The following is a 72,089-nucleotide window of genomic DNA, read 5'->3' as shown; positions in this document are numbered from 1 at the left end:
TCTCCCTCTTCCTCTACTTCAAATCACACCTCCGGCCCCAATCCCTTCCCAGCTCCGGCTCCGCCCTCCTACCCCGACACCAGCCGAGAGATGCCCATGGGCGGTCAGCCCTTCCAGCAGCACCAAGCCTTCAACCAGGCCTCCTTCTCCCTGCCACCCGAGCACACAGCGGGGCCTCTTCCGGTCAAGTACCTCCTCCAGGAGGCCCACTGGCCCCACCCTGGCCTACCCCAGAGCCACGTGCTGGGCCACGGCATGCCCTTCGGCCTGCAGGCGATGGCGCACCGGCAAGAGCAGGGCCCCCTCACGCAGCTGCAGCACCAGCAGCAGAAACAGCAGCTCCAGGCCCCGCAGAGCACCCTGCACAGCGTAGAAGAGGTAAGCAGTGCCTTTGGTCTGTTCAATTGTCCTCACACTTCATTAAACCGCTGCGGTGTCTGTACTCCCATTAGCAATCAGTGCATATTTGCATAAAGTTGAACTCTCATCAACATAATGTGACCTCAAATGGACAATTCTCATTGAAAATTAACAAATTACAGACACTTTGGATAAAAGGATTTGAGTTTGTTTTAAAGGAATATACATCACTACTAAAACTCAATTCCTTTGTCCTCAAGTCAGAGTTTGAATGTTTGGTTTTTTTAGTCTGTGGTGAACAGTCAAGATATTTTCATATTTTATTATACAACATAAAGTACATCAGTAAATACCCCCATTTTTTTTTTAAAGCTTTTACTTGTCTTGTAAAAGGCGGTTGACCCCAAGTGTATAAATTAAATTTAAGTTCAAGACTCTAAAATTGTATAAAACCGACAGGAGGAATTGATTGGAAATGTGTGATGGTCGTATATTGTGAGCGTTGTTTGTGATTGTAAATTGATTTACTCGTATTTACTTTTAACTTGACACTTCGTATACAATCGTTAAAAGATCGCAATCTTGATTCAAACACCCTCACGATCTTATTCCTAAATGACAACGATTCGCCCATCTATCAAACTTTTGGTATTGGTATGAAACGGCTTCACAAAGAGTCGTTTCAACAACACAATATCATCATTTCTGTGTTACAAATATTCAAATGACCACAGAAGTACTGGGATACAAGTTTATAGTTCGGATAAAACACTGATGTCATACGGTAGTGATCAAAATAGAGTAAATCACCCTTTGAAAGTAACTTGACGCTTCAAATAAAGATGATCAATTACATTGTTACGTCAGTAGGTGGCGACAAGTGACTGTTAAAAATAAATTTGTCATTGAATCATTCATTCAAGAGATTTGTTCATAAATGCTGATTCAGGTTTTTTCTAAACAACTTGAGAGGACTACAGACACTCGATTTTTATACTCTCCTTTTCAGAGTACTTGGATTATAATTATGTATTGGTGTATAAAGACCGTTTAAACAAATTTTGGAAAAAGTGTTTTAGAAAAAACCTGCCTACCCTGCCTTTAAGTCTTTTGAGTCATTGAATATATATATATATCAATATATATACCCGAGTTCGAATCCCGGCTCGTGGACCTTTCCCGATCCCGTCCCCCATCTCTCTCCCACCTTTATCACAATAAAGGCAAAAATCACCACACACAAAAAAAAGACACTTGGTATTTTTGGTAGACTACTTTGGACTTCTGCTACTTGTGTGATTTGGCATATCATTTTAGGCTGAAAAAAGACAACAAATAATGCAAAAATACATATCTCTGGCATTCAAATTAACTTGCACTGTTTTTGATGTTTCAATCAGAGTTGGACAAAAAATGCACCCATCTCTTTGATTGCATTAGTTTCTGCTTATTCCCACGCTCATTTTCTGTCTCTCAGTATGAACCACGGGGCCCTGGGCGGCCTCTGTACCAGAGGAGGATCTCCTCCAGCTCCCCCCAGCCGTATCCGGACAGCCTGGATCCTCAGGACCACCCCACTCCCTCATACAGATACCCCTCGGCAGACCTATGGCTGGGCAGCGGCGGGCCTGGCCCGAGCCCCGCTCCTCTCCACAACATTCCATGTAACGGAGCGAGCCACCTCGTCCCTCACAGGGAGGTTTTAGGTGCGTTTCATTGACCTTTGCATGCGTAGGTTAGATTTGTGTGATATGTGAGAAACCTTATGTTTTAACGTATGAGCGGCACGGCCATTTGTAACTTGAATGTGTGGAGGCTTTCAGTGTCATTTGCTTTTTCAGTTCATTTAGCTATTCAAACTTTTAGTCACTTGCGAAAAGTCTATACCAAACGAAATGCAAGAAAACATGTATAATAATGAGCATTGATGTTTTTAAAGTAAAGTATGGCCCCCTGTAGGCAATAATTGTATCCCTTAAAACTCATCTTTGATCACCAAAATTACATTTCCTTGGGGGGAAAAAATAGCTTGAATGTAACTCTACACCTTTGCCTCATTTAGTATACGCGGTTCTATGAATATGCAAATTAGCCCCGCCTCCACTCACTCACTCACCTCAGAGATCCACTCGTTGATGATCACACGTTGACCTGATTGGTTACAAGTGACGTCAGAAACACCTGCGACTTCAAACCGTGTTTTTGAGACTGTCTTTGGTTCACTGCAGTTTTAAGGAGAAAATACTCAGTGTCGACTTATGAATTTGCACATGGTTTGTATTAAAGCATATTTAAACATAGACATATAAACAACTGTAAAAGCTTGATTTTCGCCACAGGGGGACTTAAATGTTATTCGTCTTTATCTTTGATGCCATTAACGCCTGCGCATTTGACCTCATTATATGTAATAAATGTTATAATTGACACTTGAGTCTTGTGGTGTTGAAGTAATAACGACTTTCACGAATTGTTCCTCAGTTTCAAAGGCGATGAGTGTGGCGGATGAGCACGTCAAGGCCGAGTGTCTCCAGCAGTCTCCTCACCCCGCTAGCGCCGCGTCTCTCCAGCATCACGGACAGTTCCCACCCCTCATGCCCAGCAAGCAAACCCCACCAGACCCGGGAGGAGGAGGAGGAGGAGGGGGCAACACCAGCCCAGGGGGCCCCCAGGGGCCCGGCAACTCCAAGCCCCCGACCATGTCCTACGCCAGCGCCCTCCGAGCCCCTCCAAAGCCCCGCCCGCTGCCTGAGCAGGTCAAGAAGAACAGTGACCCCATCTCTCTGTTACAGGAGCTTAGCATAGGCAGTTCAAACAGTAGCAATGGCTATTACACGTATTTTAAGTAAGTCAATATATATGAACTATATACACCTGTTAAAAAGGAAAACGGTTGAAAAAAAATAGAATAACAATCTTAAAAAATATATAAAAATGTCTTTTGATTTTGTGGGATAGTTAGACATTTTGCGTTTTATTATTTTTTACTTGCTTTAGTACTAGTTGGTTCTTTTACAGTTTGGCATCTGTGATTTTACAAACCGAATCAGCATATATATATATATATATATATATATATATATATATATATATATATATATATATCATGAAACACCAAAACATTTGGGGGAAAAAAACATTTAAAAAAAATCAGTAACAAAAAAATTAAAAAAAGATTTATTGAAAAAAAGATTTTTAAAAACACCATGAATCGGCTGACCACTCAGCTGCCTGTCTTTCCTGTAATTATGTCCGCTCTCTTTGCATCCACTCCCAGAAGTAAAACTTGTTGAAGTGATTTTTTTCCCAGCTGGCATTTTTTTATGATGTTCAGTTTCTTGGTGTGTTTTCTTGTGCTTGCAGCTGAGTGGTGAACTGACTCAGATTAAAAAAAATATTATAAAAAGTTGTATAGATGTAGACAAACTTTTCTCAAACCTGTACATATGAATAAATGAATACATGAGATGACAACTGTGTGCTTTTATTATTCTACCACCACATCCACAATGTAAAAAAAATATCAGAAAGGCAAATATCAAACCTTTTCATTGTCAAATGAAATGGGACATCAGAGCATTTATTTTATTATGTTTGATTATTTGATGATGCAATGGAAATCAAAATGCAAATTGTATTAAGCAACAAAGAGATTTTGTTTCTGCTCAGGATATTTTTTTTTAAAATTAACCATTTTAATGGTCAATAGTAGCCTACTGGTAGAAAGCAAATAAACTTGTTGAAAAATGAAGGCGGCAAACAAACTGGCCATTTTCATGAAGCTAATTAAAGGGTTAGTTCAGCCAAAAATTATAATTATTCCATCATTTGCTCTCCCTCATGGTCTGTCCAAACCCCTCAGACTTTCGGTCATTTTTAGGACACAAATAAAGATATTTTTATAAAAGCTGTCCCTCAATTGACAGTCGCACTCGCATCTACCACTTTAACGCTTCTACGAGTTTATAAAGAGATCGTAAACTAATCCGAATTAAGCGGTTTAGTCCATTTTTAATAAAGAAACGCAGTCGCTAACGTTTAACTGATTGAATTTAGGTTTGCTGGAAAACTTCCGGTGAAACGTAGGTAACTTGGCGTGGCTGTATCTTAGATGTGAGGTAGATTTAACAGCATCAATAGTGTAATATTTGGTTTATAGTCAGAATATACTTATAATAATTAAATAGTCAGGCCTAGCACTAATTTAGTTGTTCAAACGTTAAACGAGATGAACACGACACAGCGTCGTGACTCGTGACAGTTTCACACTTCCCTTCCGATGACCAGAAATCATCATCAAATGGATCATCCATTTCTTCCTTGTAAGGTACGTTGGTCTTTGTTTAAAAGTTGTTATACTAAAATGCGAGTGACTATTTTCCCAGTATCTCTTCTACTTTATTTTCTTTATTGTTCGTTCCTCCTTTGCCCAATGACAGCTAACGTACAGCAACAGCTAATATCCTATAATTTAATATGGCTGAGTAAAGTTCAGCCATTTTAACACTGATTGATCGATTATGAGACATGATACATTTCCGTAAGTTGTTCTTCATCTCCCAACATACCTTGCTAGTGTTCATTCACGTTTAATTCATTCTGTAACTAGTTAAGAGGAATAGATGATCGTTTCACGTGTGCTTGATCCGCGCTGCCGCTTCTGGAATGACAGCGATCTGATGCCACATTAAAGTGCCCTTATTATGTTTTTTTAATGTTACCTTTCATGCACTGTGTAATATGTCTCTCTGTAAATGTAAAAGGTCTGCAAAGTTGTAAAGTCAAAGGTGCACAATAAATAGTTATTGTGTCCCAAAAGAAAGAATCGACTCTGAACGCCTTGAAACGAGTCGTCAGGAATCCCATCCCACTTCCGTGATCTGCATAAATCTAACGCGGTAACATTTGCTGCCCGCAAACAACTACTTTGCCCCTCAAACACTGTACATGGTTCATATAGCCTAGTGTACGCTACATGTCGAGAAGACGCTGTTTTCTCCTCTGCAAAAGCAAATTCTCATTGTAAACGCTTCTAAAGGATGAGGATGTCAGTGGTTATAATTACAACAGCCGTATAACCTTTTGATTTCTTCACCTGATTTTCTGTTCACCGGAAAAGCGGGCTTACCGAAAACCAGAAAGTAACCATACACATTGCGAATTTTCGAAACGAGTCATCAGCAGTTTCAGACTCACTTCCTGTTACATATCACATATGTAACACATTTGCATAATGCCAGCCTATGGTTGTCATTGGCTGCCTGCAAGCAACGTCTACTCTTGACCATCAAAAACTGTAACGTCTGGAAGAGTTTGGTTCGTGTTGTCGACATGTCGAGTAGACGCCGTTTTCTGCGCTGCCAAAGCAAATCCAATTTGATGCACTTCCAAAGGTTGAGGACCCGCGCTCGAGTTATGATACAACTGATGTTATCATTACTGTTTGTATCAAGCACTGAGGAAGATAAAAACTGAAACATCCCTGTGTCAGGCGGCAGTGTTCATTTTAAACTGGTTCACCGTATTTCTACAAACTCAATATCCTAAGGATAACGCTAAAGATGTATAAATAACAAAATAAGCTCACTGAGTAATAAGCTTGTAGGCCTATATGAATTTATGTATGAACATTTCTGTGTATTTCAGTCCATCTATTAGTTGTACACTCCTTGATAACATAAAGCAGATACACACACATTTGATATCCTCTTCATCTTGGAAAATGGATCAAACATACAATCAAATGAGACTGAGAATATCTCTCCCTCTTAATTATGAATATAATCCAGCAATCGCAAGTAGTAAATCATGTTTTGAAAAGGCTATTGGCTATTTAAAAAGAAAAAAGATCTGAGGCAGATCACTAAGATTCACTCACTCAGGAGCAGGAAGTTCAAGTGTGACATTACTAAAGCAATATATATCACATCTTAAAAGTATGAACCTTTACTAGTAATGTAATTAGATTGCTAAAGTGCAAGCCGTACCGAAACTTGATCATACATTACTGGATATCATTCCTGATCCCATATGCTTTTACAGTCATCCATCAGCACATTTAATGTCACCGTTTCAGAAATGACACTTCGGAAACTTATAAAAGTCCCTAAATATACATTCTAAGCTGTCATCTATTGCATATAAGCATGAATGTACATACACATGTTTTCAGATTACCGAATACAATAAAACATACAAAATTCATGTAGATCTTAAAGGGATAGTTCACCCAAAAATGTAAATTCTGTCATCATTTACTCGGCTTCAAGTCTTTACAAACACAAAAGGGGAAATTTCGAAGAATCTTTAGAAATAAAACATTTTTGGATAACCTATCCCTTGGAATAATTAGACGTCTGTGTCAATGCTTAGTTGAAAATATCAATGCATCACTATCATCATCACCTGTAAATGCAATGCGTCAGTGCATCTCATTGTCATTCACACTGCTAGTGTGACTCCTTTGTCAGTTGCGTTGCGCTCTTACTCTTACTAGTCTATTGAATCTGGGTCGGCGTCCATGCAGGTCTCCCAGGGGTTTCTGGGCATTTGTGGCATGGAGATGATAAGCAGGCTGAGGCCACTGAGGAAGAGGAGGGTGAAGGCGGCGCAGGCGCATGCGAAGGACCATGAATAGTAGTACTCGATCCATATGGTCTCGTCGCTGTCAATCATGCGTTTGACCGACTGCCTCATGACCTCCACGGAGATGACGATACACAGGCCTGTGAGGGTGAGGAAGGTCACACGGGTTAAACGGAGAATAAAGAGGGTGGGTGTTTTTAAACTGTTGATTCACCAGCATTAAATTACACCGCCCTGCAAGTCCTTTAACATGTATAAACTCTCTCAACTGCTTTTGACCTGCGAGACACTTGACCGGTTGGTGGACTGTTAAACTGCAGCTGCATAAATGTATAAAATTCACTCTTGTGAGAAAAAAAAAGAAGTGTGCTTCGTTCTATTGAATGAGGACGTGTAGTCCTAAAAAACTACTTGAATGTAATTTATTAATGAAATAAAAAGTAGACATTTAAAATGTTCACTGTAATAATGTCAGTTAAATGATTTACTTTAAACGACATTTGTGACCCTGAACCACAAAACCAATCACATGGGTCAATTTTTTTTTTTAAATGGAGATTTATACATCACCTGAAAGCTGAATACATACACTTTCAGTTGGTGTATGGCTTGTTAGGATAAGACAATATTTGGCTGAGATGAAACTATTAAAAAAAAATCTAAACATTGAGGAAAATCGCCTTTAAAGGAGAACTCCGGTCAATTTTAACATTGAGCTCATTTTTTTGTAAATTTGGAGTGCTGTCAATACAGAGAACAACGACAAAAATCGGTGTTGCCTACACCGTGTTATCCTCTTTTTAAAATGTGCACCCTGTTGACTTCAATGGGGCAAGTTTTAAACCTGCTTTTAGCCTCTTAACATCCTTGATGTGTCATACAAGTGCCCAGCCATGTTAGATGATTCCTTCAGAGTGAACACGAGTGAATCTGACTGCAGTAGATGTGAAAGATATTAATAAAAATGATGTTATTTCAGCCAGCGCACAGACCTGTATTTAAATCCGGTTTTCGGTCGAAGTCCAAAGTAGTCGATTGTCGAGTTCACGCGCGTGATCATATGTAACTAAACCTATACGCGTGAACTCGACAATCGACTACTTTGGACTTCGACCGAAAACAGGAACTAAATACAGGTATTTGCGCTGGCTGATATAACATCATTTTTATTCATATCTTTCACATCTAATGCAGTCATTCACTCGTGTTCACTCTAAAGTAATCACTCAACATGGCTGGGCACTTGTAATGACACATCAAGGATGATAAGAGAAATAAAAACAGGTTTAAAACGTGCCCCATTGAAGTCAACAGGGTGCAAATTTTAAAAAGAGGATAACACTGTGTAGGCAACACCGATTTTTGTAGTTGTTCTCTGTATTGACAGCACTCCAAATTTACAAAAAAATGAGCTCAATGTTAAAATTGACCGGAGTTCTCCTTTAAAGTTGTCCATGTGCGCGATTGTGCTGCATTCACTCACAAAAATAAATGTTTTATATATTTACGGTAGGAAATTTACTAAATGTCTTCATGGAACATGATCTTTACTTAATATCCTAAAGATTTTTGGCATTAAAGAAAAATCGATAATTTTGACCAATACAGTGTATTGCCACAAATATCCTCCTGAGACCCAGAATTTTTTTGGGTTTTTTTTTTCAAAGAAACATACGGAAGAGTACGGAAGAGGATTAGGGCCAGGCAATAATAAAAAAATAAAACCATCTCGAGATTAAAGTCATTATAATGCGAGATTAAACTCGTTAAGTTTCGAGAAAAAAAGTCGAAATACAATCTTGAGAATAAACTGATTAAATATCGAGAATAAAGTCGTTGTGTTGCGAGAAAAAACTTGTTAAATTTCGAGAAAAAAGTCGAAATACAATCTTGAGAATAAACTCATTAAATATCGAGAATAAAGTCGTTGTGTTGCGAGAAAAAACTTGTTAAATTTCGAGAAAAAAGTCGAAATACAATCTCGAGAATAAACTCATTAAATATCGAGAATAAAGTCGTTGTGTTTCTAGAAAAAAACTCGTTAAATTTCGAGAAAAAAAGTCGAAGTAATTGTGAGAATAAACTCCCTACTGATAGAGGACATGGCAGAGTTAGATCACTTAGTCAATCTATATTTTTGACTTTCTTGCAGTAACAAAGAATAGAACATGGTCTAGGTCGGCCAGGTGTTTTTAGAAGAAAAAATCAGTCCAATTTGCGCGATGTACTCGCTTTTGTCCAACATGAAATTCATCGAGGTTTCGTGGTTTCCCAGGATACCATAAGACGCATTATTTGTTGATGCTCAAGGCGTGGAATTACGACGAAGGAGACGCTTGAGAAGACGCCACTTGCGCTGGCCCAAATGCACTGGCATATGGACAGCTATGATAAATTAAAACCGTACAGCATTGCTATTAGCTGTATATGGTTACAGTCGTTACATTCTGTGGATGGAGGCACACAACCAACAACGATTAATAATGCATCTTATGGTATCCTGGGAAACCACGAAACCTCGATGAGGTTGATATCAGTATGCAATGAACACTAATTCTCTACATTTCATTTCGACTTTTTTTCTCGAAACACAATGACTTTATTCTCGAAATTTAATGAGTTTATTCTCAAGATTGTATTTCGACTTTTTTTCTCGAAATTTAACGAGTTTTTTCTTGAAACACAACGACTTTTCTCGATATTTAATGAGTTTATTCTCGAGATTGTATTTCGACTTTTTTTTCTCAAAATTTAACACGTTTTTTCTCGAAACACAACGACTTTATTCTCGATATTTAAATATTTAATGAGTTTATTCTCAAGATTGTATTTCGACTTTTTTTCTCGAAATTTAACGAGTTTAATCTCGCATTATAATGACTTTAATCTCGAGATGGTTTTATTTTTTTCATTTTTGCCTGGCCCTAATCCTCTTCCGTAGTAACAAATGATAAAAAAAAAGGATTTTTTTTTAACCAAAATTTGTATAAAGATGATTCTCAACTATGTTATGAAATATATAACGGAATGCATTGATGCTCCATTTTACTTTATGCAATATGTGGGTAAAATGGCCATAAATTAATATTCCCATTCAATGCAATGTATCTATACACTGTATATCTAATTTGCACATTAATGTGTGGAGCAACATTTAATGAAAAAAGAAGTGTTATAATTGGAGTAATAATTAGCAACATTTTAATAATAAAATCTAATATTACATAGGAATATTGATGTATCATTTATTTCCTTATTCACTTGTTGTGTCTCCCAAAAGGCCTGATAAACATGATTTAAGTCCTGATGTCCTCTACAGTGGACATGTATGAAATCAATGCCCTGTTCTGTAACAGAAAGTCATTTTTTGATTTGAAACCCCATAACGTTTTCCTGAGATGTTGGTTTATGAAATACAATTTTAAAAGGAGTCCGATTTAAATTATAATTACAATATATTATCATATTTTGTGCTACATTTGATCACTAAATTAATGTCAGACATTTTTTAAAGACCAAGGAGAAGTTGTTTTCATGGTGAAACCTCCAAACATTTGGTATCTCTGACAAGCCCTGAATGTGCTCTTTACAGGACATGTGACATGTATGGTGTCAGAGAAATTTACTAAAATATAATGTCCACTACAGTGGACAAAAGTCTATTCCTGGGTCCCAGGATACCTGTGCGACTTGTGATTGGTTTTGTGATCCAGGGTCACATTTAATAAGGTTTTTATAATCTTTTGTTGTAGCCTACACTTATTTTGATATGTTGACTAACATACTATAGAAAGTACTTGCATCTTCGGTACAAACGTGTAATTACAAATGTATTTAAAAACACGACATCCAAGTTTCAATAGAAATGACATTAAAGTATATTTTAGTTGACCATAAATGCTTGTCAGTATATTCAGCAGTAACTTTAACCATATTTCAAAGACATTAATTATGAAATTACGCATAAAAATGTACTTAAATCTTACTTAATTTTATCAAAAAACACACTAAAGCTCTGCATTTCATTTACATTTTAATTATAATACATTTTCATTTAATTGCAATTAACATGCATAAGTGTCCAAAAACATTCATTTCATAGTTCTCAGTTCTTTTAAACTGTCAATTCTGTGATATGTACTCTTTTTAAAATTATGCCAAAGTGTACTACTTTTTTATAAGGGTATCGACAAAAAGTACCATGCTAATAACTTGGTTTCTTGTACATATACCGTGGTAGTTGGCTACATAGCATGGCATTGTTTGAGCTATGATGCATGAGTATTGTACGTGAGAGAATTATGGTATTACCATAACTATACCATGTTACTAGAAGTCATTCAAACCATTAAATAAACATCAAGAAAGTATAAACTCAGCTTAGCATTGTGCTTACCTGCGAAAGCAAAGAACATGCCAGCTGGTCTCAGTAGGTAGTCCCTGCCCTTCCCAAAAGCCCCCAGGAGGCAAAGACTGCCCAGGGTCATGAAGGCCAAACTGAAGATGGCGATAGCAGCAGCTGAGATGTTGTACTCTGACAGAAGAAAAGCACACAGTGAGTCTCAGTGTGGATCAAAGCAAGACCAAGCTGCCATGTGGGATCTAATGGAATTGTTACTATTAAATTGTTCTTTTAGAACATATCTTCAGTTACGCATTCTGGTGTAACAGAGAATCCTGTCTATTTCAGACTTCTCACAAGATTTATCCTATCCCAGGATGCAACAGTTTCCCACTCTAAAAAATGCTGGGTTGTTTTGGGTGAAATATGGACAAACCCAGCTGTTGGGTTACATTTTTAAATTACATTTTTAACCCAACGTTTGGGTTTGTCCATAATTCACCCAAAATTGGGTTGAAACAACCCAGCATTTTTTAGAGTGAGGTTAGGCCATGGCCTCGCATATTGCCTCCTAAAAATCCTGGATATATAGCCTACAAAAGTTGCATATTGACATTAAACTTTTATTTATCTGCTGCCATTGACGTCCCAGCTCAGTATAAATGCCGGTGAAGAGTTTGTTATTGATTTAAATCTAATGTACAGTACAAATATGTAATATAGCAATCAGAAAATTTGTGCTGTACTAATCTGCTAGCATGCTAACTGAAAAAGACTTTAAAGGGGTGATGAACGGAGAAACCAATATTTCCTTGAGCTTTTGACATATAAGAGGTCATCATACTATAAGAATATCCTATAAGTTTCAGAACTGAAAACTTCCTTATTAGTCCAAATAAAGCTTTTATTGACACCAGGCCCAGTGAATGACAGGTTTTTCAAAGTGGGGATCTATGAGGTCAAAGGGCATCAAACCCCGCCTCCGCAGAAGAAGATCGACGCCTACTTCAACACCGCCTGTTTAGCCCCGCCCACCTCACGCATTACATGAAACTATAATATTATTATAGTTTCTATTATATTATTATAGAAATTATAATATGCAAAACTGTTATCCAATCATAGCAGTGGGCGTTTACTTCCAAGTCTTAATCGCAGCACGCCCATAAAAACCGAGTGTTTCAGGAGCTAGGCTCAAAACCAGGGTAGAAAATAGCCTATTACCTATTAATTATGATGTTTTTGAATGTAAAAACCAAGCGAACGTCATAAGTTGACCTACTTTTTTTTTTTTTACGCCAGTTAATGACCCCTTTAATTTGACCAATTGTAGCTTTGTGTGTATTGTGATGTGTGATAGGTATTTAAAAATAATATTTATTTATTTATTTCATGGTTAAGACTCAGCAATGTCGTCAGATTTCGAATAAATCCCAGAACAAAACTCAAAACAAGTTATTCTAACAAAAAGTTTCAACACAAGCAAACTGTTACTCGTTGTTGTTGGTTGGTTTATCAAGTTTACTTATTTTTCGGTTTCAATCTTTGTTATTAATATCAATGTTTTAAATGCATTTCCTTCACCAAAACAACTCACATTCACCTCGGTATCAAATCATTGAATCATGACTTCATCTACCCTGCTAATTCAGATTATCTGGCTAATCAGTCTGACCTCTAGACTAATGTTGCGTTTAACATCATTAATTAGTAATACAGACAGATCAATAGTGTGAATGACTATTGACATTTTAAGATGTGGCTCAGGAACTGCGTGGCGTTGAGGCATTCGTGCTTTGCTTCACGTCTCGTCGCATTTAAGGCTTTATTCCTCTTTAACTCAATGGCCGAGCTAGAGCGTGAAATAGCCAAGATGCACTTTGCTCAAGCAGCCGGAAAATGTAATGCCACTGGCCATATTTGGTTGCCAGATTGCACTGCTTGTGATCGGTGGACATTACCTGAGAGTGGCTAAGTTCTAGTGTTAAGAAGAACAAGACTATATAGCATTTATTTAAAAAATAATAATAACAAATATACTAGATCATCTTGGGAGTTACTTATGCTTCAAATGTTTTTTCTTGTTTTTCTTTTCTTGGATATGTAAACGTTAAGGGAACATTCCATTTTGAAGCATGCTAACGTTACTTTTTAATGTTCTCTGGTCATTCTGAAACTAGTAGCAATATTTAAAAAGCGTTAGACGAATGTCTACCTAAACCGTTTCAGAAAAAAAATTCCATGAACGATGCATAAATAATGATTTTGTGGTATCGTTTTAGAGAACATTAGTAAAGTCCCCATGAAATCAAAAGTTTTCTTGGCTTTTAGCATGAATATGTTAGACTTACTGTTATCTATAAAGCTAATCTGCTCCAAAACAATGACAAAATTTGCATTTAGAAGATATAAGCAAGCATTCAAAACTTAGTCTCTCACTTCCGCCAATATTGATCAATGATTTTGATGACATCACTCTGCACTTCAGCTTCTCATCAGATTTTCTGTGCAATCAATAGTCTCTTGAATCTAAAGCGTCCCTCTCCCTACATTATAAATAGACGCCGAAATCGATCACTTGGTTCACACATTTACTATTTTCTACATGGTGAATGGCACATAGTGCACTATATAGGGGATAGGGAACGATTCAGACAGTATAAATATGCTTTCCATCGGGGCGAATGAAGTCTGGTTTCACGTTAGTGTCCGCAGCATGAACACAGATATCACAGAGCGGATCATATGATCGAGTCGGCGCAGACCAGAAAACATATCGAACCCATTTTAATTCTGCACAAAATTCTATACTTTAAAGCGATATTAGGAGGAAACTGCGGCTTTACGCAGTTCAACAGCTCTGGCTGAGCTGTGATATAAAGGAAACTCTATTGGTTATTTTAAAAAAGGGGTGGAGCTGCTCAATATGTCCCACCCTGTCTTCCTGTTTCAGTGGAAATTACGTCAACACATTGAATAATGCTGGGCGTTTCAAGGCACTTCAGTGGGTCTTTAAAGTTAACTAACATTCTATTAATGTGAATGGAAGAACGCTTGCTCAACAAATGAGAGAACAAAATGTTAGCCAAAGGTCAGAAAACAGTCCCTGGTTGTTAGCTGGGTTCCTACGCATGGCTAAGTTGTAGTTTTTAACATGTTGTAATAAGTTTTCTAGGGTGTTCAGAGTTTTGCTACTATCCTAAATCAAAATAAGCTTGTCCCCAAATCTCTTTTAATATTCTGCTTTCTTGACATGGTTTGGGTCACTCCTTCAATGCGAGTTCACAGGTTTTGTTTGACATTGATCGGGCAGAAATAAAAATATGGCTTATATCTCTACTCAACAAGCTGTAAGTTTGAAGCGTCTGTCTTGTCTGTTTTGTAAACGGTGCAGTACACAGCAAATTTCATTTGAGTTCATTCAAATTCCTAGTTATCCACTCATCTCTGCTTGGTTTTAAGTGGAAGCCTTTGCAATATCCTCACGTGATTTCAAAGGCGGAGAACCTTACCTTTCTGAGTCTTTACTTCAAAAACTTCAGCCTCTTCCCCTGATGTGAAGTGTTTGAAGTACGAGCAGTTCTTGACTGCAAAACAAGATGAAAACAGTTATTGTAGCTGAGGGTTGCAGGTGCTGCCGTAGCCTGTCGTTACGACACGGCCAAACTACCAATGAGTCTGCTTGACATTTTCTCCAGAGACCATAGCCGGGTGCGTGAAAACAAGCCAGGCATTCGTGTGTGTCCATAGAATGGATCAGGAATTCTGAATTCTGTGCAGAGGGCATGTGATCACGTGCCACAAGCTTTCTTGCTGGTATTCATGGCAGGATCCTGTAATAAGATGCACATGATGTATTTATGTATGCGTTTTTTGGGCAAGGGGGTAAAATAAGCTGATGAAATGTTTGTTTCCTAGCATTATTTCACCCTCCCTAACCTGACATAACACTTTTTGTTGCGCAATTTCCTAATATTCACCCCCAGAAATCTTAGCCAGTGTGTTCATCAGGTTCACGAAATCGCAAAATGAGTCCTTTGTCTCGTACATCCCTGGGCAATGGGAAAGTCACGTTAATCAAGAGTTCATTCGGTAGGAACCTCTTTAGATTAAAATCATAAAGCAACCTCAGCGTCCCCTGTGCCGGGAGAAAGACATGAGATTGGGAACTGACAGAGGAGCTATTTGTTACGCTGGACCAAAAATCTCCACCACAAGTGGAGGGTGGAGGGAGGCCTATGTATAGGTTACCTAGCAACAGGCTGATCTTAGCTTTATTAGTAAAGGCAGACTGACTGAGGCGAGAGAATGGGATGCATCGCGCTGTGCTGCTTTGGACTGTGATTTACTCAGCTTATTTGACTATTCCCATCACAGGCCCTTAGCGCAAGCTGTTGTGGATGAGTTCATCTCTCAATGGGCCTCTGAGAGCCTTTGGCCATTATGTTTGTTGCCATGTGTAGGCTAATACACGTGTTGGGTCGTGGTCAGTTGTCTGGGCAAAAATAACCATGCTTTTAGCATTTCAATATCGTCATCCCACAAAGTGAGACTGGATTTTAATTGTGTTTCAAGCCCTTTGTGGTAATAGAGGGTTTGGTGTAGGTTCATTGACATGCCTCGATGTTTTTCCAAGCCACTGAATGTCTTTTCATGTCCTCTTCACCTGTCTACAGTAGGCCTGTCAGCGTCCTTCATACATTTGACAGAGACATGCAAGGACAGAACGATCTTGAATCAGTTCCAGATAAAAGGGCAACTCTTGACAAATCTGTCATTTTTTTTTGTACCCCTGGCACCTATTGAATGTAAGGCCTTGTAGAGTTGGGGTACTCGAACTCGGACTCGGACTCGAGTCCGGTCTCGAGTCCAATTTTGAATGGACTCGGACTTGTCACGCACTCGAATGAATTTGTACTCGGACTTGACACGGACTCGGGACATTTTAGACTCGGAAAAATGTCCGAGTCCAGTCGAGTCCGGGCACTGGATGACACAAAACTAAATTTTGTGAATTTTTTTTTATTCAAAAACTAAACGAAACAACGTTGTTTCAGCGTTGAGCATTGTAGCCAATCACAGTTGAGTGCATAAACACAGTGGCAAATCAGAGGCGTTTTAGAGTCCGCATGCAAATAATTCGGTCAAAATGTATGTTTAGAATCAGCACGAGCTTTATCCTTTCGCAAATCCCCTCATAAACAACAAAGTCTCTCTAGACGCAATATAAATAAGATATTCACTGTGCAGTGCGGACAACTTCAGGCAGTGTTTATGACGAGAGTTTTAGGGAGAGTGCCGAACGCGGTAAGTGATGGCTTAAAGGGAGCGCTGTTGACAATCTAAATAGTTTTGTTTTTCATACTTCTAGAGGACCAGTGGTTACATTCACACTGTAAATTATAAATAGTGATAACTGCATTTAAATGTGGGATTGAATCCACTTAATTTTTATCCTTTGAGTCATGAAATTGCGATGATTTGACACATAGCAACATAAGAACGTGATAACCATAGCAACATTTTGGCGTCTAATAATGTTATATTTTTTGTTGCATTTATACTTTAGTCATAAGTTTACATACTCCTTGCAGAATCTCCAAAATGTTATTTTTATATGTTTTTTTAATAAGACGGATCATACACATTGTTTCTATTTAGTACTGCCCTGAAAAAGCTTTTTCACATAACAGATGTTTAATAGCCTAAATAAAATACAAACACAAAATAAAGACAAATTACATAGGCTCGATTTTAATATTGTGTCATTACCTGAATGATCCACAACTTTTTTTTCTTTTTTCTTTTTTTAATGGTTGAGGAAAAATCATCCAGCTCCTGCACATTCTTTGCTTTTCCAGCATCTTCTGCATATTTGACTCCTTACTAGCAGTGACTATGATTGTAAGATCCATACTTTCACACTGGTGACAACTGAGGGACTCATACACAACTATTACAAACCCTGCAAACATTTAGTGATGCACAAGAAGGAAGCATCCGTTAAGAGCCAAGAGGTGTAAACTTTTGAACTGGATCATTGGTGTAAATTGGTCTTATTTGTTTAAAAATGCATTCATTAATTTAGTCCAACCCTTCAGAGGCTAAATAAGATATTAGCATGTACAACACAATAAGAAAAATTTAAACATCATCATCTTGCTCAAAAGTTTACCCCTGGCTCTTAATGCATCGTGTTGCATTATTAAGCATTACCTTGCAGATTCTAAAAGATGTACAATAGGTAAACGTATGACTGTAACTATACATTGCAATCATTTTGTAAGGTTTAAAATATTAATTTAAGAGCTCAGTGTTGAGACCTTTCGCCGGGATTTGATTGACAGGTGATCTGACCAATTATAATGCAGATACACGCCAGTTTTGTTCGACAAACAAACCAAATCAGTTAGTAGATTAAAGGCAGTGGACTTGAACTTGAAAAATAGTGTGTATTGATTTCTTTTTTAGAAATTTGTGCTATAACTAGAAGAGATTATCAGTTCACGTGCTGCTTGAACTGAGGCCTACACATTAAAGCACCACAAAACAGTATTTATCGTTTGAATTTCATAAAAATTAAAAAAATTGAAAGCTGAGACTTTATTTCAAACCAAAAGTACCCTGCTCTGTCTTGTCTGTTGGCACATTGTTAGTGTCCTCTTTGCTCCGACCGAGAACATGTGGAGTGAGAGAGGAATGGCTTGTCGGACGTAGCAACAGTAACCAAGAGGGGCGGGTCTTTGTGAAAGGTCAATTTCAAATCATTTACATCTTTGTGGACTCGGCCGGACTCGACTCGGACTCGGATGTTAAGGACTCGGACTCAAGTCCGACTCGACCCTCTTTGGACTCGGACTTGGACTTGTACTCGGTTGTTAAGGACTTGGACTCGACTCGGACTCGACAAAGGTGGACTCGGACCCAACACTAAGGCCTTGCTCCGTATGTAGGCAGATCTGGTTTTCAGCAGATTATGTACATGTCTTTAATGTACATAAAGCTCAAAAAGAGCAGAATGAGTCTTTTCAGTTCAGCAGCACCACCGAGCAAAATGAGGAGCCGAAAATAGCGATTTGGGGCGTATCATTGACCTCGCAGGTTTGTTAATGGAAGCACTTATTTCAGGGAGGAGGTCGATTGCTGGGTTGCAGTGGCTGTCATTTTAGTTTTTTACATCTTGATTAAAGCTCGCTCCATTTCGTGGCTCATGCAAACAGACCATTGGGCTTATCAAGTTGCCTTTAGTGTGAGGTTTTCGAGCACCGTTAGGTGGCTGTGCTGTTTTTATCCCAGTAAATATGGAGCAGTAGCTCAAGAAAACAGAGGTGTCCTCTTTTGTTAATTTGGTGAGTGACCGTTAGATTCTGGGTCAATGTGAGAGGAGGAGGACACATTTAAAGCAGCTAACTCGCTAATTTGGGTCGCACAAAGGAAGTGACTTCCTCCGGGGCCACCGTGCCTTTGCAGAAGTTTGGCGGACCAACAGAGGAAAAAACACCTGCCACACAAAAGTACTAAATGAATATAATGCAAAAATAAAAATAGTCATTCCCATTGTGTTGTTCAAAATGACATTCTTTCTCCAGTGGAAAACAAAAGAAGATTCACAGCTGGATCTTCACACAGCTCTTTTTCATTCAATGAACACATACAGTGACTTAGGACCATCAAGCTCCACAAATGACAAAAGAACACCATTAAAGTTTCATAATGGTCGTTCATTTGACTTGTGTGCTGTATTCCAAGTGTTTTGAAAGCATACCATAACTCCAAAGCTGAAGTTTATGTTATTCTCAGTCAACATTCTTCAAACGATCATCTTTGTGTTCCACAGAAGAAAGAAAGTCATACAGGTTTGGAACAACAGGAGTGGGTGAGTAAACGATGACATACTTTAAATTTTTTGGTGAACTATCCCGTTCTTTAAAAATTATATCCTTCAATGCTGTATCAGAATTTTGTTTCAATCCACTTAAAATGGCTATTTTAACGTAATTAACTCCACTGGAAAGATCGAGAGACATTTTAAAAGACCTGAGTGTTGAATGAGTGTGAAATGCTAGATTCCCTTGAAGAACTTGATGAGTCTCGCCAACACTCACAGCTCTTCTTTTCCCTCTGCGAGAAGCAAGTCTGGGACTGAAGCCAAGAATCATTGAGCAAGCAGGAATATAACTGCTTAAATGCTATGTTTTTGGCTCATGGCTTCTTCTGTGCAGTTCAAGAGGCTATCCTAATCTAACCACTCCCCAGGCAATGGTGTTTGCAGTACTAGTGTGAACTGGGCCACACCTTGACTCACGGGACGTCACTTAGAACGGCTGCGCCTCTGAAGGTGTCTGGAGCCTCAAGGTTAGGTGCTTTCTAACCTTTTCCAGCACAAATTATCCCGCTAGGCCAGGAATATCAACAGGTGTCTCCCAAGACTGCAAGCCACCACCTGATTGAACTGCGTATCTCCTAATGGTTTAAAGTGAGAGCTGCAGGGTTTGGTTTGAGCAAAGTCGTGCTTCACATTGATGAACAGTCCTAGTACTGTGCAGTCTCCGACCAGCATTGCTGGTCAGCAGCAATAAGGTATGTTTTTGCATGCTGGTACCAGCAAGGAATGGTGCTTACTAGTTTGCTGGTCACCAGCATAGGAAGTGGTGGCTTCTCCAGTTCAGCTTTGCTTGATAACAGCATGCTGGTCTACCAGCTAGACCAACATTATACTAGCGTAAACCAGCATGGACCAGCATGGAATTCATGCTGGTTTATGCTAGATTTTCCAATAGGGAGTGTCATACAGGAAATGTTTGACAAACCACAGATTTTGTTAATTCTGACTGATAAGCTCTAAAATGATCTACGATGGAATAATGGCTAGTTCTTTATTATGTTATTGACAGTCTTACATAGGCAGATTTTTGACTCGCCATAAAGTCTAGTACACACTGCAGCTTATTCCAGTCAAGAACCACCCACTCTTGGCTCATCACTGTTTTGACATGAAGTTTAGAGGTGGCTACATTTGAAATATCCCTGAGAGTAAAGCGCAATACATAGGTGTACTTAAGGATATCTTTTTTACTTGCTACTAAGTCTTGACCTTTCAAAGATCTCAGCTCAATGCAACTAGCTAAGTGAGCAAACCTTTGACTCCTCCTTCCTCAGAAGTTCTCACTGTAGCACTTGGTAATAATTCTGTTAAGATTTTATTCCCGGAAATTGCGTAAAGAGACAATCAGATCTGAGCTTGCTGATTTAAGAAAGCTCTTGCCGTTTTGTGTGAAATGCACATCAGATGAATGGCCGTCAGGTCCATAAATGGTCCAATGACATTTGAGGCTGATGCTACATGCTGGATGACGAGATATAGTGCACTGTAATTGTGAGTTGTCAACACGTCTAAGATAAGTAACTATGATGGATAAGCCATGGATATTGGTTTAAACCAATTGAAACCGCAGGCTGCTGTCCTTCCGCCATCAACATCCATAGTTGATGTGAAATCTTGGGGCTTTGCTTCAGGATGAGATTCTCCCCAGACATTCACAAGAGGACATGATGGGAGTGATCTCTCTGTTTATCCCCACGGGTCTTCCTGAAGTGTGACAAATAGAGGATGCTGGTCTTACTGCCCCCTGCATCAAACAGGAGACAACCTGGATCCAATTACCTATTCATTCCACTTGTTTCTATTGTTTCAGAGCCCTCTCTTCCATCCATCTATAAAACTATCAATTGTTGTGATATTTGATCTATACCCTGCCATCTGTATTTCTCAAGACTTAAATGTTGACATAAGTATGTTTGCAGAACACAGTTGGCGGTTAATTGCCAGGAACAGAAGGTTTCAAGGCAGTTATTCAATGTTCTGTCAATGAATGCACACAGACTTCATCAGTCTTTACTGTGATGTGGGTGAATTGCATTTACTTTTTCATACTCTTTTCTTCTTCTCCTCAACCTATTTGACCTCATGAGCTTGGGCGCAGGAATGAAATGAGGCTGATCCGTCCCCAGAGTAGCGTAAAGAACAGTCGGGTTATTTCCCGTCTCCCACAGGTAGATACAGATACAGCTCATCTGCCTTTCATTAATCCAAAACCACACATCGGCTCATAAATCATATCTTAACCTATCTATTATAGCCTTAAACAACCTAATGGCATCATAAACAGCCAATCGGCACCTGTTCAATTCATTAGCAGCCTAGTCACTGACCTCACTCAGCAATTTAAAACAGTGATATTAAAATATTATACCCTTCATTTTAAGACCAGACTCCCACCCATATTGTGGATTCATGTTTAACAGTAAAAAAAAAAAAAACTTGAACTTTCTTGCAAGATGATAGTAATTGGCTTCTTCTGCTCCTCAATTTCCATTTACAAAACTTAAGATGAATGAGGTGCTCTTCCAAAAACTTCATGAGTAAGACAGATCCATGCCTTTGGGCTACATCGATTGGACGTGTGCTAATGGCGTTCATGAGAAATAGCTTACAGTAGATGTGAACTTCCTTACCTCCTGGCAGACTGATAGGGCCACAGCCTTTGCCCTCAGGGTCTTCCTCCACAATGAAGATAGTCTTTTTACACAGTCTCCAGAGTCCAAAGTGGGCCGCTTCACAGGTGGTGTTGAGCTGCTCCACCCTGGGACTCAGAACCGCCCAATGGTCCGTCACCACTGCCGCCAACATGGACGAGATGCCCACCAGGATAACCAGGAAGGTGATCTTCACCTTGGTCTTCTGGTCCTCGAGCATGGTGAACGTTGCAGATAAGTGTGCTTTGAGTTTGTGCCGTAGTTTAAAAAGTGCCTCTGCCCTTGAATTGATGCTTTGGTTTAGTTGACTTCTAAGGGAAGCGTAAAAGTCACACGGCAACAGCAACACGCTATCTCTTCACCCCAGCTCGCTGTCCACAAATCTCTGCTTCTGCTTGGAAAAAGAAAAAGAGGCCAGATAATAGTGCCCTAGTTTCTCTCTCTCTCTCGCTCTCGCTCTCTCTCTCTCTCTCTCTCTCTCTCTCTCTCTCTCTCTCTCTCTCTCTCTCTCTCTCTCTCTCTCTCTCTCTCTCTCTCTCTTCCTGTAAGACAGTCATTGAGTTTGGTGGGCTGTGCCTTTAGACCTGCCTTCATGATGTAAGCAGAGAAAAAGTTTATTAGCTAATATTGTAAAACCTGCAGATCCTCTGGAGAAAAATGCAGTTTTGATACGCCATAGAGGACATGTCTGAGTTTGTATATTGGGTAACTTTTTAGACCATGTGTACAACGGGACATGTGATCACTTACATAATAATCAATGGAACTGTCTAGAAGAACCAGATGATGGACACCATGTGTCTATTTTTGAGCTTCCCCATCTGTCTGAAATTATTTAATAATACCATATGCAGTATGTGATTTTGTGATGGACTGGCCATCCATCCAGGGTATTTCCCTTCCTTTGGCCCAAGACGCTGGAATAGGATCTACTAATCCCATAGTTCATGCTGTTTGGAAAATGTATGGATGGATGGAATTATGTGATTTTTTAATTTTATTTATTTACTTTGCTTTGAATTGAATTATATTCAGTATGTATTTAACCCTCTGGTGACCACTTTTTTTGTTGTTTCGACTAAATTATGTTACTATTTAGTTCTATAATGTTTTTTTATTTCATATGTTGTATTTGTAGGGGAGTTTATGGTACTATATCATATTTATGCAGTAGTTTTAATCCATCTATTCACTTTTTGAGCATAGATCTAAAAATTAAATGTCCAACTCCTGAATGCTTTGGAGCACAGACTTAAGTTGTGTCTCTTTTTAAAGAAGACACTTGGCAGATTAGTGCGGAAGTGAAAAAGGTTAAAAAAAAAAGTTTAAAAGTTTAAAAGTTTCAATTTAAAGGCACACCGCGGAACTTTTGGCCACTAGGGGCGCTAGACCTGTAACTTTCACGTCTAGTGCCCCTAGAGGCCACAAGCGCCGCAGCACTGTCGCAAAAGTAAAGAAGACATCCACTTAATAAATGAATTGCACAAAAGTGAACAGAAAATAACTGGTCAGGTAAGTCGCATAGACCAGGGGTGCCCATCCTGTCTGTCCTGCAGAGTTCATCTCCAACCCTAATCAAACACTTTAATTTTCAAGCGATCCTGAAGACGTTAATTGTTTGCTTCAGGTGTGTTTGATTAGGGTTGGAGATAAACTGTGCAGGACAGTCGATCGGCAGGAGCAGGTTATAGATGTTTTGTACCTAAAACTAAGTTGTTATTGTGTTGGTTTCGGAGTCATCTTATCTTTAGATCGGACTTACGTCGTCTTATTTGTGTTTTTCCTGTAGTAAACTATGAATTTGAATCTAAAATCATATAAGCCTCTAATAATACATCGACATTTGTGTATAAATTCATATAAGCCACGAATAATACACACATATATGAATGTGTAAAAGGACAAACAAACTGAAGCCTACAAATAACAGCAGTAGTTTTTGACATATCAGTTTATTCCCGACTTCGCAGTAAATATTACATTATATATCCACTTTTATGCCGATGTTTATGTTTTATTTTCAGTCATCTTTTTCTTCGCACTTGAATAATCTTCAGAGTCCCCTCCCGAAACAGGAGGAGGATGCGGAGGACGACGCGGGAGAGCCAGGGAGAAACAAGAGAGCTTCTTGTTTTTCCGCGAGCACGATCCCTCTCGCGTTTTCTCTTTCTTGCCTCCTCAGGAGCAGTTTTAAACTTTTCCTTGCCTCAGCCATGGCCAGGAGTCGAGCAGGCGGAAAAATAGTAGCAAAAGCGTGAGCTCCTTGAGCATATCAGAGCTTGTGGTCACGTGACGGTCGTAAAATGATTCGTTCTCCAGGTCACATGACCTGTCCAAAGACGGTCCGTCTCCTCCAAACTTACATGGGCGGTATTTCAAGAGGGCAGCCCCGCTCGGAGCATTGATAGTGTCAAACACTGTATATTGCCCTGAGGAATCATTTAAAACAACTTATATGCTTCAACTCTTTAGGTCAAAAGTTCCACGGTGTGCCTTTAAATTTTTTTATATGAAATATATATTTTCCCAAAAAATGTTTTACTCTAAAACTGCAAGAAAATCAAAGCCATAGATCTAAACAAGTTGTGTTCCAAATTTGAGATTTATATATAAAAAACTTAGCTTTCAGTCAGATTTTGTGTGGCCGCAGTACCAAACGTCTCCACTAAATGAAAATCATTTCCCATTAATTTCCAATGCCGTCATTTTTGACCGCGAGAAGCACAAGTGTGACTATTATTTTTTCAGGACCATTTAACCTTTTCGAATAATATCCATGATTTTTTTTCCGCAAATGCCAAAAACTTTACGTTTTGAACCATTCCAATTAAGTAAAACAAAAAAAACTAAAAAAAACTAAACAACTTATACAAATAAAAGGCAATTTGTATACCTATGGATTTCAGTGGAAGATAGAATAGGATTAGTATTGTCATTTTCACCGTTGTTGAAGCTCACAGATGATTCATCTATTATAGTAAACATTTAGAGATGAAAAAGACAGACTCTTAACAAATAAATTGTCATGGTGCAATGCATTGGCCAAGACATTTAACAGTTTACATGTCTTGATTTTCATTTTCATCTTGCATGATTGGATGTTGATGACTTGTGTTCCTTTGTCTTGTGCCTTGATTTTCCAAAGCAGTTTAATTATTTCCTGTGCTACTGTTGCTTGATCGCTGGATCCAAGAGGCTCATGGGAAATATCCTTTTATTAGTAAATGATCTACTTCCCCCCCATCAGTGAGTGTGAGAGGCTGTAACTATACCTGGATATCAAAATGGATTTCAGTTTTAGGTGGAGACTAAGACTCTAGTCTCTTATTGTTAGCATTTATTTAAAAAAATTGCATTCGAATTTTTCTATTATGTAGGTTTCTTACGTAATATAAAGAGCTATTGGTGTCACTTGCAATGTCAAGCATCACTAGCTATGTTTTTCATCCACCTATTTTTATGCATATTTTGGGATATCGCAAAAAAAAAAAAAAAAAAACTGCATACATTCTAAAATGCACATTAAAAACATATGTGAGGCCTCAATTAAGACAGATACATGTTTTTACCCAAAAACAAGACATACACATAAACTACAATGGCAACACATTTACTGAATAAATTCCTTGATGGACAACAATAAACTCACTTGACAGAGGATCAGAGGTTACATTAGCGGTGTTGCTACTGTATATTATATGTGACCCTGGATCACAAAACCAGTCACGAGTCGCACGGGTATATTTGTGGCAATAGCCAACAATACATTGTATGGGTCAAAATGATTGATTTTTCTTTTATGCCAAAAATCATTAGGATATTAAGTAAAGATCATGTTCCATGAAGTTATTTTGTTAATTTCCTACCGTAAATATATCAAAAATGTATTTTTGTGAGTGGATGCAGCACAATCGCGAACATAAATGTTCAACTTTAAAGGCGATTTTCTCAAATGTTTCGATTTTTTTGCACCCTCAGATTCCAGATCTTCAAACAACATTCTCACAAACCATACATCAATGGAAAGCTTATTTATTCAGCTTTCAGGTGATGTATAAATCTCCAAAAAAAAAAAAAAAAGACTGTTTTTTGAGGTCCAGGGTCACATATTAGAATAGTCAACAGAAAGTTTATGATTATACATGAGGGTATACGTTATACCTCAGTTCTGAAAGATTAACTGTAAGGAATAATGCTAATACCAAGGTACTTTAAACCATAGTAGGAATGTTTCAGTTAGTTGCAGATCATTAGATATCAGCGTAGATAAAACATGCTAGAAATGTCTAAACAGCTGCCCATTTGTTGAATCATTTTCTTTGCCACTCACTTGTAGAAGATGTGAACATCTGTAGTGTCCCCCGCATTTGAGTTACACTTGTGTGTTGATAATGCAGCAGAACATAAACCGAGTCTGAGCTTCTTAGAAAACACTGTGGCCCACTTATCAAGATTCTGGCCCATTCTTCAAGTCTTTCGCCGGCCAAAACTCAAAATTAAGGTGGAAAAAGAGCAGCCGTCCTGAGGCTGAGCAACCCTACTGTTGGGGAACGGCACCCTGAGCCTGATGCATGTGGTGTAAATAATAATTGAGATGGAGATGTATTTTTCATCCGCAGGCTCTGCGACAGAGATTTAGATGGCGGGCAGGGGTTGTTTCCAACACACACACACACACACACACACACACACACACACACACACACACACACACACACACACACACACCACTCCTGCATCAGTCTTTCAGGAATTTTTAAAAGAGAAGAACCACTTATTTCATAACAACAGTGAGCATTTACATCTACATTTGGGCAGCTTTTTTATCTCCGCTTTTATTCAGTGTTATTGTTCTGATGAAATTATTTTACTTTATTGTTATTTTCCATGTTAAAGGCCATGATTGCATGACCATGGAAGCCCATTTCCACCACGTAAGAAAAATAATCATGCTCTGGTAAATCATAATTATGACATACTAAGTCTTAAAAGAGATGGAGCCAAATTTGTCACTTTAAAAGTCAATTATGAGATTAAAAAGTCAAAATTATTACTTAAAAAGTCTAAATTATGAAGTCTTATAAAGTCTAAATTTATACAAAGTTGAAATGGCACACTAAATCGAAATTATGAGTTAAAAGTCATAATCATGAGATAGTGATGTCATAATTTCAACTTTTTATCTCATAAATCACGTTTTGTCATACTTTTGAATTTTATCTCATAATTATGACTTGAATGTAAATTTTGACTTCATTTCATAATTGGTCATATTTTAGATTTTTTTTTTTATCTTATAGGCTAATTTACATTTGAAGTCATTATTTTGAACCTCTAAGTTATAATTTCGATTAATTATGTCATAATTCTGACCTTTAACTAATCATTTTGACTTTTGTCATAATTATGAAAATTATGACATTAAAAGTTGAAATTCAAAATTGATGTTTTAAAAAAATAAGATTGTATGTCCTAATTTTGACTTTTCATCTCATAATTCAGACATTCTCATAATTTCGGCATTTTTACATAATTTCAATTTAGGTCATCATTTCAGTTTAGTATGTCATAATTTCAACTTTTATAAGTCATAATTTTGACGACTTGTTATCTTAAAATTATGATTTAGTTTGTCAAATTTGACTCTTTATCTCATAATTCGGACATCCAATGTCATAATTTCGACATTCGACATTACCAGAGCATGATTTTATTTTCTTATGTGGTGGAAATTGGCTAAAATATTCATGACTGTATGCTGGTTTTGAATAGATTATTTACTGTGATTCTTACTGTGATTCTCTTGATGCTGTTTTTACCTTTTCATTCACCTCCACTCATGATGCCTGAATTATACAGTGGACCACCACATTTATGTCAGTTGTTTCCCAGTCTAAAGTGTTAAGGTGGTTGATTATGATTTCACTTTTCTAAGTTAAGTTAGTGTGTAATGTTGCTGTTTGAGCATAAACAACATCTGCAAAGTTACAACGCTTAAAGTTCAAAGCAAAGGGAGATATTTGCTTTTAAAGAAAAGGACTACAACAAACGGCTGGTACTAGGGACTACACGACATTCCTCCCTGGTTAGTGACAAAAGTTAGTAGCCCTAAAATTTACATAAACCCCGCCAACTAACCATTGATGAATAAATTCATCAACTAACCATTCAGAAATGTCCTGTTGCTTCTACATGTTGTCAGTTCTTCTTGAGTCTCTCCATCTTTGTCTGACTCCGGTTTGACTAAATCATCAAAAAGAATTGTTCAAAAGATGCGAATCACAACATCACTTTTCAATACACCTGCGTCTTTTAAATGTCACCTGCAGAGATAAAGCAAGGCAGAACACATAATTTGTGTAACATCTGCTCAGTATTTAGCAACCCATTTTTAACACAACCCATTCCATTTGTCGCTCACAGGTAGGACAGAAATGACTTTCTAATTAGGAGGAGTACATAACCAATGTTCACTGTTTAAAGGAGTGGTATAATGCCCTTTTCACAAGATGTAAAATAAGTCTCTGATGTCCTCAGAGTGTGTGTGTGAAGTTTTAGCTCAAAATACCCCACAGATATTTTTATATAGCATGTTAAAATTGTCACTTTTTGAGAGTGAGGAAAAACGCACCGTTTTGTGTCTGTCCCTTTAAATGCAAATGAGCTGCTGCTCCCGGCACAGGGGGCGGAGCTACAAGAGCTCGCGTCATTTTGCCTCACACACACACACGCACTGAAAATTTAAAAAACTTTTAGCCTTTTATGTTCAAACCGGAGTCAGAAAGATGGAGAGACTCGAGAAGAAGTGACAACATGTAGAAGCAACAGGACATTTCTGAATGGTTAGTTGATAAATGTATGTAGCTTATGTGTAGATATCTTCTAGTCACTGATTAGCATATTATGTCTTGATAATCTATAAATCACGTTACAGGAGCGGGGTTTATGTAAATTATAGGTTTGAAAATGTCACTAACCCAGGAGGAATGTGTTTTAGTCCTTACTTTGCTTTGAACTTTGAGCGTTGTAACTTTGCAGATGTTGTTTATGCTCAAACAGCAACATTACACACTAGCTAAAGTTAGAAAAGTGAAATCATAATCAACCACCCCTTTAAGTTTCAAAGTACACCGGTCCAAAACAATTAAGCACACTTCTTTTTCCACAAGGGAAGTACACGATTTGGCAGAAGAAAGATGCTTTTTAGTTTCTGCTAATAGCGCCAGGCTAGCCTGCCAAACCTTGAACTCTCTGGTAAATCAACACCTTGTGTGTGTGTGTGTATGTGTGTGTGTGTGTGTGTGTGTGTGTGTGTGTGTGTGTGTGTGTGTGTGTGTGTGTATACAGGATCAACGCTCTTTTGTGGTAGAGTTTTATCACACAGAGCCGATGTTCGAGGGTTACAAGCAACAGCGTAACTGCAGATGAGAAACATCTCGCCCAGTCTGTCACAATCAACATCAACGCACTAGCATCTTCACCTCAGCGTGACACCGTCGCGCAGCACAGCTGGAAACCGGTCCACAATCGCTGATGCGGCGGACACTTTACTGAACACGTCTCAAGTACATGACAGTCACAATGCAGAATCAATCTCATCTCGTCTCGAGCGTATCATTAGCCTCCTTTGAATTCAAATAAATGGCTAACAATTTGATTCTTTTAAACGCTTTAGCTTCCTAATGGAAAGACAATGGTGATTGGTTTCAGATTATATGCAGCGATGCTGAAGGAGGAGCTGAATAGACTGTATGCTTTTCCTAATGACAGGCAATATTATTCAAGCTAAATTAGATTACCCAAGCCCTCAGGGCTGTCTCCATAAAGGTCACTGAAAATAGAACGGTTGCATACCAAATCGGTTTGTACCATTCAGCTTTAATCTGTGCCACCACAGACACGATGGGCAGTAATGCGGCAGAACATGGCTGATCAGGGACGTTCAGAAGGACTCATTTCTCAATACTGAGTAAACAAGTGAAGAACATTTGAGAGGAGGGAGACAAACACTCATTGGCAAGGTTACGGATGGGCTTGCTTAAAATTTTATCATATGAATTTCATCATGTTGGAACAATATTTTTCCTTGTTGCGATGTTAGTGTCACACAGGGTGTTTGCAGGCAGACAGATGAATAAAGTTCTCAACGAAGTTTAATAGCAAGTAAACAGGCGTTAGCAAACACTAACTAAGGCCCCGTTTAGGCTACACGAAGGGAAGACGCAGTTATGTCCCTCTGGTTTGGCCTCTCATTTACACGAAAACCCCTTTTTTATCACAGAAAAAGTGGAGATTTCTGATAATGCCAGTTATGTGTTGCCGTATCAACTGGGAGAAACGGGGCTTTAGGTTCTCAAACGTCACATTATGCGCCAGAAAATGCTTACCGTCATGCGATCGCCGTGAACAGGAAGTCGCTCGTGTTATTCTTTGTTGTCGATTCTGAGGATTCTGATTGGCTTGCATGGCTTTATCCGTCTCCCTACACTGCCGACCCATAGGTTTGGCATGGTTATGATGGCGCTCAACGGCGTATTTATGCGGGTTTGATGTAAATTACAACTTTATTGTAAAGTTGTAATTTTAGTTGAGTATTCGTTTCTCTAAATACCCGGCTGTGTGTAAATGTGGCCTAAACATGATCGTGACCAGACTTAGGGTACGTTTACACGGCAACGATATGATTAAAACGAAGAAGTTTTTCCTTGTACAGACGACTAAAAATGCTGTATTCTGCTGCCAGGCCATTAGGTGGCGATGAAACACAATAGATTGAACATGTAATGCGCATGTGCATGACGTCATCGTCTTCAAACGGATACCGTTTTCAAAACCGTTTTACCGTTTACTCTTTTTCGAGGAACTCAAAACGCCGTTGTCATGTAAACAAATTGCATACCGTAATTTTTTAAAAACGTTTTTAGTTGAAAACAGTGTCGTGTAAACAGTCCCTAAGGCTATGTTTACACGGAAACGATCTGAAGAGAAAACGCAAAAGTGGCGTTGCATTATCACTTTTTATTCTGCATTTAGACGAGCGTTATGGGGGAAATCTGCGTGCATATGGTGACGCAAAAGTGTGTGAAATTCGATGTAGTGTACACTCCAGGCGGCTAGGTGGCGATGTGAAGCACTGAAAGTGAAAGAGACGCTGACACACATGTTTAATACGGTAAAGCTGCTGCTTTAACCCTCGGTGCGCGTCGCTCAAAAATGACAGAATTTTATAAAAAAATGTTGTCAATGAAATTAATCATAGATATCATATAATAAAGGCTAGATGTCTCGTCCGCGCTGCTGGCCAATGGAGGTCGACGTCCGCACACGGCGGCCATCTTGCCACAGGGGGCCCGCTCACTCGTAACATTGTTTTAATGGTGCATGTACTTTTTAAATAACCATAACTTGCTCAATTTTCTACCGATTTTCAAACGGGTTGGTTTGTTATAAACGTCAAAAATGTAGTTATGACACTGCATACTTATGAATAATTATAATATTATATATTTCAACATGTTCAATCACCCAGAATTATAGCCACGTTAATAACGTTTGTAAGAAACCAAACCGTTTGTAAATCCGTCAAGAGTTCAGCGAGATAAGAGTATTTGTATTCGTGCAGATCACTCACCTTACAGAAAGCTTCCCTGTGACAAGATGGCCGCCCTTTGATGCCGGAAGTGACTCCGCCTTAAGAGATCTAGTGTTTATATATATATATCTATGAAATTAATGCTATATTTTAGGTTGATAATGTTTTGTTATTTTCCTGTACTGGCGCATGCCTGTGACGTAAACGCGTACACGATGCCTTCACTGTCTAGCAGACTTTTGCGTTTTTACCCTTTAGACGGGAATGCGATGGTGGAGCGTTTTTAAGATTTCCACTCTGGAGGGTGGTTTCACTTTTTTGCGTTTTTAAGCCCCAAAAACGCTGTCGCCGTGTAAACGAAAGGCACATCCGATAAACCATTTTTACATTTTCACCCGCGAGCGTTCTCGTGTAAACAGAGCCTTAGAGTGTAGACAGGGGTGTAACTATATAATAAACAAGATAAATTAATAGAACACAGTTGGAACAAATTAACTAATAATGATGTGACCATTAACTAAAGAGTGGCGGGGAATCAAAGGAAGGAATGAACTGAAGAAATACAAACTAAAAGGCCTTGAACTAAATTAAACTGAACATAAAGGTGACAGTTATTGTGTTGCTTGCTATGATGTTATCTTACCGCCCCACATTCATTTTGCCCAACATAATAATATTCTGTTAAAAAGATATGCTCTGTAAATAGTAGTAACCTTCAACTGTTACCTAAGAGCTATTTCTCCGTTTTGACCCATAAAGATGGTTTTGTTGGTAAAATGTATTTAGCTTGATTTACCGATGTTAATTAATATTTTTGACTTGGATCAAAAAAGGTTCATTTGATGTTACCATTTTTTTTAGTGTGGCATTTATTGATTGCCAAGCAAAAACGGCAAGGATAATCTCTTAGAAAAGTAATAGCACACCTCTCTTTAACATGATCCACATGATACTGTATTATTTGTTTGTTGCATAAATGGTGCAGGAAGGGAATGCACAATAATATGGGATTCTTTACATCCATTATCCTAAAAGCAATTGTGATAGTGGTATTAAGAAAAACCTCACTAATTATCAATGTTGTGAGTACTTGATGTTCTTCACCTTCTATTTAAGTGGGTACAAAGGGATGTCCTTAATTTGAAAATAAATGAACAACATGCCTGTCTTTAGCGCATATTCCCTTAATGGAGAGGAAAGAGGAATGCACAATTCACTTAGCATCGATTCAAACCATTCATACATGTCACTGGAAGGCCAGACTCACTATTTATACAAAAGTGCAAGAAAACCTTCATTCATTTCATTTGCATGTCAAAACAGTTCAGAGACAGGAACCTAGTGTCACTGGATTTTATCAGAAATGTTTCAAAATGTAGAGATTTTGACCTGTTTTTACATTTAACATGACTTTCCTCATTTTGTTTCATCCTCCAAGAATTCGGCATTATTAATTAATTCTGTCATCTTTTACTTACCCCCCATGTCATTGCAAACCTGTGTGACTGATATTCAAACCTGTTGAACTCAAAATGTGAATTTTTAAAGAGATTTTCCATACAATGAAAGTGAATGAGGACTGGGGCTGTCAACTCCAAAAAGATGTCTGTTTTGTGAACAAATATTTATTTTGTGAAATGAATCGGTTGATCTAGTTCACATAAAAATTGGAATGACTCATTCATTGAACTGATTCAGTTCTCAAGTGATTAAGGTAAATAAATAATGGCAGGAATTACATTTGACTTATTTTTTAACACATGTAGGTTAGGCATGGCTGAAGCTTGTATTCAAGCTTTAGGCTTGTATCAAAATATGTCAGGCTTTAGGTGCACTTTAAAGCAATTATGTTCGAATTATGTTCTTGATTTTGAGAATATAGACAGCTCAGAATTACTCCTAGTCCTGTTACAAAGCACATCAGTCACATAACAAAGCAAATATGCATGAGCGAGACACCGTACCTCAATTTAATTTATTTATGTGAGCAAAGATATGTTGGCTTTGTCCTTGATACAGAGAAATACTGAGAACAACATTAGCAAATCAATAAAACCAGAAGGACAAAATGCCTTTCCTTGATGAACAGAGAGAACATCACAGGTATTTATAGTGAGCGGTGCTTGGCAGTGAGGCATCCTGTAGTCATCCTGTTAATAATACTGTTAAAAGCACACAAAGTCAATGGGTTAGAGAATAACATGCAAACATTTACATCTACCCACCACACACCATTCTACAAAGAGCCACGGCTCAAAAGCTTGTGTCAAAATGGCTTTACTAAGAAAAGGTAGCTGTAAATGCTTCGATTAAGTGAAACACCCACCAGATATGTACATCTTTTTGCGACCTCTCCTTTTGTGAGGAAACACTCTTAGCGACATGGATTTGACCACTCACACGGATAATGCGGTCTTCTGGGACCTTAGTGGGAAAAAGCGATAGACTCTTCACTAAGGACGCGAGATTGGAGAGGAAAACCAGCAGTGACAAAGAAGAGAGATGAGGTTATATTGTCAACTCAAAGAGAAATCCAGGCAAAAGGCTCTGGTGAGGCTAAGACACTTCGAATGGTCTTCTAAAGGGCTGGATTGGCCACGCCGATGTCTTTCATACCGCTCAACAACCATAGATACTTATCAGTGGTCGTCGAGACGCTTCTCAGAGCTGACCGGCTCAAAACTTGTCCTTTATTTCCATATGTCTGACATTTCTCAGCACTCCTTTTATAAGTGGACTCAAACAATGTCAGATCCCCAAAGGTGCCCCATTCAGAGACGGCACAGCCATCAGGAGAAGGAGTGGCTGTGTTTAAACCACATTCAGGCAAAGACCAAGCTTTTAAGTAGAGGTGAACCCCCTTGATGGAGATGAAGGCTGAGGAATTATATCACTCTTTGACCGATTCACAATGGAAAGCAACGACACTGTCTGGTTAACTACTGACACTGGTTGACTATCAATGGCTGTCAGAATTCAAAGTGGTGTATAAAACTTGAGGCCTGTTGAATACTGCTGTTCTTCCCTGTGGAAAAGACCATCTTATGTTTTGGATGCTGGTGCTGAGCAAGGGACACTGGAGTCTAAACCAGTTTCTAAACTGGCTTAAAGACAACATGATATTAAAACGGACCTATTTTCTTTCTTCATAACTAGTCTTATTCTGCATTATTCTGCATGACTCAAAAAATGATCCTTCATTGTGTTTGTAATCTTTCAATTTTTCTTTTTGGCTGATGTCCTGTAAGTTTCACCCACTAGTTTGGCTCTACTCATGCTCCGTCCACTTTTCAGTATCCAATCAGTTCCCAATGGATAACATCAAGTCCCGCCCTACTTTGCACTTTAACCAGCAAGACTTCCTTGGTCACATTTTGCTGATGAACAGTAGGTCTAAGGCCCTGTTAACACCTGGTATTAAGATTGTGTTTTGGTTGATCGGATCACAAGTGGACGACGCAAAATACAGGTTTAAACGGGGCGTAAAATGTTTTGAGCTTGTCAACTTTCGACAACTTCCAGAGGTAATACAAAACGCATTCGAGCAGATTGCTTTCGTAGTGTAAACGCTCATGTGGTCGAATGTGTTTAAACAGCCACAAAAGACCGTCTTCTCTCCGCCTACTGACTTAACGCATGAACATTATGGGAAGCGTTTTTCTGTCATCTCCTGTCGTGTTCATATATAAATTGTGTGAGCTTATTTCATCCATTATATCAAAAGATCTGAAAAAAACCCATACATTTACCCGCCCATAGACCCTCCCCTCGAAGAAATCAGGACAGAAGTGTTTGAAAGTGGACAAAAGAGACGGATTAAAACACCAGGTGTAAACGGAAATGCGTCTCTCTCGTCTACTTGTGATCCGATCGACCAAAACGCATCTTAATACCAGGTGTAAATGGGCCCTAAGTTTGTCCACCACATAGGAAAGCACCAGACCAGCACAAACCAGTCAGAACATCATGAAAATCCAAGCTTCTCTTTTCAGTAGGGGTTATTCACAATTAGTAGTCATAAATCTCTTAAACTAAATCCCTATTAATATTTAGTAATTCCAGTGATTATTTAGTAATTAAACTGATATTTCCAGTTGTATAGCAAAAAAAGAAAAAGAAAAGGCAAAGTGGCTCCAGATTAGTTGAGCAGTTGACGCTGCCAAGATGATAGGCACACTGAATAGGGCTAGACAACTGTGGCTACAAACATATGACACAGACGAGGGCGTTCAATATTCAACTTGGGTCTGTACTGAACACATAATGATGAGAAGGCTTTAACTGTGAGTCTACTTTAGCACCATCTCATAAAGTGAGAGTTATTATCATATTGGTAAACATTGAGAGTATGGCACTGTACCGATATTTACTCTCAACCAAGGGAACGGACTGGCTTACACAAAGGTAATATCTGAAGCACTGCACCATGTCGTCAAAAGATCATCCATTTCACATTTGCGTGTCTTGCCCTTTGATGAGAGATGGGTCTCTCAGAGATGAGAGTTCTTGTATGTGAGGAACAACACAACAAGAAAAACAAATTAGCGCGTTTGCAATGATTGTTGAATGTCGAGATCAAATCCTTTCTTCTTTTACACAGTGCTTCTCCTTCACCGATGACAGACGTCATTGGTCGACTGGCTTCATCAAAGAGTATCGCTTCCTCTGGCACCTGCCACAGAATACTGCGCCCCACTCGTTCCAGTGTGTGCCCTCATACAGGTGTTGTCCTCCTGTTGATACCATCATTAAGGTCTTTGGGAAAGCAGTTGTGCACTTGGAGGAATCCAGAATCGTGGTCGGGGCTGTAGGAGCTGTCCGTCCCTGACTTAAGGGGATCTCTTGTCAATGTGTACATGTTGATCTCTCCTACAGGAACCGAACTCATCATCTTCATGCCCACGGGTGACGCCTCACGGGATGCTTCGGTGGAGCGAGAACTGGAGCGCGAGTGCCGTCGGCGGTAGCGAAAGCTGGGTATGCGGGAATACGGCGAAGAGGACGAGGTAGCTTTGATGAACTCTCGGTATGCTTTGAACCGTACTTCTTTGCTCTTATCAATGTAGATACTGACAGCCAGAACAGCCACCGCCTCAGCCACAATGAAGGAGAGCGCTCCAAAATAGAACGACCAACCGTAGTAATACTGGCTCTTTTTGTCTTCGTCACGATTGTCACTCGGGTCACCGGCGTTGCTGGAGATGTAGACAATTATACCGATGATGTTGCTCAAACCTGCCAGACACAAAACAGAGCCAAGCATGAGCATAATGCCTTGAAAAGCAATATAACAGATCTATGACTTTATTTAACTTAAGATGTTACATTTGGCCGATTGGGATACATCAACAGCACCACCATATTTGAAAGGTTAACTCTGCAGGTTGAGCTCATCAGAAGTAATCACTACTCAACCTATTGTAATATCACTGACAAAAATGCCACAACATTGAGCAGCTTACGGTTGTACGAACTGATGACACAGACTCTAGACAAAATGGGAAAACTTTTCACAGGGGAGAATACTAATGTAGGGATGACAATTGCTACAGGCTGTAAATATCTAATCAACTGCATGTGTTTATGTCAAGGGGTCAAGGTTTGGCTGGGTAACTCAGGGGTTGCCAGCCCTGCTCCAGTACACTTTACTGTCAAGGAATCCTGAACACCATGATAAGCTGGTTCAGGTGTGTATGATTAGCGTTGGCGCTAAACTCCGCAGGAAGGAATCTCCCCAGAGGAAGGGTTGGCTACCCATGGTGTACCCCTGGTCCTACTTGAACCGCTCAGAGTGAAATACAAACCAGCGTCAACCAACAAGGATACTAAACTCTGAAGCCTCTAGAATCAGTTGCTGTTGCACCACTTTGGGCCAGGGAAGTGAGGTTTACCTGTACAGCTCTTACTATACCTGGCCCCATTACACTCACCCCCCTAAACATCACTCCCATTCAGGTCAAAGCACCAATGTAACTGGTCCTACTTGCATCACTCTGAGTGGGATTTGAACCAGCATCAGCCATAGTGGTGTGCACACTAACAAAGACGGTAAGGACCGCAGTCTTTAGTGCGTCTCTTGAGTCCAGGGAGTGAGGTTTACCTGCACAACTTTTTCTATCTGGCCCCATTACACTCCCCCCCTAATCATCCCTCCTATCCAGTTCACGGCACCAATGTAGCAGGATTTAAACCAGCATCAGTCATAGTGGTGGGTATGCTAACAAAGGTGGTAAACTAAAGACTGCAGCCTCTAGTGCGCCTCTTGAGTCCAGGGGAGTGAGGTTTACCTGTACAGCTCTTTCTATCTGGCTCTATTACACTCACCCTCCTAAACATCACTCCCATCCAGGTCAAAGCACCAATGTAACTGGTCTTACTTGCATCACTCTGAGTGGGATTTAAACCATGATCAGGCATAGTGGTGGGCACGCTAACAAAGACGGTAAAGACCGCAGCCTCTAGTGTGCCTCTTGAGGCCAGGGGAGTGAGGTTTACCTGCACAGCTTTTTCTATCTGGCCCCGTTACACTCACCCCCTAATCATCCCTCCCATCCAGTTCACGGCACCAATGTAGTGGGATTTAAACCAGCATCAGCCATAGTTGTGGTTGGTGGGTATACTAACAAAGGTGGCTAAGACTGCAGCCTCTAGTGCGCCTCTTGAGGCTAGGGGAGTGAGGTTTACCTCCACAGCACTTCTCTTAGCTATCCTCTGTTACCTTAGCATGGACCAATTAGCCCCTGCTGGTATATGTTGTAACTTCAACCTCTGGCTAAAAAAAGCTAAAATTAATGGGAATGCTAACAGATTGCTGTCTCCAGGCATTATAAACCTCCTTGGTTTTAAAGGTGGATCTTGACCTTTCCAATATGGCAGACACGCTGATGTATTGTGGTAATTATTAGTATCGGTTGCTAAAGCAAGACACACTATGCTGCAAGTAAAGCTAGCCTAGGATTGCTTTTACTTATGTGTTTAACACAATATTTTACTGTTTAGATAAAGAGTCTTTTCATCATCTTTACATGTATCGGGTTATGAAACTATACAAGGAAGGTACTTTTAGTATAAGCTATATCAGCCCACTAAATTCAGTTAAGTAACAGGTAAAAAAGTGGAGGAGTTGTTGCCCACCTCATTTCCAGTGAACCTGCCAGTAACAGCAGGGATAAGTTGGAATATCATAGCATGGATTTTGGCCTATATTATATTACAGTGAACAAATTGTATTTAGTAATGGAGCTAAAAAATGTCTAAATGTCATTAGCAAGGTTTACCTGCTGCCACAAACAGTATCCCTGCGCAGAGTAATATGTTGTTCCACTTGATGTAGATGCGTCCCACCCCGACACACAGCCCTCCCAGCAACAGCAGAATGGTACTGAGGATGGGGAACACACTGGAGGCGCGCACAATACCTGTTCACGCACACACATAAACAACTTTTACTTGAGAAACATTTCAAAAATTGCATGATAAGCATTTCAACATTGAGATATAGACAGCAACACTCAAATTCTTGAGGAGAATGTCACTCACGCAAGAGATACTCAGAGCTGTCTGTGTCATAATCATTATCATCTGGGAAATGATTGATTCGGTAACAACTTCCTTTGTTGAGACCTACAAAAATATGAAACCGGTCAAGATTAGAGTTGTGAGGATATGCACATGCAAGTCACCAAGCAAACGTTACAATACTGGTCAGCAGAACAAATTATGAAGAAAAAAAAAAAGACATATGGCAGCAATTTGTTCTGTTTTGAAGCAGTAGAGGATGGACTTGAAATATGTAACCCTTATTGTTCAGTGACGGACTTTAAAGTCTTTTCACACATACAGAGTTACACAACAAAGTATACGATTTCCAGTATGAGCATGTACAAGCCAATTATTTGAGCTTTGAGCCTGATGGAGATGACTGTGCACACAGAAGGAATGGTTCACACAAAATGCCTTTTTGTGTTCCACTGTGGTACCTTTTAACTGTTTTTCTATGTGAAAGTGTGCTAGACGTATGGCAAGTCGATAGGCTCAGAACTGTATATAGATTGAACTTGTGTTTACATCCAAAATGCTGGATTTGACGGCTTTAATACCGCGTTTAGGATGTAAAAGCTATTAATCTATAGTGTAATTTTGAGACTAATAGCTAGCTGTATTTTTTCAGCATCACGTGCATGAGGACCACATTTTTCAAAAAGGTCTCTATTCCATTCATCAGCACGGCAGCTCTGTCTGGATATATTGTCCGGTGTCTCGTGTTTTTAAAAGCAAAACGCATTCCAGTGATCATCCTCTTACGCTTGTCACTCGGATATCAAAACATGTTGTCAAATCGGACAGACAGTGAAACTAAAGCGCTTCTTAACTGGGTGAATGAAGAAAGCGACAGTGTTTAAAAGGAATTTCTGATGAGTGACAACAGAGAGTTTACTGGTATTTTGGTTCTCATGCATGAATGGTATCTGAATGAAAAAAAAAGAAAAAAAAAGATGGAAAGATATTAACTAATAGCCCAAATGGCCTAGCTGAGTTTCAGAAGCAGAGCAAGCTTTATGATTTTCTCTGAAACAATGTGTATTAAGAAATTAACATTTATTTTTTATTACATTTTGACTTTAAAGTGCCCCTATTATTATGCTATACTAAAGGTCTCTAATGTTGTTTTAGAGGTCTCCTACAATTGGTTTACATGCATCCGAGGACAAAAACTACTTAAACTTTTCTCACAGAGTCTGAAACGGCTTGATCAAGGACTCATTCTCTCTAAACCCCTCATTTCCGAGAGCCTACTCTGCTCTGATTGGCCAGCTGGTTTAGTCTGTTGTAATTGGTCTACTCTTTTCTGATTGGTCAGATGACCCAGTCTTTTGTGATTGGTCTACTCTGCTCTGATTGGCCAGCTGGTTTAGTCTGTTGTGATTGGTCTTCTCTGCTCTGATTGGCCAGCTGGTTAAGTCTGTTGTGATTGGTTTCCTTTTTTCTGATTGTTCAGATGGCTGATGTGATTGGTCTACTCTACTCTGATTGGTCAGATGGTTCATTCTGTTGTGATTGGTTTACTCTGCACCGATTGGTCAGATCATTTGGCCCAGTCTGATGTGATTGGTCTACTTAGCTCTGATTGGACAGAATGCCCAGTCTGTTTGATTGGTCTACTTAGCTCTGATTGGACAGATGGCCCACTCTGTTGTGTTTGGTCTACTCTGCTCTTATTGGTCAGATGACCCAGTCTGTTGTGATTGGTCTACTCTAATTGGTCAGATGGCCCATTCTGTTGTGATTGGTCTACTCTGCTCTGATTGGTCAGATGACCCAGTCTGTTGTGATTGGCCTACTCTGCTCTGATTGGTCAGATGACCCAGTCTGTTGTGATTGGTCTACTCTAATTGGTCAGATGGCCCATTCTGTTGTGATTGGTCTACTCTGCTCTGATTGGTCAGATGGCCCAGTCTGTAGTGATTGGTATACTCTGTTCTGATTGGTCAGATGACCCAGTCTGTTGTGATTGGTCTACTCTTATTGGTCAGATGGCCCAGTCTGTTGTGATTGGTCTACTCTAATTGGTCAGATGGCCCAGTCTGTTGTGATTGGTCTACTCTGCTCTGATTTGTCAAATGGCCCAGTCTGTTGTGATTGGTCTACTATGCTTTGATTTGTCAGATGGCCAAGTCTGTTGTGATTGGTCTACAGGTCACAGTGCATGTCGGAAACCAAACGCCTCTTACCTTATCTGAATTTCAGCTCCCGGTCATAGTTATATTTATATTTATCACAGTTAAATGAACCATAATGATGGTGTCGGTTCTACCGTATCAATTCGAGGGCGAATCCTCATTGTTTGGAAGTGCATCAAAGTGGTTTTGCTTTCATAGCGCAGAAAACAGTGTATTCTCAACATGTCGGCAACACAAATCAAACTCTTTCAGTTTTAGCCACAACTACACTATTTAAGGGTAAAAGTAGACGTTCACAGGCAGCAAATGAAGGCAATTGGCTGGCATTATAAAAATATGTTTCAAACAAATTTATAACAGTAAGTGAGACTGGAATTACTAATGACTTATTTCAGGCAGTTTGCTTCTTTCTTTTAGGAGACAATCTGTATTTGTCGTCACAAACAGCTATATTACACTGCATGACAGGTAATATTCGAAAAAGTAAAATATGGGCACTTTAAGCGAGGAGATATGTGTTCATTAGGTCTTAGCATACATCATAAATTGTAAAATATCAAACCTCCCTCTCTCTGTCTGTCTCCATGTGGAGTCTACTCCCTGTGACACAGCTTTTGTGTGACCCAGCATGCCATTAATTGGGTCTAGAGTTTAAAAAAGGAGCAAATTAATTAGAATTAAATAGGTCTGAGAAAATGGGGCATGTGTTTTTAGTCAAGTCATTGTAAAAAAAGAGACCTCTGTTAAAAAAAAGCCATTATATAAAATAATAGATATATTTGAAACCCTAAACATTATGCCACACATGCTGCCTATAAACAGTTGGGGGAAAAAATACCCAACCTATTATAAAATACCAACTGAAAAACATCTTCAATGCATATTATTCCAAAATAATTTCCCATCAAAATTATAAGTTGTTCCAGCTTTGCAACAACTTTATTTTTCATATCTTTAGCAAATGCCTTTCATTTAGAGACCATGTTTCATCATCTAATCAATTCCCAATGTGTAGTCACACTCAACATTGCATGAAATATCATGTTTCACTCTGATAATATGACACATTATGCAAGTAAAATAGGGCGCAAAGGCGATTTCTTGCTAACTCTACAAACATGGTTTCTTACGAAATAAAAACAGTATTTCAGTATAAGACTTTTTAAACCATTAGAATAGGTGTGTATGAAAGTTACACTGTGACAATGGTACTATATCAGAATAAAATATCAGAATAAACTTTACTGTGTGTAGTAATAATATACATCAACAATAGGATACTGTCCAATAACTGAATCTAAGGAGGATGCACAGATATAGACATGTTTGCCAATATCAATGGCAAATAATTAGAACTATTATGACAGATAACTGATATAATATGATGAGATATAAATCTATACTTTTTAGTCTGTCGGGGGAAAAAAAACAATGCATTATAATATTTGATATGTTTCCACTGTACATTGAACGTCATATAGTAATACTGAATATAATCATATTGTCATATAAATATTGTACATCTTTCAATGTATTGTCCACTATTTATTTAATTGCAAGGCTTCAAATGTCTCTCATCATTCATATCTTAAGCCATATTTTTGTAATTTAACCAAATAAAAAAATAAAAGATCTTACAATAAAAGTATTTGGAATTTTGCATGAGCGAAACCTGATCATGATCTCCAGCTTGATTTGAGAGTCATCCAAAGAGCATCTGGTGTTTCAAAGAAAGCAAGACAATTTGACCTTTTGTTTAAATGCTGCTTCATGCCGCAAATTTGCTTATTTGATTAATGACCTAAAAATTGTGTCAAATCTGAGATATGTCTTCATTGTACATCATCCATTTTTCATTCTTCAAAATCCTTGCTGTTTATTTCCAGGTTTAAAGGGGTCCTATTAAGCCCTTTTACGAAGTCTTGATTTTATTTTTGGGGTGTACTAGAATATTTTTTCATTCTTGATTGTTCAAAAAACGCATTGTTTTTCACATATTTTACATTATTACAGCTCCTCTATCCCCAGTTTGGTTGAATGCGTTGTTTTCGATGAAGCCTCTCTGTCCGACATACGAAATGTGCTGTGATTGGTCAGCTGGAACAGTGTGTTGTGATTGGCAGTTTGGGAAATGTCCCACCCCTCCATAATCGCGAGCTCTACTCAGATGCAACATTGCGTCAATTTCAAACCAATTCGAGCCCGATTCAGACCCTGACAATGTTAGCTAACAGATGTTATCGTGTAACTAATGTTATCGTGCAGAACAGATTTCAAGAACGGACTTTGCAAGCACTGATTTCACAGAACGTTTCAGAGTGGTCTGATTTTTGCATTTTTCTTATAGATATGATGTTATCCACCATTTAATTATATTTGTCGGAAAACTGTGGTAATCGATCATAAAATCATGGGTAATTTTCCTAAGTGGTGAACAGTCTTACAAAAGCAAGAGCTTACAAAAGCTAATGTAAACACTACATCAATACTTGCCCTTTCTTTACATCATCATAGCAACTAAATAAAACGTATAATTGGAACTGTTATTAGAAAACACAACTACAAATAATAAGACATACGGTACTTACAAGTTGTGATCCATAAATGGGAACGGCTATGTCTCTCAGAAGAAGCTTTTGTGTTTATAGCCTGCATTGTACTCTATACTGAAAGCTTTCTTACGTAAAATGTGCAGCGCACAGACAAACGTTGAGGTTATAATGTTCAGGAACAGTGTTAAAAACACATTTTAAGCTCTCTAAGTTCGTCAGCCTTAGGACAAACTTTTACTGGGTTGTTAAAAAAACAGCGACAACACTTCACTTCAACCAGCCTCACTAACTTTTCTTGCGTCATTTAAATTGGGAACATTTTGACTTAAAAAGATCCGGAAAATCGCGTTGTAGTTCTTGAAAAGTGGATTCTGTTAAATAAAATATCTTCCCTTTGGAGTGGACTTTGAGCTTTGTAACCTTGCAGATCTTTTTATGCTCAAACAGCAATATTACACTTTAAAGGTAGGGTAGGTAGGATTTATATAAAAACTTTTTACCAAATTTGATTAAACTTTCTATATATATCAATGCATAATTAAAATGTAAGTACTCTGATAAAAAGAGTATAAAAATCGAGTGACTCTAGACCGTTTAATCTTCATTAAACACAGCTCATTATTTCCATTCGGGACGAATCACAGGATTGGCTTGCGCGACTGTCACTCTCCGTCGCCATGACTACCGCCGTTATTACTGGCTCTGCCCACGTGCGCGCAGTCGCGCACCCGTTTTTAGGTGGGAGTGAATGGAATTAATGAGCTGTGTTTAATGAAGATTAAACGGTCTAGAGTCACTCGATTTGTATACTCTTTTTATCAGAGTACTTACATTTTAATTATGCATTGGTATATAAAGACAGTTTAAACAAATTTGAATAAAAGTTTTTTTTAGACAATTCTGACCTACCCTACCTTTAAGTAAAGTTGAAAAAGTATAATAGGAACTAGGGCTGAACGATACATCGAATTTTCATCGTCATCGCGATATGAACTCCCGCGATGAACACATCGCAACAGACAGCCTGACACGATGAATAATGCCTGGTTCAGATTAGCACTACACGTTTTTGACTCCTAAAATCTTGTCGTAGACAAGAAACATGTCAGACTACACGTTGCTTTCCGACCAGTCATCGCGTGCCGTCACACACACACATTCACTGGCACGCACAGACACACAAACACACACACACACGCTCACACGCTCACTGGCGCACTTACTCACGTCTCGCCTCGCTCATATATTCAACCCGTCGTGGAGGACCGTTAAAGAATTAAACATGCGATAGTCTTTCTGTCGTGAAGCATCGCAGACGCGACGTAGGTTGTCGCCCACTATGACACACTATACGAGATGAAACGATCGAATCTTGCGTCCCGGCGCCCGTTGTCGTTATTACGAATCTCCACGACACCCATACGTCAAACGGATCGTGCCAAAATTGCGCTAAAATCGTGTATTCTGAACCAGGCAGGTAATAAACGTTTGACATATCACGCAAAGAACCTATTAAAGCACTAAGACATGGGAACAGTATAGTTAACAATCACATTTAGCGCAAGTCATATTGTCATCGCAATATTAAACAATGTTATCGCACATCGCAGCTTTTCCTCATATCGTGCAGCCCTAATAGGAACATAATCTGACATTTCCAATGTGTTGGATGACAAACTTTCTAACCGGCTCCTAGACTTTATCTTGTACATCTTCTCTCAGTGTGTACAGTCAGCCACAGGAGCTTATGTTTAGAGCCGCTGGAGCTGCTGATTTATAGGTGCTGGTTATTGGCCCAGTGACTGAAGCGTATCCAGCCTCATAAAGACAAAATAAGGACCCTCGCCTGACTGACACGGAGACACGATCGGAGAAGGAGAGCGAGATAGGAGAAAAAAACGAGCGCTTGGTCCCCGTGGCTTGCCTGGAGGTAACAATTCTCATCGCGGAGCATGTCCTCTCCATGGCAACCTCAGGTCTGATCCAACAATCTGATTTCCATAACGTCTCCAAGGATGCCTTTGACATCTTCATTGCGGTTTAATACAGCAGACAGCGTCACACTCCCCCATGCCGAAAGCCATCGGCCTCCTGCCTGGCGAACCCACATCCCCACTGGACGAGGAAACAGCTGCCACGTTCCACGTCTTCCAGCGCCTCCGGCACTTTCTCGTAATTGTGATTCGGCGCAGGACATCATCAGCCAATCGTCCGCCTTGTCGAGAACCAATCGCTGCTTTGATTGCTATAGGGCAGTGTGCTTTTCTTTGGCTCGGCTTATTTGTCATCTCAAATCTGTCAATATGGAGAACCGTGTCGTCTTTATTAGTAGTGTTTGTTAAAGGGTAACTGTCGGCAAAATTGAACCTAGGCTCTTTTTGTGAATCTACCCGAGTCAAACATTCGTGTGAAAGCATAATTAGAATGGAAACGCCACTTTTAAGATTGACTGTATTTTCATTTTCGGTTAAAATGCCTTTTGAATGGGAGTGCTAGGGACACTACAATGATAGCATCAAAATCGCTATTTTAAAAACACTAAGAAGGCTCGACACAACATGAAACTGTGCTGGAAGTGTCACCAGCGGCTCTACACATGAACTCCAGCATTGACTACATTGTTTGTGTACACAAAGTTTGCTAAAAAGAAAGGTTTTGTACGACTCACTTTATCAGTTTGTGTTTCCGGTGGCTGGAATTTTGTCAGTCAAAAGTAGTCGATCTCCGAATGCAATGTAATGAACTGACTCCATATGAGGAAATGTCATGAACTTGTAATTCCAATGAAAAGCATGATAACTTAGACACTTAGCTCAAGGCAATTTGTCATGGAAACAAGCTTTAGGAGCTTTCCATCTTTACTGTCCTCATGTTACGCTGCATTCGGAGATCGACTACTTTTGACTGACATAATTCCAGCCACCGGAAACACTAACTGATAAAGTGAGTCGTACAAAACCGTTCTTTTTAGTAAACTTTGTGTACACAAACAATGTAGTCAATGCTGGAGTTCATGTGTAGAGCCGCTGGTGATACTTCAAGCACAGTTTCATGTTGTGTCGAGCGGCCTTAGTGTTTTAAAAATAGCGATTTTAATGCTATCATTGTAGCGCCCCTAGCACTCCCATTCAAAAGGCATTTTGACCGAAATCGAAAATACGGTCAATCTTAATTAAAAGTGGCGTTTCCATTCTAATTATGCTTTTACACGAATGTTTGACTCGGGTAGATTAACAAAAAGAGCCTAGGTTCAATTTTGCCAACAGTTACCCTTTAAGGCAAGTATCAGTGTTATTATCACTCATTTGTTAACAAACAAGTATTCATTACTTCAATAAGCTCATTGTTTCTGCATTAAATGATTAGTTTCTTAAATTAATACTTTTTTCGCTAACTGTGATTTTGTATATGTACATTTCTGAGATACATGACTTCACACATGTGATCACTCTAAATTGTAATGTGGATTTTGTGTAAAGCTGCTTTGAAATGATGTGTATTGTGAAAAGCGCTATACAAATAAATTTGAATTGAATTCTCGCCAATACACAAAAGTATTACAAAAGGCATGAATGACTAAATACAATGCTGCTTCATTTTGCAGCTGTGCTGTATTTGTGTGACATATCACCTTTTATTTGAGGTTTATTCAGGAAAGGCACGAGCTCAAAGCTGGTTATGACTGTGTTCTGCAGTGTGGATCGTGGCGGAAGTCAAACGCGACGGATAATTAGAGACTCCGTGGCCTTTCAGACGCTGCATTTAATTACAGATCTATTGCGCATGCTGGGAATGGCAAAAGTGACTGCTCTTCCCTTCCATACCCCCTAATCTCACAAACAAAAGAATTATAACCATAGTCCATTAACTGTACTCAAGGTATGGATTTTTTATTTTTTTATGGCACAGTTTAAGTGTTTATTTTATTTGATGATTAAACTTTAATAAGCCTAAAAAAAATTAGTTTTCATTTATTTTTTATGGCACAGTTCACGTGCTTATTTTAATTTATTAAACTTTAATAAACCTCAAGATAATGTTTTTTATTTAATTTATTTTTTATGCCACAGTTCACGCGTTTATTTTATTTTATTAAACTTTAATAAACCTCAAGATTTTTTTATGGCACAGTTCAGGTGTTATTTATATTAAAAAACAATTATGACATAGTTCAGGTGTTTATTTTATTTTATTAAACTTGAATAAATCTCAAGATAATGTTTTATTTTATCGTATTATTTTTTTATGGCACAATTCAGATGTTTATTTGATTTGATTCAAATTTAATAAACATCAAGATATTCTTTTATTTTATTATTTGTTTTATTTTATTGTTAAATTTTAATAAACCACAAGATAATATATTTTTTATGACATAGTTCCGGTGTTTATTTACTTTATTAATTTTTTTTATTTTATTACAAATTTTGGTTGATTTAAAAGTCATTTATTTTACTTATTTTTTATTATTATCTTATTTACATTTGAAATACATTGCATTATGAACATTTCAGGGAAATAATAGTGTAACAATTTAATTATGCTAGCTAGGACAAACACATTTTGATCAGTTTTAATAAAAAAAAGTAAATAAATAAAAAACATGACCTATACCCTTCTGACTTTGAAAATCAGCAGCATTTTCTACATACATCTGAGGAAGTTTCTTCTTTAAATGGGAGAAAACTCAAATATTTCCACTCTTACACTAGGTAGTGGTTCATTTCCGGTGTCGACTAATTTCCTGATTTTCTCGCCAGTATGAGTTCTGCTCTTAATATGAAGCCAGACGACATTATCATTAGAGATTAATAACAAGATAAAGTATTAAGTTAGCACTGCTTGTCATCACCTATGTCCTTGTTTAGCCTATAGGACACATGTATGATGTAATCAGTCCGACTGTCTGAGTCAAAGCTCGGCCAAAACTGCACATGTGGGAAAAACCTAACACGAAATTATATACGTGTTATTAAACATCTGTCTGTCTTTCGTGTCTGTCTGTCTGTCTTTCTCTTTTCTATGGACAATCATAAGAAGCAACAGATTCATCTATTTTTAAACAATTGGCCACGTTACCATAGTGATTTCAGACATATTGTTTCCAAGCAACAGCATCAAATGAAAGAAAGAGAATCTGTGGACTGATTACGCCTTTCTGTCCATTCACGAAACCCACTGGTGTCAACAGAGAGAAATGGGAGGGGGGACGTTTTCACTCCCTTCCAAGTGAACGTCAACTTATTTGTTAACTTGAGAGAGATCCAACCCCAATGAAAGAGTTTGGATGAGCGGTTGACAGATCCTGCGGATGGAAGGCTATAAGCTCTTTCATTTAGATATCATCTTTGTCTCAGATGCTCCTCCTAAAATGGGGGGCTTTCAAATAGACACAAATGCGACAATCGTCATACTGTTATCTATAAAAATTTGGTCTTGGATTTATTTGATGAGAAATATTTGAGTGTTTGTCATATTGTCAGCACAGTTGAGAAATTTTTTTATTTGAATATTTCCATTTGGTCTCACAAGGCCTGTTTATAAAGGGAAAAAGGGATGTTGGTTAACTTGAGTGTCTCTGGGTATCGACCCCTTTCGCGCACACACTTAGTTCACCCAAAATATTACATTTCTGTCATCATTTACTCACCCTCATGTCATTCCAAACCCGTAAGACTTTTGTTCATCTTTGGAACTCAAATGAATATCTTTTTAATGAAATCTGAGAGCTTTCTGTCGCTCCATTGACAGTCTACGCAACTACCACTTTCAAGCCCCAGAAAGTTATAGTAAAGACGTCATTAAAGTAATCTATGTGACTCCACTGGTTTAACCAAGCGACTCGAGTGCTTTATTTGCGCAAAAAACACACTCAATTTACCACTTTATTTGCAAAATATTAACCTCAGATGCGCGTTCACGCAACAATTTCCGCTCTCACGTCAACCCAACACACATGCGCAGTGCTGCTCTCCTGAACGCGCGTTGGAGATTAAGATTTTGTGGTAAATTATGCTGTTTTTGTGCAAACAAAGAACTCGCGTCACTTCATAAAGTTGAGGTTAAACCACTGGAGTCTCATGGATTACTTTATTGATGACTTTACTATCTTTCTGGGGCTTGAAAGTGGTAGTTGCATCTACTGTCAATGGAGCGACACAAATATCTCAGATTTCATTAAAAAGATCTTCATTTGAGTTCCAAAGATGAACAAAAGTCTTACGGGTTTGGAACTACATGAGGGCGAGTAATTAATGACATAATTTTAATTTTTTGGTGAACTTGGCAACCATAACTAAGCATCTAACTTTAAGAAACCAATATGTTTTTGTTTTGTGTTTACTTGTATGTAGAAAAAGAACAAACGCCTCCTAAAGCAAGCCTTGGTTGTCTAAAGACAAAAGGCAGAACAATGAACTTAGTTTTCTCTCTTTTAAAACTCAAGTGTAAGAAAGGATGTGAAGCACATGGTACCCTCTATACAGCAGATCCTCCAGAGCCCGGAGTGTGTGAGATCTCCGCGGACCTTCTTGGGTTGCGTCTGCGTGTCGTCCGTGCTGGTGTTAGTCGCGTTACAGATATAAGCCCGAGAATAAAGCCAGTAGTCGGTCCCAATCGCGATGCTCATCAAACTAAACGCCACAAAAGCCCCGACGGTGGCCAGCAGCATCTGATTCCCACGGTCACACCACGCCATGGCCACTCATAATACTAATAGCAAGGGTAATAATCCACACAGCGTCATGTTTTGACTCGCGCTCGCGCCGCTTTGTTCAGTCAGTCGGTGATCAGGAAACTTGAGCGCGTCTCCTCATCCACATGTTGCTGTGTTGATATAGTGAGCAGCTCTCAGCTCACATAATGGTATTTGCTTTCTAGGCTTTATTGGGAGTTTTGGTCATCACCTTGTCCATTTCCTATAGTCAAATCCCTCTTTTGCAAACTCAAATGGCTTTGATTTGGGATTGCGATCTTCAAACCACACCTTCAGTCACACTAACCAATGAGAAACACACATGGTCTGAAGAATAAGATGATGCTCTCGCTTCTCTTCGTGATCATGATGAGGTTTTAATGCTGAAAAGCTGCATCAAATGAGTATAAAACAGAGTAAAGATATGGAGGCATACAGGTTTGATGCTTTTGTGACTTAAAACAAATAGATTGAAACAAATACTACTAATATAGCCTATTGTAATTAAATAATATTTCTTGACCAATATTGGACAAAGAGCTGAAAACACTGAGCAGTATCAAAATTTGATTTATGAAACGGAAAGTTCTGGTCCTGGACTCTGATTGGTTGATACAGAGTTCCAGCTAAAATCCACCTGTTCAAAATAGTTTACGTTTTTTATGAAATATAATCTCGTAGTTTTTTATGAATACTTCTTAATATTTTAATATGTAGTTACAACTTTGAAAAAATAAAAAATAAATAACACTCGCCTCCTAGATGAAGTAAATATATTAGGCTATATTCTATATTAAGTCATTTCTGGAATAAAATATAATATTTATAGAATAATAGAATAATAGGCTCCAGCATCTCTGCAACCACAGAACAGGTGTTTTGGAAATTGGATGGAGAATAGAATAGAATAGGACAGAATAGAATATAATAGAATTAATATAGAATAGGCTCCAGCATATACCTGAAAACCTACATAGGACAGGAGGTTTAGGAAATAGAATAGAATAACATAGAATAGATTCTAATAATTTGGTAATAAGCTCTAGCATCCCGGTAAACCTACTTAGGACAGGGGATTTGGGAAATTGATGGATAATAGAACAGAACAGAATAGAATATAATTAATATTGTACTAAAGGCTCCAGCTTCCCTGCAAACCTACAGGCGGTTTGGAAAATTCATAGATGATGGAATAGAATAGAATAGAATAGAATAGAATAGAATAGAATAGAATAGAATAGAATAGTAAATAAAAATGAGAAAATGAGCAGGATCCCATATGAGTGTGTGATCAGACCATTGGATCGATGGAGATGGAGAATGTGGCTGGAATCAGGCTGAAGCACTCCGAATAGAATAAAATAGAATAGAATAGAATTAATATTGTATAATAGGCTCCAACATCCCTGCAAACCTATATAGGACAGGCGGTTTTTAAAATTGATAGATGATGGAATAGAATAGAATAGAATAGAATAGAATAGAATAGAATAGAATAGAATAGAATAGAACAGAATATAATTTATATAATGGGCTCCAGCATCCCTGCAAACCTGCATAGGACAATGTATGGAGAATAGAATAGAATAGGATATAAAATAATAGAATAGAATAGAATAGAACAGAACAATAGGCTTCAGTATATCTGCAAACTTACATTGGACAAGCAGTTTGGAAAATATATGGAGAATAGAATAGAATAGGATAAAAAAGAATAGAATAGATTAGAACAGAATAGTATTTCCAAGAATTACATAGTACATGTTCATAGTTCATAGTACATGTACACACACACACACACACACACACACACACACACACACACACAAAAGAAACATGGTAGAACCAGGGCACTCATTTGATTAGTGGCTTAACATCAGAGCAGCAAACCAATAATAACATTTGTCCAGCGGTGAAAGCAACATGCTCTGGTGAAGCTGTCCTCTGAATCCTCTGAGCTCTGAAAAATCAAACAGATTCTTATTGGGAGACATTAAAAAGCGATTGTTTACTGAGTTTGCGTCAAGTACCTGATAAATCTGTTCTCCTTCCATCTAGTCCAGCCAGACCCTCAGAGCAAAACAATTAATCAGACTCTCCTGGGAAACAGACATTACGTCAACAGCTGTTTGTATGTTAGCTTAACACGTTTCACACCAAAATTGCACTATTGAACACGGAAGCCGTTAAATCCATTAGCAATGTGAATGTTTCTCAGGGAACCCATCAGAATATAGACACAGCGTGCGGCTTTGCTGTAGTCCATCTTCGTTATTTATAGTCTAATAAGAATAGTTGAGGTGTAGAAAATGAGTGTGTGATCAGCCCTGTGGATCGATGGAGAATGTGTGTGTGAGCACTCGGAGCACGCTGGATGCAGACACACTGATTGAGTCGGTCGAGATGAACACAGGCCTTCATCAATAGGAAGCAAACGGAAAGGATCTATTCACAGCGAGCTGATTCCCGACACTGTTCAAGAGAGAGAGAAACACATGGAAAAATAGAGTTACATGATGTTTCTGATTACCATTGAGTTTTTAAATCACTTTAATTGATTAGAACAATTCCACTGTCTAATCAATATCTCGAATATATAATGGAATGGAATAGAATAGAATATGGATGTAGAATATAATTCAATAGAATAGAATAGGTTCCAGCATCTCTGCAAACTAGGACACACGGTTTGGAAAATGGATGTAAAATAGAATAGAATAGAAGATCTCTGGAACCTTACATATGACAAGTGGTTTGGAAAATGGATGGAGAATAGAATAGAATAGAATAGAATAGAATAGAATAGAATAGAATAGAATAGAATAGAAGATCTCTGGAACCTTACATATGACAAGTGGTTTGGAAAATCGATATAGAATAGAATAGAATAGAATAGAATAGAATAGAATAGAATAGAATAGAATAGAATAGAATAGAATAATGGGCTCCAGCATATCTGCAACCTTACATTGGACAAGTAGTTTGGAAAATGGATGTGGAGGAATATAATATAATATAATATAACATAATATAATATAATATAATATAATATAACATAATATAATATAACATAATATAATATAATATAATATAATATAATATAATATAATATAGTATAATATAATATAGATTTGTGTCAGCCCATACAAAACTGACAAGCAGAGGGTTGTTTTGTGAAGGTGATGGGTGATAACCAGGGATTTGCTAAGGTGTGGTGCGGTGTTTTTAGCAAGTTGATACACAGTTGCTAAGGTGTTCTGGTGGTTGCTAAGCGATTGCTCACTGGCCCAAATCAGCAAAAAAAAAAAAAAAAAAAAAGCCCAACTCCAAGTCTCTATGCTCTTCTTTTTTTCTAGATATGACACACGTGTAAGTCTATGGGAATATGTGCTAACACTTTATTTCGATAGTCCACTTTACACATTTTAACACCTAACTTTAACAGTCTACCAATGACTGCTAATTGACAACGTTACTTCTAGTTAGTATAATGTCTAAAGTGGACTTTTGAAATAAAGTGTAACCAAATATTTTGGTTGTGTGATCACAAAGCAGTAGCACACTTCTATTCAAAATGAGTCGAACTCAACATTTGAGCTATCATTCGTGTGTGTGTGTATAATAACAAACAATGTGGGATGATTTACACATTGTAGTTTAATACCTAGGGGTGGGATAAAAAAAAACAAAAAAACGAATAACTAAACCCAAGTATAAGCAACAGTAATAATAATTTAAATGAACAGATGAGTGACAACACAAACTCTTCTGAACTGTCATTGCCTGAACAGCATAGCCACAGACACTCAAACCCCACGTGTCTTCACAGCTATATATTGATGTATGCCGTGTAAATGAAAGCACTTGAGATCATGTTGCCAGCATGCGACTGTGGTAACCGAAGAGCGGCGGGTGAGAAACAAGCCTGGAAATGTGATGTTAACACCAATTAAAACTGCAGGTTGAGCATGATGCTCTGAGAAGAAGAAGGTCTGAGCACTCTGACCTTTACACAGCACTGTTTTCTGAAAGAAGCTTTCACCTTGACTGTGTATGAAGGGCAGAACTGACAGGCAGCCTTTTACATAATGTTTGCCGCCACAAATACTGATGCATACACAACTGTTCAAATGATTGGGGTCGCATGATTATCTTTAAAGTCTTTGAAAGATGTCTCTCATGCTCACCAAGTTTGCTTTTTTATCGAAAATACAGTAAAAACAGTAATATTGTGAAAAATTACCGTTTATTTACACTACACTGGTGTTTTGGTGGCTTGAAAGGGTTAGTTCATACAAAAATGAAAATTCTGTCAGTAATTAGCATATACTCGCCGTCATGTTTCCCTTTTGTTTGTTTTTTGCGCACAAAAAGTATTCTCGTCGCTTGATAAACTTAAGGTTGAGCCACTGTAGTCACTTGGACTATTTTAAACAGCGTACTAACTTTCTAGGATGGCAGATATCGATTACCTAGGCTAGAAGCCTATGGAGGAGTGAGACAGCTCTCAGATTTAATCACAAATATCTTAATGTGTGTTCTGAAGATGAACGAAAGTCTGACGGGGCTGGAACAACATGAGGGTGAGTAATTACTGACACAATTTACATTTTTGGGTGAACTAACCCTTGAAAACGCAAGTGGAATCCACGTGTACCAGATGCGGACCGGATCTGGGCCGACACTGTGTTGCTTTATAGGATATAATCCTCTCCGTTTAAACCATAGGGGTTTAAACCAGAGTGCGAATTACCCCACCATAATTGGGGGGTACTTGCTCCTTCACTTCTTCTATGACCATCATTGTCCACCACCATATCAATCCCCACAGTGATCGCCAAGTGCAACATGTGTTGTGCATACAAGGTCTAAACATGTGACAAACTGATCATCAGTAGGCTACAGAATATCTCATTGTTATTATATATCCAAAAGTGAACTGTTTTGATCAACTCCCAAAAGTTAGAAGTTAAGTGCACTCAAATACCATTCTAATTACTAGTAAAAGTACTGTTTATGCAGCATATAATCATGGAATGAGAGACGGACACATTACATCCTGTAACAAGTACCTTTACAAGAAGCCTATTTCATGAAATATTGATTTGGTTTATTTTTAGATTTCATAAGACCTGGAGGTAAGACATATAGGCCTACTGTAAACAGAAACAAGTTATCTCTTTCCTATACCAGCCCAGACAACAGGGCTATGAGTTAATTCAGTCCAGACAATCCCTACTGAAGGAATTTCCGTAGCGTTTTGTCATTCAACGTTGACACTTGCTTGAGAAGTTGAAGCATAGACAGTATGAGTTGAAGTCGTTCTCTATCTCCATTGCTTCTAGCCACGGTGGTTAAAAATGGTATCTACGGTCCACAATAGGGGTGTCTGAAATCGCTTTCAGTGAAAATAGGAGTTGACTTGTATTGTTACTGTAATTATATTTTTTTTCACAATATCAGAAAAATTCTGATCGTCACCTACTGGCCTGGCGTGAATAATACAGCGCTTTTAATCGTTTTCGCGAATTCAAAAGGTATCATGATTTGACAAAGTTGTCGTCTGCACGCGAAAAATGCGTTTTTAGTACATCGTTGTCGTGTACACGCACCCTTAATCTCAAACTTTTGAACAGCCGAGTAAATACATAAATAGCTTAGGGGAGAGTGGGGTAAGATGAGCCAGTTTTTACTTATGTGGATCTCAAGGCAAGGGAAATTGAGACAGAAGTACAATGAAGACATCCACTGTTAATTTGGGATGTTGCCTATAAACTGAAAATTAAAAAATGCACCTATGACAAAGAGCCTTGAAAATATGACCTCAGAAAAAAAGTGTACATGTGAATCAACTTACCCCAGGCTAGGGGTAAGTTGATTCCAGTCAGTGGGTAAATTGAGCCATTAGGGGGTAAATTGACCATCCTATCTTTCACTTTTTTATGCAAGCATAATAAAAAAAAAAAACTTGCCTCTTTAAAATAATAATTTAATAACACACTTACCTTTCTGAATAATGTTAACCCTCTGGGGTCTGAGGTGTTTTTGGGGCCCTTGGGATGTTTTGAAATGCCCTGACATATGTGATTTTTTCAGTTGCTTATACACATATTAATAGCAAAGGTGGAAATGCACTATTTAGCACAAAACAGGGCTACCATAATATGTGAGCAACATGTATGTACATGTTTGTATTTTTGAGAGAATAATGTTTATGCATGGTTATTAAAAAAACAAAATATTCTCCCCAAATGTGTCACTCATATAAAGCACAATAGAAATAATTTAAAGAGAAGGCTTATATTGACCTTTTAAGATTTAGCTTACATCTACCTTGTAAATATATGTTTTGCTATTTTATTAAAAAGATTACAATTACAACAACAGTTACAATTTCAACAATATTTCAAGTGTACTCATTCTTTGTAAAAAAATAAATTATAGGCCTACATTTTACTATATGTATTAATTTATTTGAATATAGCCTACATTGGAACAAACACTATAGTAACATCTAAGTTGATGACTTTATTTTGACAAAAAAATAAATAAATACTGTGTGTGTATATATATATAGGCATATGAGCAGAAATTGCTAAACAAAAGCTTATTTGATGTAGCAGTAGTCTATTTTAAAAAACTTTATAATTTATCCAAAACTAGTCAACAAAATATTGTCTTTCATATTTCGGCCGACTGTATCGTTTTTATGAAATATTAGGGCATATAAATGTTAATTGCAGTTTAATATGTTGCTTATACAAAGACATTTTATTTCAACGCATTTCAGTCGATTTTCTCCATTTCAAAAAGGTTGAACCACTGGTTCAATTTACCCCACATCATCTGGCTCACTTTGCCCCATAGTCACCATTTTTGGTAAAAACCACCTAGCAATTCAGGATAACCTTTAGCTTAATGATTCACATGGTTTTAAATGTTGTCAAATCACCAACATGTACCATACACAACTTTAGACCTAGATCAATTTGCTTTGACAAAACGGCTAATATACCTGAAATGCAGAAAATTTACTTTATCAAGCAAAAAAGGTGTTTTTGTGTAAAAGACAACTTCCCTCTTGTCCCATGTGCTTCACCTCTTCACATCAATATTTAAATGATGGAGTCCTTCAAAATGTATGGTCCCATGACACCAAATGTGCATAGTTGCCTAGAAACAGGGGGTGGGTCAACTTACCCACTGGCTCATTTTACCCCACTCTCCCCTACTTGGATATCGAAGAGACATTTATTGAACTTCACTGCATATAACTGTTAACGTTATCTAATGCAACGAATGTCCAAAACGAGCCTCAACTAGGCTACTTGTGTATAGTGTATTTGGCTAAATATGAACATATTGGACAAACATTTTCATCAAAATGTTATTTTTTAAGTGGATGTCCTTACAGTCCCTGACAATAAAGAACGTTGCTATGCAACAAAAATGTATTTCATTGGCTTTATACTGTACTCTGCACAAGGACAAAGTTCAATCTAATTTTAACAATGTTTTGTCATGGTGCTGATCAGTATAAAGAAATGTAAAATCGAGATTATGTTATATTGTGTGTTACAATTTTAGATCAATACTACTAACAAAATATTGTAATCATGTAATCATACATATGATGAAGGTTATTTAAATTATTAAATAATGGGTAAAAAATAAATGGCTTGTAGACAGATTTTTCATGTAAACTTGCAAAATGGTTGCAGAAAGAAAGAAAGAAAGAAAGAAAGAAAGAAAGAAAGAAAGAAAGAAAGAAAGAAAGAAAGAAAGAAAGAAAGAAAGAAAGAAAAAACGAACACAGAGTGTTTCCCTAAAGGTACTGTAGGTAGCCTAATTTTTTTCATAACATGAAAGAGAAAATTGATATTCAGCTCTATTGACTCTAGGCTGATATAATACCATCCTGCAATCTTTAACCTCTTTAGCTTGTAGCCTAAACGACAAAGAAACAAATATTCCTATATTAAAATCACCATGAACTTCCCCTCCCTCTTGCAGGTCTTCTCTTCTCTGTTTACTGGCGCGAGGGCGGGGCAACCTGTCACTCACATGAGATCAACCAATAGCAAAACACCTTCATCCAACCATCCAATCAATTCCACGTGGACAAAATCAAGCCCCGCCCTACATTTGTTCATGTTCGTGAAGCCGTTTCACTCTCATATACATCACTATATAGAGAAGAAAAGACGACTTTAAGACGAGAAAGTGATTTTACAACTAAAACTAATAACGGGTCTATATGGGAAAAATACTTTTTAACGGTTTTTCTTTATTTATTATCTGCTGTCCTGGATCAACATTCATATCAACCAAAACCATGCAGTGTATTTGTGTGTATATTGTGTGCTAAGGGATTTGATAAATATTCTTATCAACCCGTTTCACTAAAAATATGTGGTTGTAGTCTGGGTTCCAGTAGGCCTATGTAGAGATGTCGATTCATAGCCTATCATAATTTTAAACCTCTCACCTTCATAACGTGTGATTTGATCTGTAGTGTGTGAACTCTTTCCTCTGAGAGCTGTCAAATTGCAAATATTTTGCCAAAAGGGAAATTGACTTCAGTGGATTGAGTTGTTGAGTATTTCGCTGCCATCCACAGGTTACATTAAGTATTGCAGGCTCTTTGATTGGGCCATTCTGGTTAAAATCAATCAAATGCCGTATTGGCAATTACCGGTACTTTAAATACCATATATGTAAGGGTTAATGCCCGACGAGGTGTCCATTGTCAGGTATTAATGGACGACGGCGAGGCGTGAACGCGCAATGGACACCTCGAAGGTCATTAACCCGCTTATACCACGTTCACTTGCCAAATAACACATTTTTAAAACATTAGTTTATACTTTAATTGGTTTTACAGTCGAAAATCTAACGGTTTTAGAACTCCTTTACTAATGTGTCCTATATCACTTTTTAATGGACACCCTCCAGCCAATCAGAATCGAGTATTCACCCAGACCATGGTATAAATATATATAGATTTTGCTTACTCAATTGACGTTACAAAATCTGAAAGCTACACTATCACACAAAAGTTGGGGTATTATATTGTGAAAAATTATAAAGAACTATTTTGAATTTAAATAGACTAAATGTAATTTATTCCTGTGTTCAAAGCTGTATTTTCAGCATCATTACTCCAGTCTCCAGTGTCACATGATCCTTCAGAAATCATTCTAATATGATGCTCAAAAAACATTTCTGATTCAATGTTGAAAACAATTGTGCTGCTTCATAGTTTTGTGTAAACCGGTGAATAAAGTTAAAAAATAAAGCATTTATTTGAAATAGAGCTTATGATTTTTTTTTTTATGCCTTTACTGTCACTTAATGTCCTTGCCGAATAAAAGTTTCAATCCTTTTTTTAAAATTAAAATAAATAAATCTAGCTTAGCCCAAAGAGTGCTTTGCTTTATAAAGAACACCATAAATAGAAAATAAATAAAACTGCCATCCTTTGGTCTAATACTCGACAGCAACCGTTCTACTACATACGGCTGTATTATTAAAAAATAAGAAATCAATAACCCGTAAACGTCTGACCCGTAGTGAAAAGGTTTAATAGGTTTGACGAAAGACACATGACACACCTGCAGGTCTCTGAGCTGCCATTTCCCTTTAACACCCCACATAAGAAACACACAACATCTTTAAAGCGTTTTATTAGGCACAAGGCGGGAGGGAGTTGTGTTTTACAGTAAAGCCCTCTCTCTGAGTGTTTGAGCTGGCCTGGGATCAGCTCCAGATCCACTCCAGTTAAATAATCATCAACATGACATCATCACCACACCTCATCCAACAGACCTGAGCTCAGGAAACACCGGACTCTGGGATGTAATGGTGTTCGTTGGCAGAACGGGTTTACGTTTGGTTATTGATGATGTCACATTGCACTTCCCTTTTTTCCTTACACGATTGATGACAGTGGCGTTCCTCGTTTTTGACCTGCACTGATCTCACAGCCTTCGCTCACTGCAGTAGCGGATACACGCAGCGGAAGTGGCCCAGGTTCTGGCAGGACTTGAGCCAGCGCTGCACGTTTGCCGGAGCCGAGCCGCTCTCGCCGGCCTGCAGGACGCAACAGGCGCACACCACGTCGGCCAGGGAGAATCCCTCGCCCAGAAGCCACGGAGAGCGTCCCAGAGCCGTGTTTAGTGACCTCAGCACCGCCGCCCGCTCCTTATTGCCCCCCTCGGCCAGCTGGAACACCGCCGTATCGATCCAGCGGTCCATCTGCGTGGCGGAGACCGGGTCCTGGGGGTCGGCGCCCAAAAGACGGGAGAGGAAGCGCGCCACGTTGGCCTCCCCCTCGATCGGGCACATGTTCTGTGTGCTGAACTTCATCTGCAGCTTCGACACTGAAACCAGACAAGACCACACAACCATTAAAGCTACACTGTGTAAGATTTTCTCCCATCTACTGGTGAAAATGTATATGACTACCAACTGAATATTACTTTCTAGCCCCGTATTATTCCAAGATTAACATGGCTTCCACTTCGTCCATGAGACTTTACAGGGCTCCAGACTAACTTTTCCACTGGTTGCACTGGTGCTACCAACTTTCTAAGTTGGTCGCACCAACACATGATTTGGTCGCACCTTTTTTTTTCTTTTTTTTTTGCTACAACAGATTAATCAATGCATGCATACTGATGAATAGTTGTCTCAATCTTTTCAATTTAATATGACTTACAGTCCATTAGGAATTCAGGAAATTTAGGAATTATGCACAGTTACTTCCTGGTTTTCAATAAGCCAGCTCGAGCATTTCCTGTGAACATTGTGTTCACTGTACAACCACACAAAACCATCAATTATGGTTGACTTTTTAATGTTGTATTTATATTTTAAGGCCATTATCACACTTACCTAATTTATTGATTGCAATAAAGACTTGAAGCTAATGTGAACGTTGGAATAAGAAACGCGAAGCCTGTAATTGGACACGCACACGCCAAAAATGTTCAGCACTTAAAATGTTATTTTTAACGTGATGACCAAAAACTACAAATACCAATAGATATATAAAAAAATAAACTGTCAAAGTGAAGTATTAGGTATTCACAAGTCTCGAAAATGGAAAACAATAACTGTCAGCCAGCACAAGCTCACTGATTTCAGCACACTTGTGAAAACTCAAGTTTTGTTCAATAAATTTAACTAAAGTACTCACTAATCTTTTTCGTTTTCAAACGAAAGTGTGAATGATGATCGAATTTAGCTGAGGAACACGTCTTTTTTTTATGTCGTCTTACATTTGAATAACTAAATGAATGCTAGGTCTGACTATTTAAGTGACTATATTCTGATTATAAACCAAGTATTAAAATATTTATGCTGTTAAATCTACCTCAGGACATTGAAGATACCGACACACCAGCAAGTGACATTTCCCCGGAGGTTTTCCAGCTGGCTAATATGGAAGTTTTAATCATCAGTGTGCAATCAATGCGCGTGTACGCTTGCTCTCTAGCAGTTAATAAACAAGTCTTGCGGAAGAACACAGTAGCCGGAGCTACTTCTCTCTGTTAATGTCTATGGCGAGTCACGCAGGCACTATGCTCCTCCGCAGCGCAGCCGACCCCGGTCTAAAATAGTCAGAATATAAACACTTATTATAGGCGTACCGTAGTGATTCAGGACGAGACAAAAACACGGTTTGGAAAATGGATTCATGATGTACTCGTTCATTATATAAATTCTGTTAATTTTGAACACAAAAAGTTACGGACTGCAGCAGTTACGGATACAACGGCGTTCTGTTGTTGTTTAACTGCGTGCATGACCATGCATTCGCACAAATGTTGCCCAGCACTAATAATCTTAACATTTACTAATTTTTTTAAGATTTAAAGTTGCATCTGTTAAGTTAACATGGAATTTGTTTTATTAACTGACATTCATAAATGCTGTAAAAATATATCTCTCATTGTTAGTTTATGTTGCATTAACTATCAAATGAGACCATATTGTAAAGAATAATATTTCACGGTATTGTACTGTATTTTGGATCAAATAAATGAGGCAACATAAGGGACATCTTTCAAAAACATTAAAGCTCCCAAATTTTTTAATGGTAGTGTCCAATTTTTTTAATTTATTATTAAAAATCTAAATCACACCGACATTAGGTTTCCATGAAAGCATAGCCAAAAATCGTGTCTACCGAGAAAATGAATGAGATTTTCACTTCCAGAAACCCTCCAGAAGAAATGTATGCTGGAAACCCAAGATCTCACTACACTGTAATATGTAGGATGGTGCCTTCGAGATATGTTGAATAAAGTAATGTTGAAAAGTTAATCAGATCACACTGCACTGCACACCAAAAACACTTTCAAAACTCTGTGCCAGTGAGTCTTCAGGCTTTTTGCCTTTAATATTTCAGTGACACCTCCACTTTCAACCAATTGCTTTCTTTTCAAGCTTATTGGTTTTGACCTTATTCCTAGTGTTTGGCATGATCAGTTGCACTCTTAAGTGCCTCTGCTTAAAGGGTTAGTTCACCCAAAAATGTAAATTATGTCAGTAATTACTCACCCTCATGTTGTTCCAGCCCCGTGAGACTTGATCGTTCATCTTCAGAACACACATTAAAGGTGGGGTATGTAATTCTCTTTTTTGGCCATTTTTTCAAAATCACTTAAAATCCTATTCCTAACCCACTTACAGCCACTGAGTAAGAAGCACTGAAATAAAAATTAAGCAATTTAATCATCTGTGGAACAGGCAGGACTCGAAAAACTCCAGCCAATCATTTCCAAGACCACCTAGAATCATTGGACAGTAAGTGTGTCAATCAATCGGTCGTACCATTGATTGGTCCATGTTCTTTGAATGGGTGGAGTCAAAGGAAAGAAGGTAGGACCATTTGAGTTGTGTATTTTCAAAATCTACCGGCCGTTTTGCAAATCACATACCCCACCTTTAATATATTTGTGATTAAATCTGTCTCACTCCTCCATAGGCTTCTATTGTAATTGAAACTTGCCGGCCCAGAAAGTTAGTAAAGACACTGTTTAAAATAGTCCAAGTGACTACAGTGCCTCAACCATAAGTTCACCAAGCGACAAGAATACTTTTTGTGCGCAAAAAAAATAACGACTTTATTCAACTCTTCATGTTCTTCTCTGTGGGCCTCGAGTGAGTTCACGTAGTGTAACGTCAGAACGTAGGCTCACTATAGGCCGACGCTGGTCATGTGTGTGATGCTGGCCAATAATGCGCCTACGCTCTGACGTACAACCCAGAAGCGTTGAATAAAGTCGTTATTTTGGGGGGGTTTTGCGCACAAAAAGTATTCTCGTCCCTTGATAAACTTAAGGTTGAGCCACTGAAGTCACTTGGACTATTTTAAACAGTGTCTTTACTAACTTTCTGGGCCGGCAAGTTTCAATTACAATAGAAGACAATGGAGGAGTGAGACAGCTCTCATGTTTAATCACAAATATCTTAATGTGTGTTCTGAAGATGAACGAAAGTCTCACGGGGCTGGAACAACATGAGGGCGAGTAATCACCAGAGGTGAGACCAAGTCATTGTTTTGCAAGTCACAAGTCTCGAGTCTTTGCATTCAAGTCCCGAGTCAAGACAGACAAGTCCCAAGTCAAGATGCAAGTCCTCGATTATAAGCTTCAAGTCTTCAAATAATTAGTGCTTTTTGAACAAATCAGTGTTAATTAATGTAGTAAATTAAATGTATACTAATTTATCTCAGGAAGGCTTTTTTTGCAATGCAGATTTACAAATAAAAGTAACTGTTCATTGGGAAAATTAAATGTGATTTGCTACACATGAAGTTAAAATATTGAGTCCCTGGTTAACTTATTTTGCTAACGCGAACGTAATTGTAGAACATTCCTATTTTCATGGCGACGTATCAATCATGCGCCACGTTAAACTTTTTGGAGCTACGTGCCTGTCATATACAAAATGTAAATCCATCCATTTCTCCCGAAATACATGAAAGTGAGTGGCTGGTCTTCAGGGAGAAGACTTTATAGTTACCTATAGGCTAAAATGTGCGTTTGATGTGGGGAAAAAATGTCTCAAAAGTCAAAAGGTTTATTATTTCCGCTTACTTCGACACTGCCATGTGTGTTTTTTTCATATATATAAAAAAAGCAGCGCTAATCAGCACTGTAAACATGCGTCAATGATACAGTGCAATACTACAGTGATTATAACTCTGATCTGTGGTATTAGAAGGTAGGTCAAGTCTTTCCAAGTCACAGGGCTCAAGTCCGAGATGAGTCGCAAGTCATCAAATTTGGGACTCGAGTCCACAACCCAGGTAATTACTGACAGAAATTTCATTTTTGGGTGAACGAACCCTTTAATACACGCTCTGCTCTCTTGTGTACTCACCGTCTTTCCATATGAGAGTGAAGCCGAGCTGGAAGCGCTGGCGTGCGTAGCTGTCTGTGTGTCGCGGGCCCAGGCAGGACATGAGCGGCGGGGGCACGCCGGCCACAGAGGAGTGCAGATGCACACTGGACAGCACCTGGTACCGCTGGCACAGCAGACCGTGAAGCACCAGCAGCGACAGAGGAGGACGGGCAGGGTGGGCGTTGATCACGATGTCCCGCAGCGCGCCCAGGTCCTGCAGGACAGAGAGGAACGGGTCAAAATGCCAATCTATTTCAAACTGACACTAAATGTAGCACTCATTTGTTATGAATCTCATGCTTTGGTCTCAAATCTCACTTAGAAAAAATCTATATATTTTGAGCATTACTCCAGTGTTCAGTGTCAAATGATCCTTCAGATATGATGATTTGAGTATCAAGAAACATTACTGATTATTATCAGTATTAAAAATAGTTGTGCGGCTTCATGGTTTTGTGGAAACCGGAAAATAAAGTCACAAATGACAGCATTTATTTGAAATTGAAATCCTTTGTAAAAAAAAAAATATATAATTTTTTTTGTGTGTGATATATTTGTGAGATTTTAGTTTGCAATTCACCTTTGGCTAAGCCCCGCCCCCTTTAGTTACTGTTGCTACCTCCGACAACTTCATCTGGGCTCTGGTTTGGTATCAACATGGCTTATGCTGTGACGGCTCTTCCTGCTGGAATTTTATCAAACTTTTATAAAGCAGCAAATAAAGTGTCCGATAGAAGTAGGCAAAAGGGGCTGCAGTGTGCGTTTGAAGGCTTTATTCAAGACATACGGTGAAACGCAAGCAACAACAAGGCATCCAAATAGAGGCAAAAGCATAACGGTCACAGTCAAAAAATGAACTACAGCATATCCCAATCGAGACGGAGACTGGGACTCACAATATCAGGAGCAACACTGTTCATGCAAAGCTGGGTAGGTCTCTATTCACTTCTATAATCGTTATTATTTACAAAGCAAACGGACTACGCGAGTATAAAGTTGTATTTATCAGCAGCGTGTGCTAGCGTATCAACAATTAGGGCAGAGAACCGAAATCATAACCTAAACAGCATAAAACTGTCTAACTATAACTTCACAGTAAGGTTAAAAGCTAAATGTATCTTAGAGACAAAAGTGTGTTGTTGATCCTTGAGGGGTTTCGCTGACTGAGAGGACGTCCACACAGTTTAATCCAAAGACGACACTTGTCAGTATTTAACTTCGGTTTTGGGAAGGGGAAAAAACGGACACCCCCCTCCAACCTCTCTGGGAAACGCGTATCTGTGTTACAAATGCCCCAGGCACAACATTTAACCATATTTTTTATAAAACGACGACGTAATAGCCTGCCGAGGTCAAAAATATGAGACGCCTGTGTTAAAGTCAATGGAGCGCCGTGAAAAAGTGTCGGACCCTCTGTGGGAGCTCGTTCTTGCCTGCGCTGTGATTGGTCAATCTACATTCTAGGGCGCGGCTTAGCCAAAGGCGAATTGCGAATATATATTTTTTTCATGGCAGAAACAATCTTCCATATTACAAGCATCCACATTCAAATAAAAATCAATTGAGATAAAATACCTCTCAGTTAGGGCTGTGCGATAGTGACAAAAAAAAAAAAAAAAAATCCCTTTTGCCGTCATAACTTGAATTATAGATGTCCTCATAACTGCATTTAAATGGAATAGTTCACTTAAAAATGAAAATCCTGTCATCATTTATTCACCCTGAAGTTGTTTCAAACCTGTGTGAGTTTCTTTCTTCTGCTGAACACAAAAGAAGATATTTTGAAGAATGTCGGTAAGCAGGCAGTTCAGGAACCCCATTGACTTACATAGTATTTTTTTAATTACTACTAATTGGGTCCCTCAACTCTCTGTTTACCGACACTCTTCAAAATATCTTTCTTTTAAGAAACTCACACAGGTTTGGAACAACTTGACAGGATTTACATTTTTGGGTAAGCTATTCCTTTAAAACATCACAATTTCAGAATCAATCCCACATTTCGATACAGTCGCAGCAAACAAACACAACCGGGTTAACTGGGTTGACATGTTTAGATGGCATGCTTAGGCATGCTTGAGGAAAACGTCTGAATTTGAAACATCCAAATGTAAATTAAACTTAAAGGTAAATCATGTAAAATGGCGCATGTGAGGCTGACCTTGCCCAGGAGGGAGTCTAGATCCGCGGTTCCTCTGAACACAGATTCGACAGGTGCGTGAGAGAGTGTGGTGGCGTCCAGGTCAGCATCAGGAGTGGTCACGGTCTTCGTGAGCCCGTCCACCGTCGCCTTGAGCTCATACAGTCTTCTCAGGACTTCATCCTGACGGTCCTCCAGCGCCTTCACAGCCGGATCCACCTCCCCGTTCTGAGACACACACACACAGGAGAAGAGACGGTCTCAAACATACTATTACACACTACAAAACAGCATTTGACTGCATTAAACTAAGTGCAAATGGATCCTAATATGTATACACTACCAGTCAAAAGTTTTGGATCGGTAAGATTTTTAATGTTAAAAAATATATATATATATTTGATCATAAAATCCACATAATAGAATGATTTCTGAAGGATCATTTGACAGTAATGATGATGAAAATTCAACTTTGATCACAGGAATAAATTACATTTTACAATATATTCACATAGAAAACAGCTGTTTTAAATTGTAATAATATTTCACAGTAACTAATTTGTATGTATTTATTAATCAAATAAATGCAGCCTTAGTGAGCAGAAGAGACTTTTTTTTAAAAAACATTAAAAATCTTACCGATCCAAAACTTTTGACTGGTATTGTATACAGTAGCTATATCAATTTACCATTTCATCATCATTTTGTCTAGTATGATGATCCATCTCCTTCCTAAGTGTCTCAGTGTGGTGTTGTTAGTCGCTGGTAAGCAGTCGTGTATTAAACTGAAAGTGTAATTTCAGGAAGATATCGTTTGTTGGGCCAACCTCTCATTCCAGAGCACAAAACACTGCAGCTGTCAATCATCATATCATACCCAACCTGCATGTGTGTATTACATCAGACAGAGTTGCGATATATCATATATCAGTCTGTCTGATGCAACAGAGATACCGTGTATCATACGCATTTTCATATTTAGTGCTGGTGTGTGTGTGTGTGTGTGTGGCATCTGAATGCTGAATTGATCGTTAATGTGATTACCTGAAGCGCGTGCTCGCTGCAGTTCATTCCCTGCGCGTGGACATTCGGTAACTTGTACATGCACGTTGGCAAATCAATCTTTATGTCACCGGGACTGACGGGCTTTACCTGGTACATGGGCATGATGACGGGTGACCAACGCACTCCAGTGCCAAAATAAAAACACGGAATCCAGATATGTTTGATTTTTTGACGGGGTTTTTCCGTCTAGCAGCCAGCTAACAGTAGCCGAGTAGAGAGAAGAGGCCGTCGCACGTCATTTCCGGTGAGAGTGAAAGCACGTTGGTCGCGCGCAGTGACGACAGAGGCTGAAATCTGCTTTGTTTTTGAACATTTTCTTTGCAGGATTTCTTAAAATGGTTAGATATCAGAAGTGTTTGGCAAAAACTTGCTTCGGTTAATTCAGAATTGGCTAATTTTGAAAATTCGTAGACTTGTAGCAAAATATGAAACAATGCTATATTCTATTCTATTCTATTCTATTCTATTCTATTCTGTTCTATTATATTATATTCTGTTGTGTTCTATTCTATTCTGTTCTATTCTATTATATTATATTCTGTTGTGTTCTATTCTATTCTATTATATTATATTCTGTTGTGTTCTATTCTATTCTATTGTTATATTACATTACATTAAATAATGTTATATTATATTACATTACATTATATGATATTATATAATGTTATATAACATATTATATTATATTACATTATATTATACTATATAACTTTACATTACATGATATTATATTATATTACATTACATTATATAATGTTATATTATATTATATATTATATAACTTTATATTATATTATATTACATTACATTACATTATAATATATAATGTTATATTATATTACATTACATTCTATAACTTCATATTATATTATATTACATTACATTACATTACATTATATTATATTATTTAGCTTTATATTATATTACATTATGTTATATAGCTTTATATTATATTACATTACATTATATATAATATATAATGTTATATTTATATTATATTACATTACATTACATTACATTACATTACAAAACATATTATATTATATTACATTATATTATACTATATAACTTTACATTACATGATATTATATTACATTACATTATATAATGTTATATTGTATTATATATTATATAACTTTATATTATATTATATTACATTATATTATAATATATAATGTTATATTATATTACATTACATTCTATAACTTCATATTATATTACATTACATTATATTATATTATATTATATTATATAGCTTTATATTATATTACATTACATTATATATAATATATAATATATAATGTTATATTTATATTATGTTACATTACATTACATTACATTATGAAAATGAATTCTATAGTTTGGCTAGATATGTGGAAAAGGCGTGGAAACTTAGGCAAAGGAATTTATATCCTGGCCTAAATTGACGGTGTCGTGTCTTGTTTTGTTTGTTTATATTGTGAAAATGATGGTAATGTATTGTGTATGATGGTCATCGTCCTATGTTCTTTGTTTAATGGTCATCTTGATGTATTATGTTTGTTTTTTGTCATTAGTGTCTTTTAAGCCTATTCGGGCTGGGCATGTAAGTGCAAGACACTTTAATAAAAAAATAAAATAAAAAAACAACAACATTACATTACATTACATCACATCACATTACATTATATTATTTTATATTATGTTATATTATATTACATTACTGTACATGATATTATATAATTGTATATTATAGTATATAATTGTTTATTACATTACATTATATATTTGAATTTAACACCATATATTGGATTAGGGATAGTTCACCCAAAAATCCTGTCATCATTTACTCACCTTCAAGTTGTTCCAACCCTGTATGAGTTTCTTTCTTCTGTTGAACACAAAGAAGCTATTTGGAAGAATGTCGGTAACCAGACTGTTGATGGACCCCATTGACCTCCACAGTATATTCCCCCCCACACTACAGAAGTCAGTGGAGTCCATACACTGCCTGGATAGTGTCCAGCAGAGGGCAGCAGGATACAGCAGATATCAGACTGAAGGGAAAATATTGGCATTGCAGTTTTTTACAGTCGCTAGGACACATTTCTCCTAACCAACTTTCAGCTCTGCACAGTACTTCATTTCACATTCAAAATGCACTAAAACTACCGAATCACTTCATTCATGTCTCAAATCAACACATTCTTCCATAACACAAAGGTTGACAGCCAACAAACACACTTTATCACCCACAAAACAATGATCTAAAAAACACAGACAACAGGAGCATTACACAATGTGTTCCTCTGTAAATGCTTTCTTTCTTCTACCTCTCTACTGTTTACAATTCACTGCAATATATGTTACTAGAATGAATCAGATATGATGCAGTATGCTTCAATACTTTATTTTATTATGTCTTTGGAGTAATTCCAAAGTACAAACATTTGTATACACACCATCCACTGATACAGATACAATAGGAATCAGCTGTGGTTGGTCCAATTGTTTTTATACCAGATTCAAAATATATTTCATTACAATATTACTGTGGCAAAATGCTGTCGTATACAGTTTTGTATTATGTTATTGTTTTGAAATCAGTATGTAAGCATGTGCAACTTGGCCTGTTGGTACTGGATGTTGTGTCGAAGTGAGAAAATAATTAATGTAATTTGAAAGATGTAGTCATTGAATGCATTTTGTGCCAAAGTTATGATAAATGATCCACACACTGTAAAAAAAAAAAAGTTGATTTAACTTAAAAAAGCAAGTTACCTTGTTGACTTAAAATTTTGAGTTCATTGTAATTAAAAATTTGAGTTAATACAATGAAGAAGAATGGTTTAATAAACAGAAACTCGAAATAGTGTGTCATCTTCACACATTAGTTATCGAAATTGATTTGAAAAAAGATAAAAACATGTGATAACAAACCATTAACATATTTTTTTACGGTGCAGTTTAGCCCACATATACTTATGTTGTGCTCACTGTGTGAAGAGTTTTGAAAAAGTGACTTAAGTATTGAGAAATGTGTCCTAGCGACTGTAAAAAAACTGTAATGTATAGCACACTTCAACTCTTCGTAGTTTAGACACCTTACATGTATTGCGTTTTTATTTATCAATTACAAATAAGTGAAAACAAGGAGCATACCTTATATTAGGCTGTATACAAGCCATATAAGTGTCTGGAAAAGACAATAAAGACAGTTAACATAGCCTATTTTTGTTTTATTTGTAAGTTTTCAGTGATGTTTGGAAATCTTTATCCAGTAAACACAAGCAACTGTAAAAGCCGTGGACATTTACTGGTCAAAAGGTGTGGGAGGCCTAATCTCTATTATGTGTTTATCACAGCGTGAGTTTCGCAGTCATAAACAGACAGACTGGGATGTGTTCAGTCATGTGTGTGACTATGGTTCCCGGAGTCTCATGCTGTGTATGTTATTGTGCAGTGTGTGCGTGTGTGTGTGTGTGTGTGTGTGTGTGTGTGTGTGTGTGTGTGTGTGTGTGTGTGTGTGTGCGTGTGTGTGTGTGCATCCGCTCAGGGACTGTGTTCTGTCAGCACACCTGTGATCTGTTCTGCCACCCAAGCCCTGCGTTTGCTCATTTACCGATGAGTCTGCTGATCTGCTGTGTGTGATGTGCGTGAGGAACCGTGTTTATGTGTTTGTGCTGTTGAGGTTAACCTCAGGAGGATAAACCTGGTTTAATACGTTCAAAGTGTTTACACTATATATGCAGTACCTGTGCCTAATCTAACTTTACAGACATCCAGCCTTATACTAAGAGTAAAACAGTAAAGATAGACAACTAATGAATGAATAATTAAAGGGATAGTTCATCATTAATCATCTTTGTGTTGTTCCAAACCCGTAAGACTTTCGTTCATCTTCGGGAACTCAAATGAAGAGATTTCTGTCCCTCCATTGACAGTCTACGCAACTACCACTTTGACGCTTCAAAAAGTACAAAAAGCTTCATAAAGAGATCGTAAAACGAATCCAAACGAATTAAGCGGTTTAGTCAAAAAAAAATTTTGAAGAGACTCACTTTATATGTTAAACAGATTGAATTTAGGCTTTTATTCACATACAAAAATGAGGTTCATTCTCGTGTTACGCAGCACGTTTGAGCTTCT

At 38.1% G+C, this 72,089-nt stretch overlaps 4 protein-coding genes across 8 annotated transcripts in view; 1 reads left to right on the top strand and 3 right to left on the bottom strand.

The window, feature by feature from the left end:
• helz (helicase with zinc finger) overlaps positions 1-3,345 on the top strand; it is a 69,394-nt gene extending 66,049 nt beyond the window's left edge. For all 3 annotated transcript variants that reach the window (XM_079622612.1, XM_079622611.1, XM_079622610.1), the window contains exons 29-31: positions 1-378; positions 1,838-2,066; positions 2,842-3,345. The exon at positions 1-378 is cut by the window's left edge and continues 133 nt beyond it. In XM_079622612.1, coding sequence (XP_079478738.1) covers positions 1-378; positions 1,838-2,066; positions 2,842-3,209 — 975 coding nt within the window. In that variant the 3' untranslated portion in view covers positions 3,210-3,345. The remainder of the gene's footprint in view (positions 379-1,837; positions 2,067-2,841) is intronic.
• A 2,618-nt stretch (positions 3,346-5,963) lies between these two features.
• On the bottom strand, positions 5,964-22,216 carry cacng1b (calcium channel, voltage-dependent, gamma subunit 1b). Its single transcript, XM_079631426.1, has 4 exons — positions 21,803-22,216; positions 14,800-14,874; positions 11,342-11,479; positions 5,964-7,085 (listed from the first exon to the last, which is right to left on the bottom strand). The coding sequence occupies exons 1-4, from the start codon at positions 22,041-22,043 to the stop codon at positions 6,853-6,855; spliced, it is 687 nt and encodes a 228-aa protein (XP_079487552.1). The 5' UTR covers positions 22,044-22,216; the 3' UTR covers positions 5,964-6,852.
• Positions 22,217-35,645: 13,429 nt separating this feature from the next.
• Positions 35,646-50,503, bottom strand: cacng4b (calcium channel, voltage-dependent, gamma subunit 4b). Its single transcript, XM_079592726.1, has 4 exons — positions 50,122-50,503; positions 38,955-39,038; positions 38,693-38,833; positions 35,646-36,650 (listed from the first exon to the last, which is right to left on the bottom strand). Exons 1-4 carry the CDS (start codon positions 50,342-50,344, stop codon positions 36,130-36,132), a joined length of 969 nt encoding a protein of 322 aa, XP_079448852.1. The 5' UTR covers positions 50,345-50,503; the 3' UTR covers positions 35,646-36,129.
• A 9,404-nt stretch (positions 50,504-59,907) lies between these two features.
• Positions 59,908-68,272, bottom strand: aimp2 (aminoacyl tRNA synthetase complex interacting multifunctional protein 2). 3 transcript variants are annotated; one of them, XM_079623171.1, is made up of 5 exons: positions 67,941-68,078; positions 67,586-67,681; positions 66,918-67,124; positions 64,736-64,970; positions 59,908-60,723 (listed from the first exon to the last, which is right to left on the bottom strand). In XM_079623171.1, exons 2-5 carry the CDS (start codon positions 67,619-67,621, stop codon positions 60,335-60,337), a joined length of 867 nt encoding a protein of 288 aa, XP_079479297.1. In that variant the 5' UTR covers positions 67,622-67,681; positions 67,941-68,078; the 3' UTR covers positions 59,908-60,334. The 3 variants fall into 3 exon arrangements, with proteins under 3 accessions (XP_079479297.1, XP_079479296.1, XP_079479298.1); XM_079623170.1 differs by lacking the exon at positions 67,586-67,681 and having other exon boundaries at positions 67,941-68,272; XM_079623172.1 differs by lacking the exon at positions 67,586-67,681 and having other exon boundaries at positions 68,049-68,240.
• Between the last annotated feature and the right edge of the window lie 3,817 nt (positions 68,273-72,089).

The sequence above is a fragment of the Phoxinus phoxinus genome, assembly GCF_949152265.1.
Source record: "Phoxinus phoxinus genome assembly, chromosome: 1".
In the NCBI taxonomy this organism is placed as follows: domain Eukaryota; kingdom Metazoa; phylum Chordata; class Actinopteri; order Cypriniformes; family Leuciscidae; genus Phoxinus; species Phoxinus phoxinus.
This window is presented reverse-complemented; position numbering and strand designations above follow the sequence as displayed.

Excerpts from the sequence above, each read along its gene's own strand:
- cacng1b (XM_079631426.1), bottom strand. The coding sequence starts at position 22,043 with ATGCTCGAGGACCAGAAGACCAAGGTGAAGATCACCTTCCTGGTTATC. Across the intron at positions 11,480-14,799 it reads TGAAGTAAAGACTCAGAAAG|AGTACAACATCTCAGCTGCT; the intron begins GTAAGGTTCTCC and ends TTCTTCTGTCAG. Across the intron at positions 7,086-11,341 it reads CATGTTCTTTGCTTTCGCAG|GCCTGTGTATCGTCATCTCC; the intron begins GTAAGCACAATG and ends TCACCCTCACAG.
- cacng4b (XM_079592726.1), bottom strand. The coding sequence starts at position 50,344 with ATGGCGTGGTGTGACCGTGGGAATCAGATGCTGCTGGCCACCGTCGGG. Across the intron at positions 39,039-50,121 it reads GAGGATCTGCTGTATAGAGG|GTCTCAACAAAGGAAGTTGT; the intron begins GTACCATGTGCT and ends ATATTTTTGTAG. Across the intron at positions 38,834-38,954 it reads CAGCTCTGAGTATCTCTTGC|GTATTGTGCGCGCCTCCAGT; the intron begins GTGAGTGACATT and ends GTGCGTGAACAG.
- aimp2 (XM_079623170.1), bottom strand. The coding sequence starts at position 68,063 with ATGCCCATGTACCAGGTAAAGCCCGTCAGTCCCGGTGACATAAAGATT. Across the intron at positions 67,125-67,940 it reads GCAGCGAGCACGCGCTTCAG|AACGGGGAGGTGGATCCGGC; the intron begins GTAATCACATTA and ends TGTGTGTCTCAG. Across the intron at positions 60,724-64,735 it reads CACTCTCATATGGAAAGACG|TGTCGAAGCTGCAGATGAAG; the intron begins GTGAGTACACAA and ends GTCTGGTTTCAG.